The sequence below is a fragment of the Prionailurus viverrinus genome, chromosome F2 (assembly GCF_022837055.1).
Source record: "Prionailurus viverrinus isolate Anna chromosome F2, UM_Priviv_1.0, whole genome shotgun sequence".
Lineage (NCBI taxonomy): Eukaryota > Metazoa > Chordata > Mammalia > Carnivora > Felidae > Prionailurus > Prionailurus viverrinus.
In genome coordinates, this window is record NC_062578.1 from 21,938,000 (window position 1) to 22,010,088 (window position 72,089).

A 72,089-nucleotide genomic window follows, 5' to 3' on the forward strand; every position below is an offset into this window, starting at 1 on the left:
GATTGTCTACCAAGACTCATCTAACACCACAATTTGACACTTTGGTAATGAATTTTCGGAAAAGATGTATCAGAAAGAAGATGGAAAAAGATCAGAGTATTTTTGAGATCTCCGAAGGGGGGGCATGGGAGTCTTATTAAGAATCTTATTCCTTTTACAGGTGTAGGCTGCCCTCTGCTGGAAAAAATAAGCTTTTACAGCCTCCCGTCTGATTCAACAGCACAACTCTTGCATCAGATGTGCTACACAAAAGAGGACTGTGAGGGGCAACATTTATGCTCATTATGTGATAAGCTTATTGCCTTGAATCTGAAAAGCAGAATCTGGAGATTCAGGCAGGTGGGTTAAGTCAGTGAGATGATTTTCATGTGAGCCTCAAAAATGACCGTTTTGATTTTATAACGATAGCTTGAATGACCAAATCTTCTGTAACGAGAGGTCAGAGCCACTAGCCAGAGCATCGCTCTTACTCTCCTGTCAGAAGAAAGAACCAACCGGCGAGACAAGCACCCACCACAGGACTCAGATCCCAATCAAATGACACCTGCAAAGCACCAAAACCTGGCACGTAGTAATTGTTCCGCAAATAGTTTTCCTCATTCGCTTTTTCTTCATCACAACCATATCAAGAAGAGTATATTAATCTGGTAGCGTTGTCACCACAGATTATCACAGACTGGGCAGCTTACACAACAGGACTTTATTTTCTCACAGTTCTGGAGTCTGGAAGTCCAAGAACAAGGTGCCAGTAGGTTTGGTTTTTGGAAAGGCCTCTCTTCTTGGCTATGTCCTCACACGGACTTTCCCCCATGTGTACATGAAGAGAGAACACTCTGGTGTGTCTGTTCTTCTTGTAAAGACACCAGCCCTACTGGATGAGGTCCCACCCTGTGACCTCATGTAACTCTAATTACCCCCAGAAAGTCCTTATCCCCAAGTGTAGTCACATTGAGGGTTAGGGCTTTAACATCTGAACTCTGGGGGGACACAAGTTCACTCCATAACAGGGAGAAGAACCATCTCCCAGCACATCTTGAAATGCACAGACAGCCGATTGCCTTCCCTTTCACCACGTAGGTCTGCAACTCGGTGAAATGAGCATCCGGGTGTGATCAAATGACTCCCAAGCACTGTGCAATTCGTCTATACCTCCTAACATGGATTTCACAAGGCTGGCCCTGCACATTTCAGGAAGATTTTCAATGAGGGCTAAAACAATTTATATTTAATGCAGAGCCTTAGTTTAAGCTGGAAATTTAACAAGAAAACCCTGTCCTCAAAGCCATCCCATTAACAAAAGTTTTACTCTTATTTTTCAATGATTTCATCTCACATCTCAAAGCCAGAACAGATTCCAGGGCTGATAAACAAGACGAATAATGAGTCTGTCCTTGCTGATGCTAACACCCCAGGAGAATCAGTGGCTCGCAGTCCGTGGTGGGAGGTCACTTTGTATGGGCAACTAATATTATGTTGCACTCACAGGATTACTTTTTAGCCTGCAAAATTGTGATTTCATTTGCAAGCTATTTAGGATCCAAGGCGCTGTCTGGTATAAGGTAGTACCTACAGTAGAAACAGTGCAAGTGCTAAAATCTTTGTGGGTTTAGTTAATAATAATAATAGTTTAACAAAATAAAAAAAATATGAGGGATTGGGCCGGAACATCAACTCTCACCAGGCTGGCCACAACATCTCTTTCCAAGGAACAATTCAGGAAAACAAGATGACACATCAACATCGTTCCTACTTTGCTTGCTTGACGTTTAAATTTTTCTTGTATTTCTTAGGGGTGAGAAGTCAAATAGGGAAAGAGAGCAAATTCATACAGAGAAGAATACGATGAATCTACCCCATTTCGAACAATGAGTGTCTGGACTTCCACGTCCTCCTTCCTTTACTATGGAAAATATGTCATCCTTTGACAAGTAGTCAAAACTTGTTGCCAGAGAGCACTTTCCTTTCAGAAAATAATAATCTTTGTGGTTTTAAAGATCTCTGTTGGGGCGCCTGGGTGGCGCAGTCGGTTAAGCGTCCGACTTCTGCCAGGTCACGATCTCGCGGTCCGTGAGTTCGAGCCCCGCATCAGGCTCTGGGCTGATGGCTCAGAGCCTGGAGCCTGTTTCTGATTCTGTGTCTCCCTCTCTCTCTGCCCCTCCCCCGTTCATGCTCTGTCTCTCTCTGTCCCAAAAATAAATAAACGTTGAAAAAAAAATTTTTTTTTAAATCTTCTCTGTTAACCCAAAACTATTCCCATCAGTGTCCTGACATGTAGCAGACACTTTTGTAACTTCATTCACTCTGTGATCACTCTGGGATCCGAAACTCCTTGACAACACTTCCCCGGGCTAATCAGGCAAGAATGAAACTTCTTAGCAAGGCCCCATAAAACTTTTGAGGATCCAGCCTCAGGCCCCCTTTCCAGACACAACTTTTCCTCACTTTCTCCTCCTTCCAACCAACCAACTCACCGATCCCTAAACACACTTTAATTATTCCCTTCAATCTCCATGCTTTTGTAGAAGCCGTTGGTCCTGTCCAGAATACATCTCCAATGGCACCTTGCCTGTCAAACTTGCAATCATTTATGTTTTAGAACAAACCTTCTGACACAGGAATGTCTTCATGATCACGACAGAATTCACTTTCCTAAAACTTACCTCTATTAGAGCACTTCTTATAATGAAAGGCAACCATTTCTTTATATAATAATAATAGCTGACATGTTTTGAGTACCTATAACATGGTAGGAGTTCTGTTGTATATTTTTTGTGCATTATTTCGACTCCTATTAGCCACGAAATTGCATAGATGCGGGAAGTGAGGGTTAGGGGAATTAAATGGTTTGCCCATGATGACACAGCTTGTGTGTTTGGAGCTCCTATATCCATTTCTTTTCAGGCCATACCCATACTATCTGTTGCCACTTACACTGCCATTCCATCCACCATGCCCACTAGATGATGAGTTCCTTTACGCCATGCACTTGGTCAGTTTCTTTCGGTATTCCTAATGTCAAGCATGGTACCCTACATCTAACTATTATGTCAAAATGCATGATGAATGAAGAAATCAGTGACTCATTGCAAAACTTTCTTGAAATAAAGATCAAATAGTAAGAACTCCATTTTCAAAGATTGAGAGAGGAGATCCTCAGAAGGAGTCAACATGATTACTCTTGGTCCAGCCCCATAACCACCCCTCCCATTTACTTCCCTGATTTTCTCTGTCCCCTGTACTTTGGTCTAATAGGGCTGCTTAATGGCCATTCACAAAATCACGAGTGCAGCTGCCCAGGAGGCAGCAAACATTCTCACTCATCTCTCTCCTTACTTGCCAAACCCTTTCTCTTTTTCATCCATGCAGCTTGTGAAATCCAAACTACTTGACAATATTTCCCTGGGCTAATCAGACAAGGGGTAATTACAAATAAGAAACGCTGTAGAGTGCCAACCCATGAGGGGCAGCAGTGTGGAGTGGTCAGCCCAGAGGGCTCTGGAGTCAGACCACTTGAGTTCATTCCATGGTGCTGCCACTTACTTGCTTCATCACTTTGGGAAAGTCTCTACACAGCCATCTTTTCAAATGCGCCCATCTCTTGAGAACTCATGCCTCCAAAGCTCAGGATTTGGTACAACATAACTCTCAAGGAATGTTAGTAAATACTATTAACAAAACAGAAAATATAAAGAAAATGTAACCTTTTGTAGATGAGTTATCAAGCAAAATGAGAAGGGAGGAATGGCTTCCAACCTCTCTCCAGATTTCAAACCCAACTTTCAGTGATCTTACAAAAACAAAAACAAAACATAATGCCTAAGCTACATACATGGCTGCAGCCATTGTCTGTGAGTCTTCCTGTGAAAACACATTGGATGGGGATGGTAGTCCTCCACCCATTAAATCACATAACAACTACATACTCTGCGATTTGGGGCAAGGAGATTGATTCAAGGGCAACCGTTCAGAGAAAACAAGCCATTTCCTATTTTTTTGGAAATTGCTCATAAGCACTTGGGATGTAGTCTTTGAACTGAAGCATGACAGGTCTCCAGTGACTAATGTTCATAAAATTATTAATTGCAAAGCAGGGACACTTAACAAGTGTTGAGTCCCAAAATTAATGATGATTTCTTCAGTGGTGCAGAGAGGGAGCAAGGGGAGACGCGAGAGGAAGCAAGCTCCAATAAGCAGCAGGGATCCACAGAGAGACAAGTGGGAAGATACATTGCCCCGCTGACTTGCTTCTTTTTCTAGTGAGCCGCGGACTTCCTTTACCCCTTTGGCCATAGATTTCCCTACAACTTCTTTGACAAGTAAATGTGACATTTTCTCTTCCCTAATGTTCCTTTGAACTAAAGGCTATGCACAAAAACAAAGCTTCCTCAGGGAGAAAATCTTTGAAGAAATCAATAGAATGTGGTAGTCAAAAGCATGGGTTTGAAAGTAAGGTAGCCCCGGGTTTAAATCCCAACTGTGTCACTCAATAGTTATGTGACCTTGGACACTTCATTTAACTTTTCTGAATCTTGGGTCTTTTCACTGTAATAATGAGGATAACTAATTCCACTTCAGAAAATTATTGCAAGGATTCAATGAAAATACTTATGAAACATCCCTAGCACAAAGCTAGCATGCAGTATTTGCTAACCATTATTATTTTAATCATTATATATGTGTGTATATGTTTGACAAAATATTTGTAAACAACCAAAATTATATTTGTGGTATACTGTCAAGGCCCTATGATAATATATCTATTTAAAATGCTAAACAGAATGTCCATTTGGACATTCTATCTAACAGAGAAAGTCCATTTCTGGTCCATCCATTTCCAAAGTCATTTTGCCACTCTAGGAAACCATGAAAGCTGTACCGACGTGTCAGGTCATGCCGTATTTTTCACCTTAGGGTGTGTTCCAGTTTGGTTATAAAAATGGGAAAATCCACCTCATTATTCCCGGGTTCAAGCCATTTAACCAGGTTAAAGCTGAGTACGATTTGCTCAATGAGCAATTTAAGCTACATCTGAAGAGTAAAGGCGCCCGTGTAGAATTTCTAGAGGTAACGTCACACTTCAGATTCCCACCCTCCCTGATGTGGAAACATTGCAGGTCACACACTCGTCTTTGGGCAAACACCTGACTGCACTTGAGAACTATCCAACTATCCTGTTATAAGAGTTGGCATTGGCTCCTCAGTCATAATCTGAGGTAAGGAGGGAAGGTATTGACAAAAACAACAACAACAAGAATAAAATCAGTTCAATTCAGCATTTCTGCCTTATAGGAATTACTGTATGATTTATAAGTTTGCTTATATTAAAATTCAAAACTTCTAATCATCAAAAGGTACGAATCCTATAGTTGCTCAGTAGTGTGAACAGATCAGACACTGAGATCAAGTTCAGATAGTTTGTTTGGAGACCACCCAGAAAATGTGTTGTCTGTGCGAAGAAATCTGACGTCTCCAATAACAGCCAGATTAGGCAAGCTAGATGATACGAAGAAAAGAAAAACTGTGGGGTAACTTCTGGTGACTGACGACCTTATAAAGGAAGCTTAAAGGCAAGATTAAAAAGCCAACTGAAGTAACAACGAGAGTTCTTGGTATCATAGAACTTGAGGGCAGAGGATGGCCCAGTGTCACGGGTTCAGTGGTGCCACCCCCAAAGATATGTCCGAATTCTACTCCCTGGAACCTGCAAATGTGACCTTATTTGAGAGAAGGGTCTTTGCAGACGTAACTAAAGATCTCGAGATGAGAGCATCCTGGATTATCCAGGTGGGCCCTAAATCCAATTATAAGTACCCCAGAAGAGACAAAAGAGAAGCCACAGAAGAGAAGAAATCATGTATGTGTTAATGGAGGCAGAGACAGGAAGATATGGCCGCAAGCCAAGGATTGCCTGGAGCCACTGGAAACTTGAAGAGACAAGGAAGTATTCCCCTATGAGGCCTTCGGGGGAAGCACGGCCCCACTGGCACCTTGAGTTTGAATTCTAGCCGGTAGAGCTGTGACAGATGAATCGATTTTTGTTTTTTGAGGCCACTAAGTTTGTCATCTGTAATAGCCCTGGGAAACTCAAATACCCTTATTCTATCAAAAAGCCATCTAGGGGTACCTGGGTGGCTAAGGCTATTAAGCATCCAACTCTTGGTTTCAGCTTAGGTCACGATCTCAGTTTGTGATTTTGAGAACCATATCGGGCTCTGCACTGACAGTGCAAAGACTGCTTGGGATTCTCTCTCTCCCTCTCTCTCTGCCCCTCCTCTGCTTGCTTGCATGCTCTCTCTCTCAAAATAAACAAAAAAAAATTTTTTTAAGCCAACTATATTCTCATTGCCTAGCTTTTTTTTTTTTTTTTTAAGTAGGCCATTTCAAATATTTGAAGTATTGTATACTTGGCCTCCTCTGTTCTCTGTTAATCTTTGGACCGGCTGAGCTATCTGAGTCTTTCATGGGAACATTGTATTTCAGTCTCCCAAATAGGGAAACAAATTCAAGAAATTAATAAAATCTCACACCCAACGACTGGATACTCCAACACCAATCTAGTTAGGGCCCACAACTGAATAACTTACAAGCTAATTTTAATTTTGCTAGTTTAATGTTAAAGGGATACACATGCAGAGTTGTGAATTAAGCATAAGAAGATACAACTGTGCAGGTAGAGATTAAGCAGGTATCAGTAGAACATGTGAAAAACAATGAAGCTAAATCAGTAACAGTTGAAAGCCACGCACTCGTCAGCAGAAACAATCCCGGGCTGCCTTAATGAACAGAGCAGACAAGACAGCGGGCTTGGGTCTACCCTGCCTGATACCATTCCTAAAACCCACTGCACGCTGACAGCAACATATGCGAATTTGAACCCACCCAAGGGAGGAAAACTATGACTCCAGACTGTGGGTGTGATGACAAATAAAGGGCAAATGAAAGGCTTAATGATTCTTAGCTTAGCGAAACCTTTAGAATGAATGTGATGAACACTTCATGCCTTCGAGGGCTCTTTATAGGAATTAAATTGGGCTCCTGGTAGCAGCAGGAAGAAAAAGGTAGGAGACGGTGAGCCTGCAAAACAGATGAACAGGAAGTGGCCAAGGGGGAGGGAGAAATGCCAGGAGCACGTTGTGTCTTAGAAGTCCAAGGAGAACTATGGTCTGGCGATGTTGTGGGAAAGATACCCACAGCGCCCTGCGGTCTGCTCATCACCACGACGGTGCAAACTGAGGTATAAAGAGGGAGAAACCTTTGAATACTCCCACATTTACACTCTGGATACTGCCACATATCCATGTGCTCTTAATTTTGGCAAGCGTGGAAAATAACCCAATTCACCTGGTCTCTGCCTTCACTCAGTGGTTTCTAAATGGTCACCCACGGCTGCGGACCACCTGGGGGGAAAGTTCCTGATGGCCATCAAAGCGAGAGAAAAATACAAACAGGGCAGTAAGTTTTCCCAACTGGCAGCACTGCCCTTCCCTTTGAATTAATATCCTTGATACGTTTTTCCTGAGTGTTAAAATGTTCTTGCTGTTTTTATTTATTTTTTTTTAATGTTTATTTATGTGTTTGTTTTTGCCCTTGCTGTTTTGCAGTCATGATGACCGTTAGAAACTGGCTTTTTAAAATGTCTGATCAGGTGAAATTAAAATTGGCAATCCCATTTGTGAGTTTAAAAGACAAAAAAATTCTGTGAAGTCCAAAATCTGGGAAGTCCAAACATCTGTGAGCCGGGACTCCAGATTACAATAGAAGGAAAAATAAAATTATTATTTTTTAATTCAAAGACAGAAACCTCAAGATTATTATTGAAGAATTCTTTTTCCTAAGAAATTAGCAATAAGAAAACACAATGTTTAGATGTGTTACTTCTGGCTTCAAAGGGCCTTAAAAGCCACAGGATGTGTGCGTTTTCGCATAGAATCAAGTAAATTAGAATACGGTTTGGACTAATCAGTTACAAGCTTTGACGTTTAGTGTTTTAGTTGAGGTTACTAAGGGCTGGCAGATGAGGGCATTGACTCCTTTGTGCTTACCTCCAGCCAGGCACGGAGCACTTTTCCTGCTTCATCCGCTCACAGCAACTCTCTCAGGGAAACCCTCACATTCCATTTTATGGGAGTGGAATCTGAAAGTATAGAGACCAGAAGCCACAACGAAAGAATTAAATGCTGTGCCACTGTAGTCACAACCAGAGCACAAGCAGATTCCCCAAACAAATTGCATGTCTTTGCCTCCGGCTCACCCGCATTCCTGTGATAACTCCCATTGACCAGCAGGGGGAAGTATAGACTCAGATTTGAAAGGGTGTTCATTTTCGGAGACCGCAATTTCACCTAGCCCCATGGAACAGTTCAAAGTGTTAATACTGTACGTTAACAATTTTCTCTGTGCTTCTTTTTTCATCTATAATATTATTATCTGGCCCGAGGGAAGAGCCAAGCTGAAAAAGGCAGACAGAACTCAGAACTGCTGTAGAATGTGTGTTCTCTGAAAACAGAAAACTGGAGATAATGATCATTTTTCCCACTTACCTCACACAGGACAGTTGGAGATTCCAATGAAATGATCAGCTTTGGTTCTTCCTTGAACTAACTACTTCCCCCCAAAGTCCTTTAAGAATTGTAACGTTGCTTGCAAATATGAGACAGTGAATGACAAGGCACCGGAGCTAGCTATACATTTGATAAATAAAACAGTTGTGGCTCACTTCCCAGAGCTACTTTCTAGAACAGCTGTAGCGGTGATAGTGTTGTTGCAGAATTGCCTTGTACAAGGGATCCGAGAATCCATAGATGGCCCACAGACAGAAGTGGCGGCCCTGGTGGGCGGGGAAGGGGGGGGTTAACCTGACGTTGATACGTGCACAGGTAAACTTGGGATTCCTTTCCGCAAGGTTATGTCTCTAGAAAGACCTCTTTGCACCAGCTGCTTTCTTGAAGGCTGCAGAGAAAAAGGCTCCATCTCCAAGGAAGTGAATTTTTGCACTGGACCCTGAGGCCAGGAGGGAATCACTGCGTAAGGGGTGGGGGCGCGACGTTTTCCAGGCTGGCGCAACCGCAGAGGAGGGCTGGGGTCGTCCCCCAGGTGGTGCCTAACGCACGCGTAGAGAAGACTCTTCATGGGGGCCCCACTCTAAGGAAAAGGAGATGGGGAAGGCGGGGAATTCTCTCTGCCGCTCCACAGGACACCCCTCCCCCCGCCCGGCACCACCACCACCACCACGTAGGAACCCTGTTAATTCCTGCCGCCTCTCTGAGGCCGTCCTGCTGGTCCCAAAGCTGTGGCCAGCGTGGGCAAACGCCCCCTGATGTTTGCTCTCGCTCCTTCCCTGCCTCCACCACCCATTTCCCTCTAATAGGGTGTTAGCCGGAAAGCTTTCTGCTTCTCCTCGGGCACGTCAAATAAGGCAGAGTTATTTGTTATTTTAGAACTTGAGGTCTTCAAGAAAGCGTTAACCTTGATCCTTGGATTCATGACCAGTGACCACAAGCACCTGAGCTTAAAGAAAAGGCAGAAATTAACCTCAAGGGTTAATATGCACAGGCTCAGGACTTGCTGCCACTTGTATGCTGACCACCAGATGGCGCGCTAGTCACGTTCTTTCAGGACTGGGACGGGTTGCCTGGAGCTGAGACAATTGGCCTCCCTCCAATCAATTATTTTTATGATTGAATCCTGTGGTAAGAACTGGAGCCGCAGAAACTTCCCCAAATAGCAGAAATAGTGGTTATGTAAGCAAATAATATAGCGTGGAAACGTCCGTTGACAAATGTATTTACTGCCCTTAACGGTGGGTTTCAAATCACTCTGCTTTTCTTATAGTGGGTAACGTATACTACTGTCTCTTTTAAATCATTTTTTGAGGTGAAATTCACATGATATAAAATGACCCATTTCCAAATGAATAATTTAGTGGCATTTAGTACATTGGCAACGTTTTGCAACCACCATTGCTACCTCCTTCCGAAACATTTCCATCATTCCAAACGAAAACCCCTCTTAAGAAGTTTCTCCAATTTCTCCTCTCCCCAGCCCCTGGCAACCAACCAATCTGCTTTTCGTCCTGATGGATTTATCTCTTCTGGATATTTCGTATAAACTGAACCATGCAGTACGTGTGTTTGTGTGTGTGCCTGGTTTCTTTCACTTAGCGTAATGTTTTCATGGTTCATACACATTGGGACATTCACTCCTTTTTACGGTTGAATGATATTCTGCTGGATGGACATACTACAATTAGTTTATTCACTGAGGACATTTGGGGTGTTCCCATCTTTGGGATATTGTGACTAGTGCTGCTATAAACATTTGTCTTCAATCCTAGGAGTGGAATTGGTGGGTCCTGTGGTAATTCTATGTTTAATTTTTTAAGAAATCGCAAAACTGTTTTCTACAGAAGCTGAACCATTTCACATTCTCAGCAGCAGTGTGAGAACGTTACAATTTCTTCACATTCTTGCCAATACTTGTATAGTTATTATTATTATCACTATTATTATTACCATCCTAGTGGGTGCGAAGTGATACCTCATTGTGGTTTTGATTTGGATTTTCCTAATAACTTAATGATGTTGAGCATCCGTTCGTGTGCTTGTTGGTCATTTGTATATCATCTTGGTAGAAATGTCTATTCAAAATCTTTGCCCATTCTTAAAAATATTTTCTCCTGTTCTGTAGGTTATCTTTTCATTTTCTTAACAATATCGCTTGATGTACAAATTTTCTTAATTTTGATGTAGCTGAATATATCTATTTTATCTTTTTTGCCCTTGCTTTAGATGTTACATTCTCTGTCAAATCCAATGTCATGAAGATTTACCCTTATGTTCTCTTCTAAGAGTTTAACAGTTTTCCCTCTTATATTTAAGTCATTCACATATTTGAGTTAATTTTTATTTATGGTGGAAGGTAAGGGTCCAACTTCATTTTTTTGCATGTGAATATCCAGTTGTCCGTTGGGACATTCTTCCCCATTGAATGGTCTTGGCATCCTTGTCAAAATCAATTGGCTATAGAGTATAGGCTTATTTCTGGATTGTCAATTCTAATCCATTGGTCCTTAAGTTTGTCCTCATACCAATACTATACTGATTGCTGTGTCTTTGTGGTAAGTTTTGAAATTGGAAAATGTAAATCCTCCCACTTTGTTCTTCTTTTGAAGATTGTTTGGCCAGTCAGGGTCCTTGCAATTTCATGTGAACTTAAGGATTGGCTTTCCAATATTTGCAAATGTCATATCCAATTAAGGGTTAGTACCTAAAATATATAAAGAACTTATACAACTCAATGCCCCAAAACAACCCAATTAAAAAATGAGCAGAAGGTATAAACAGGCATTTCTCCAAAGAAGATATACAGGTGGCCAACAAACACATGAAAATATATTCAACATCATTCTCAGGCAAATAGAAATCAAAACTACAGTGAGATGCCACCTCACACCTGCCAGAATGGCTAAAATCAACACAAGAAACAACAAGTGTTGGAGAGGACGTGGAGAAAAAGTAACCCTCATGCACTGTTGGTGGGAATGCCAACTGGTGCAGTCACTGAGGAAAACTGTGTGGTGGTTCCTCAAAAAGTTAGTAATAGAACTACCCTATGACTCAGCAGTTCCACTACTGGGTATTTACCCAAAGAATATTAAGATACTGATGCAAAGGGATATATGCACTCCTAGGTTTATAGCAGCATTATTTACAATAGCCAAGATGTGGTTATAGCCCAAGTGTCTGTCCATCGATTGATGAATGGATAAGAAGAGGTGGTATATATATATACATGGAATATTACTCAGCCATAAAAAGAATGAAATCTTGCCATTTGCAACAGCATGGATGGAGCTAGAGAGTAGTATGCTAAGCAAAATAAATCAGGCAGAGAAAGACAAATACCATATGATTTCACCCATATGTGGAATTTAAGAAACAAAACAAAGGAGCAAAGGGGAAAAAAAGAGGCAAATCAAGAAACAGACTCTTCATTGTAGGGAATGAACTGATGGTTATCAGAGGGGAAGGAGGCGGGAGGGATGGGTTAAATAGGTGTTGGGGATTAAGGAGTGCACTTGTTGTAATGAGGACTGGGTGTTCTATGGAAGTGTTGAATCACTATATTGTACACCTGAAACTAACACTGTATGTTAACTGTACTGAAATTAAAATAACAACTTAAAAAAATACAAAAAATAAAAATAAAAAAGGATTGGCCTTTCCATTTCTGCACCAAAGTTCACTGGAATTTTTATATAGATCACATTGAATTTGTAGATTACTTCATGTTGTACTGATAGCTTAAGAGTATTAAGTCTTATAGTCCATGGACACAGGATGTCTTTCCATTTATTTAGTTGTTCTTTAATTGCTTTATGCGATGTTTTATAGTTTTCAGCTTACAAGTCTTTCTCCTTAGTTGAATTTATTCCTAGGTGTTTCACACTTTTAGACGATATTGTAAACGGAAAGCAGAAAAACAGGTTTCTTGATTCTCTTTTCAGAGTATTCATTGCTCCTGTACAGAAACACAACCGATGTTTGCGTGTTGATCTTGTGCCTTGCAACTTTGCTGAATTCACTTATTAGCTCTTGTAGCTTTTTGTGGATTCTTGTTGATTCTTTCATCTACATAGGTATATAGAATCATGTAATCTACAAATAGAGATAGTGTTAATTCTTCTTCATTAATTTAAATGCTTTTTATGTGCTTTTCTTATCTAATTCCTTTAGCTAGAACTTTCAGTACAATGGTGCATAGCAGAGGTAAAAGTGGCAACTTTGTCCCTTCCTGATCTCAGGGGGAAACTCAGAAAGCTTGGTCTTTCATCATTGAATTTGAGGTTTGCTATGGGTTCTTCATAAATACCCTTCATGACATTGTGGTAGTTCCCTTCTTTTCTAGTTTTCTGAATGTTGTTATGTTTTGTTTTGTTTTGTTTTGTTTTGTTTTGTTTTATCATGAAAGGGTATTGGATTTTGTCAATGGCTTTTTCTGTGTTAATTGAGATGATCATGTGAATTTTTGCCCTTGATTCTTATACTGTAATGTATTACATTAATTGATTTGCTTATGTGAAAATCACTTTCCATTCCTAGGCATCTATTTTTAACACTTTTTTTTTTAGTGAAGACATATATAAAGTTCTGTAAGAATGTAAATGAAGTAGAATTGATTCTGCAGGTCAGAAAAGAAGGCATTGGGAGGGTGAAAGGGACGAGGAGGAAGATAAGCCAGCAAATGACAGATAGCAAATGACCTTGAATGATAAGGATGAAAGCCAAACTTACAAGCAGTCTTTGTCTAATCTCTGATAGATGAGAAGCCATATCCAATTTCCAAAGATCCACCTTCACTTTCCTTATCTGTATAACGAATATATTATTTTGGTTTTGACTCTCATTATTCTAATTTTTTATCATGCTCATATCATAAACTTTTCCAGTGGAGTTATGCAGTTTGCAGGCTATAAATTTTAATTGTTGCATAGCAGCCCATAGACAGGTAATCACAGTACGCATTTAGATTCGTCTTTCTTTTTCATTATTATTAGCATACTCTGATGAGAACAAAGTAGATTATTTATGAGACGCCTTCTAGATGTAACATGTTGTGGCTTTCTAAATCTATGAAATCTATGCCACTGGTTCCTTCTTAATTCTACAAAGTCCTAGTCCCTAATCCCGGGTCATGAGGGAAACTCCCTATCAGGCAATTTCATTAAACATACCTTAATTCTTGTATGACTGAATTCATACTGTCTCTTGCTCTGTCCTTGCGAAGATGGAAAATAGTGAATTACCTGTTCCTAGTGGAAAGTTGTGTCTTTCTCAACTCACTCAAACAAGTATCCATTATGCACATCTAAAACTGATTGGCTATTCCAGTCAGAGGAGGGAAACCATGGCAGGACACTTGTGAGAAAGTGCCACAGTCACAGCTTTTCGGGTTCTCCCCACCTCAGTTTTTCCCCTTCAGCTTTTTTTTTCTCTGATCTTCACAATGGCCACTTCCTGCCTCCATTGCAGGGCCCTCCCAGAGTGTGTAATCCTGTGAGCTAACAATCCCAGGTGAGGGTAGATCTAGCCTCTTTTCAGCTCAGCACACATACATTCGACATTCTGCAAATCATCTTCATTAGAAGCTAAAGAGGAAAACAAGACCAAAAAGAAAAGATCTCTTTATAGATGAGTGCCTCTCTCTGGGTGGTTTTTGGCTAGCATTGCTGGCCAGGTACGCAGAGCCCAGCCCCTTTCTTCACTCCCATACTATTTTAAGCACTCAGAACTAGGTATAACTCTGTGGTTCATCTACTATCCCAAGTTAACACCCGAAGCTACAGTAAGCTTGTTGGTGAGCACCATTTTCCCACCAGCTTCCTTTCCATCTGGGAGAAGTATTTGGGGAGGCAATAGGATACGATTGGTTAAGGGATCAGATTCTGAGCTAGAGAGAACCAGGTTTAAACTCTGACTCTACCAATTATTCCCCGTGTGGCTCTCCGCAAGTTATAAAAGCTTTGCGAGCCTGTATTTCTTTCTGTAAATTAAAAGAATAACATACTACTGATGGTCTAACGAGAAATTTAAAGGGGGCACCTGGGTGGCTCTGTCGGTTAAACATCTGACTCTTGATTTCAGCTCAGGTCACGATGTCATGGTTCGAGAGTTCAAGCCTGGCTTTGGGCTCTGCACTGACAGTGTGGAGCCTGCTTGGGATTCTCTCTCTCTCTCCTCTCTCTCTCTGCTCCTTCCTGCCTCAAAATAAATAAATAAATAAACTTAAAAAGAAGAATATTATCTGTAAAGTATACAGCACGAGAGTTAGCATGTTGACGGTATTAATTCGTCTCAATTTTAAAGCTTTTGCCTTTTATTGTACTCATTCAAGTTTCCTTCCCGTCTGGGGGATCCTGAGAACCACCAGATCATGTACAGAGCTGGTGTGTTTCATGAGCAGCAGGAATTAGCATAACTCATAAAGCAGTAATGACTAATGATACCAGTGTCATGGTTGTCCGTGATGACTACGCATCTCAGGTGGCTCCAGAGAATGGACTTTCCCAAATCGTCATCCTTTCACAACAGAAAAATGAGTTCAGCCAAAGAGTAGCAGGAACTATTTTCTGTTGCGAATAATGTATTAAATATTTACTGAGTACTCGCTTTTGTACCAGACAGATGGGGGTTATACTTTCATAAAGATACAGAATGAAAACCCGTGATTCCTGTTCTGAAGACATTTACAACGCAGTGACAGAAAAAAAAAGAAAAGCCTGCTCATGTAGAACCCAGGCAAGGGCATAATTTCCTGACTTTGTGTCTCTGTAGTCAAATAGTCTTTGTCTCTCTTTAAGCTTTTAGTTGTTGGTGTTCCCCCCTTCGAATCTGAATCCCTACAACAGGACCAAATTTGATAAGAACCCCCTTAGACCAAAGGGCAGTGTTCCCAAATGAATGGCATGGTTTCTAAATTCTGTACTCTTTTAAACTCGCCCTTTTAAACTTTCATGATATATGATGACTCACGATGACTTTGCTGTTCACTGTCTGGCCCAAGTTAGAAACCCTGTAGTCAACGTTAATTTCTTCCTGTCTCTCCCCACCCACATCCAGTGTATAAACGAGTCAATTTGATTCTAGCAGTAAAGTGTCTCTCGAATGCACCCCTTGGGTCCCCACCTCCACTCTCAATCTGGGATCTCTGTCTGTCTTGCATGTCCTGTCTAGTTCCTACTTCCTTCAGTCCATCCCACACACAACCAGCCAGTGAGGCTTCTAAAAACCTTCTAAAAACCTAGGCTCAGATGAATCACTTCTCAAGGTATGAAAAAGGCATAAAGGTGTGAGTCTAAGGTACCAACAGTATTTCTGAGAAGTCGTGGAGAAAGGTAATGAGTGCCGCAAGACAGTGGTGGGAAAACATCCTACCGAAAAGGGGGAAAAACTTGCTAGGTTCTTGAAACAATAGACTGCATTTTGGTATTTCCCAGGCTTCTAGGCATTTAAAAAAAGTCATCATTTTTTTTTTTTTCTGAGGATTCTTTTAGTTGCATGTGATGTTTTCCAACTATAATCTTTATTTGGGTCAAATCAAACATGATCGTAGAATGCTTACTAAAAGTTCTGACGAATCTCGTTTTATCATTTTTTAATACTAGTGAATATCTGCCTTTAGAAGGAAATAGCTTAAATACCACAACTGCTGTGCTTATTTGATTTCTCTAGCATACTGAAGAAGCCTTTTTGTACACTGGTGAGATGAGTACTTATAATAGAAATGGAGGGTAAGTCTGCAGTGAAGTTTATGGTCAACACTCAAATCACATAGAAACAGCACAGTTCTGTGTAATAAGTCAAAGGACACCTGAGGGGCTTGAGCTCATCTCAGACGCTTAAAAGCAGGTTGACTTTGTCCATCTGCTCAGGCTTTAGGCCTCCGTATTTGTAACATACAGTGCGAGCGTCCGAATCGATGCTGTTCAGAAGGCCCGTAAGAAAGAGAACATTTTAGCAATGTAAAGGACTTAAGGCTCCATCTAGCTCAGGTGGCTCGTTTTCAGTGAGAAACTGAAGCTGGAAAAGCAAGTGATTGCCCAGGGCCACCCAACAAGTCAGGTCCTCAGAACAGTCTACTTGTCACCCCAGGCAGACTCCCCAGTGCTTGGCTGGGGCGCATCGAAAGCAGCTGCAGAAAATAGCTGTCATAGTGCCAAATTCTTATCTGCTGGTGTCCTTCAGATTGGGTGGGCTGCATGCCAAGGGGAAACTCAGAGTCTATGAATTCTAATCCTGGACAGTTCTGGTCACAGGGTCTTAAATTTCCCTCCAGAGCAGAAGTTCTGGGACAGATCACAGGGGAATGAAAAGCATGAATGCATCCTGTGGACGCATCTGAATCAGTGCATGCTGTGGGTGCTAGTTTTAACCCCGACTTCTTATTGTGGCCATATCATCAATCTACACATCTTCCATCCGGCTGTCCTGACCACGCGGATACATATTTTACCAATCTATTCTCACACTCCAAGAGGAGCTAGATGTATGGCTTGTCGTTTACATCAGTACCTTGAAGATTTAAAAATTCTGAGCTTGCCCAACTTTAGAAGACAACTGAAACAGAATCGTAGGTAAAGTCTCAGATTTAAGGAAGAGGAAGGGACTCTGCATCATCAGGGCTATGTTCCCACCTCCTCAAAGCATGCCAAAGGGACATGCAGATCACCTCAATGTGATGCCCGTGTGGATACTGATACTAACAGACCAGCATTTGTTGGCTAATTACTATGCCAGGCCCTGGGCTAAGCGTTTGACATCCACCATCACCTATAATCTTTACCAGCCCATCAGGTAGGTTCTATTATATCTTCATTCTACACGTGAGAAAGCTGAGGCTCAGTGATTTTAGGTCATTTATGAAAGTCCACGCTCTTGACCACCATACTAGACATTAGCCCCGGTCGCCAGACTGGTGTCACTTACGCTTTCTTTCTGGTAAGCCCTACTCTTGTCTTGACCAGTGCCCACCTCACCGGTCAGCATCGTGGGAAACCTTCTATGCCTCTCCAAGGAGGTGTATTTTGTGCTCCTCCGCCCAGAACACCACCTTCTGTCATAGCACTTGGCACATTGTATTTCAATTATTGGTGCATTTGTCCATTTCCTCCTTTAGAGCACTTTGAGGCAAGATGACTTCATTTTATCCAACACTGTGCTGGCTCATAGCGGATGATCAGTATGTTCCCTGGATAAATAGCTGAGGTGAAAATTTACCTGATAAGATGTTTTTGTTATTTATTGCTGAGGAACGACGACAACAACAACCGCAACAGCAAGCTAAATTTAGTAGCTTAAAACAACAAAAATGTTATCATCTCTCAAGATTCTGAGGGTCAGGAATTAGGACAGGGCCTAGCGAGGATGGCTCACCCTTGCTAGCTGTCCTCAGTAGCTTCTTCACTCTCCACTAAGACACCTCCACAGTTGGCTGTAATGGCTCCCCTGCGATCAGCCCAGCCATCTGGGGCCTCAAGCCTCACTGTCAGCTGGGATCCCAGTTCCCCTGAGCGTAGTCTCAGGGCTTTCCTCTCATGTGGTATCTTCTGGGTTATTGGACTTCTTACATGGAAGCTCAGAATCTCAAATAAGTAAAAACAGAAGCTTCTAGTCCTTAAGGCTTAGACCTGGACCCATCAGTCCTGCCAGTCACTTCTGCCACCTACCATTGGTTGGAGCAAATCACTGGATGGGTAATACACACGCGTGTGGATAACGGAAGCCTGGTTCCTCGAAGGCCATCTTTGATATCTAAGTCCCTCTACTTCAGCAGAGGCAACTCCATCCCTGCCCATGTCTGCAAAGAAATGGATGGCTCGGAGGATGACTGAGTCAGGAAAGAGAATAGCTCAGCCTATGCCTTCACCACAATTTGAGGGAAAACTTGTAATTAAAGCATATAAAAGTTGGAGATTCCCAGGGAGGTTGTGCACATAAACAGCCAGTGATCTAGGGGCAGGTAAGAGACACCTAAACTGTTCTTTTTAGAAAATTACATATAGCCGATGTCTAGCAATGCACGGGCATCAATATGTATTATAACTAGGGTCTTTCCTCCCCGTACAGCTCTCTCTGTTCTCTGCATGTGTGGTTTAACCACCTTGTCCCCTCAAGCCCCTGATGCCTTGGCTTCCAACTCTTAGAGCACCGCCCTTTGTGATTTAGATGTTCCTTAATTGGATTTAGCTAGAAGAGTTTCTGTTATTTTTTTATTTTTATTTTTTTTACATTTATTCATTTTTGAGAGACACAGAGAGACAGAGCATGAATGGGGAAAGGGAAGAGAGACAGGGAGACACAGAATCCGAAGTAGGACCCAGGCTCTGAGCTGTCAGCACAGAGCCCCATGTGGGGTTCGAACTCACCAACCGTGAGATCATGACCTGAGCTGATGTTGGAGGCTTAACTGACTGAGCCACCCAGGTGCCCTGAGTTTCTGTTATTTTTGCACAATGATAGATAGTCCCTCCCTACTCCTTGGCTCTTGGAACAGTTTTCCTTAAGGATCATCCAAATCCCTTGGACTTCATGTGGCTGAGCTTTTTATTTTATGGGATCCTTTCTTTGCCCTTGAGGAAGTTTGCTTCCAAAGCCTTTGAGTTTTTGTTATTGTGTGTTTGCTTGTTTTTGTTTCTCTTGTACTCAGGTTTTGCATGTCAAGGCATTTAGTTACTTCAGTGATGTGTCCTGTATAAGCTAATCAATATCACAAATAAATATATTTGCCTGCCACTTGGCAAACTTACAGATAGAAGAAAAAAAAAACCTCTTTGTTTAGGATCAGTGGAAATGATTCCCACGTTTCCTTAAATAAATTTCTTCATCAGGACAACACAATGTTATGATTCTAACATAGCCCTCAGAGAATATTAATATATGGGCAAAAGAAATGGGATTTTGCAGTCACGAGTTTGGGGCATCACTTTCCCTTTCAGCTGAAAGCCAGATCCAGCCCTGAGACTAGAAAGGCTTAAAACACAAGGACCTAAAGAGCTGGGAATGGGGCAGAGAGTGGGAAACATTTCAGAAATCCTTCAGAAAGCAACCTATATGACACCAGCTCAGGCATCGGCCCTGCTCTGCTGATTTGCCTGGCAAGATTAAGGCAGTATTGCATAGGGAAAGTCTGCCCCATCTAATTGTATATCTTAACCACTCTAACAAATCTTTCTGATCCCGTGTTTGCTCCTATCTCTAACCTAGACGTGGTCTACGTGTTCCTGTCCTGCTAAGATTGCCTCACCGTCAAGAAAACATGGAATCCTATCTACAAAAAGGGCCTTAGGAATTACCTAGGTCAGTGGTTCCCAATTTTTTCTTGTCTCTGGTCTCCTCACATTTTTAAAAATTATTAAAGACCCTTAAAAGCTTTTGTTTATGTGGTTTATATCTGCTGATATTTACTGGGTTTGGAATCAAAACTGAGAGAAAATTTTTTTCATTCATTTGAAAATAATGATAAGCTACTTACAGGTAAACATGACAAACACATTTTTATAAGCTTATTTATTTGTTTTGAGAGAGAGAGAGTGAGCAGGGGAGGGGCAGAGAGGGAGGGAGAGAGAGAATCCCAAGCAGGCTCTGTGCTGTCAGCATGGAGCTGAACACCAGGCTCAAACTCACAAACATGAGACCTGAGCGGAGACCAAGAGCCGGATGCTTAACCAACAGCTGCCCAGTTTGTTATAGGCACCAATTTGTTATAGGTGCTCCATAACAAACACATTTTTAATGAAAAATAACTATATCTTCCAACACATTTTCATGGGAAGAGTGGCATAGTGTTATATTTTTGCAGATGTCCTTAACATCTGACTTAATAGAAGATGGCTGGATTCCCATTTCTGCCTTCTACATGATTCTGCTGTGATACACTTTTTTGGTCAAAGTAAATGAAGCCTCACACAGATATGTAGTTGTAAAGAGAAGACGTATATTAATGGTCATTTCAGGTTAACGTGGATAGTCTTTGACACCACACCAAGACTCCACCAGTGTAGTTTCTGAAAGGTGGGCTGCAGTGTGAAATCTGAAGTCGTATCAATGAGCTTTTTGTATTCTATTGCATCAAATCCATTGGTCTACCTTGCACAACTACCTGAGTCTGTTTCTTACACCACTGGTGATTTTTGACGCTGAGTGTGATCATCTTTATTTTTCAAGAGGAAACTAAAGAAAAATTTCTTCTTAGTGGCCAAAAAAGAAAGATCCATTAGTTTAGGAAAATTACATGTGGACTAAAACAAGCAAGGTGATAACAGTGGCAAAGGGATGATGGGAAATTTTTCAGATGAGGAATAAGGACACCTTAACTACTGTTAGAGGAAAGAAAATGAAGAATACAATTTTTTTTTTAATTAGCATTTATGGAGCATTTCTCAAGTGCCTTATAGAATTATCTCATTTAATCCATTTTCTGTGGGGTAAGATATATTGTTCTTGCCTCAGGAAGAGTGGCAAAGTACCCAAAGAAGCAGAGCTACAAAATTGTGGGATTAGACTGGAACCAGCTACATTTAATACAGTGGTTTGCAATCTTTTAAAAATATTAAAAAAAAAAAAAGATCCAAAAAGCATATAAATCTTTTAAGAAACTAGGAATGGTCAAAGACAAAAGCCTCTTGCTTCTTGCTCCCCACCCCTCCCCATTTCTACTGCTAATAGTAATAGTCAATACAAGATACCGTATTTTCACCAAAAGGAAAATCACTGCTCTTAACTGCTCCATGATCCTCTTTACCACAAGCAATGAAGGACCCCAAAGTTGGTCCATAACCTATCTTGCTGATAATAGAACTAACAAGGGCTGAGATAATTGGAGATAACCACTACAGTAGTGCTAATTGTGTTTACACAATTACATGTGGATTTCAGGTTTCTGGCGACTTTCTAGACCTTCTTAGTGTCATAGACTCACCTTTCACCGTTGTGGGAGAGAGAAGAAAGATAATACAGAGGGCAGATGGAATATAAGAGGAGATTAATGGTGAGTGCAAACAAGTAACCAGTGGCATCGTGGGGGCCGGGCGCATGGTGGGGGGGGGGGGGGAACCGCCCTCAGGGGGTAAGCAGAACTGCCCAGTGAAAGGAAAGTAGCCAGGTTCTCTGTTATAAAGGGAGGAAATCCATACATTCTAGTGAATTTTCCCAGAAGTTAGGTCTTTGGCAGTGAGAAGACAATTATTAAATTATCTATTTATTGTTCTTCCAAACATAACTAAAATGACTTTCTCAGTTATTGTTTTTTCAAAATCAGTAGCCAAGCTATTTACCTATTGCCTATTAAAATAGGATGTGTATTAGTGTTTTTTATGGAGGGGAATATCTTTAAAAAAACTTATTAAGCATTTATCAAACGTGGGGGGAAACTGTACCTATAAAAAAATCTCCTTTGTAAATTGCGATGGTCAATGGCACTATCTGTTGAAGGAGCCATCAGACTAAAGTGAAGTTGTAACTTGAAGTCCAGGGCAAAAGAATACGCACAAAATCAATTCAACATCCACAACCAAGAGAGACGCCTAGGTGTTTCAAGATTACAGTGCCGAAAGCATTTCTTTTAAAATATTCATCTTAGGAAGAGCCTGTGAAAGGGGATTTTTTGTTCTCTTTGATTGAGTCAGTATCACTAATAATAATGCTTTGGTCTCTCAAAAAGCCCCCTGAAGACTATTTTTCAATTTACTCATTTTTATTTGCTATTCAGTACTTTTTGCATTATAGTCCTTACAGCTTTTTCTCTCAACTCTTCTCACACAGCAGCAGAATCGAATTGACATAATCCTTCAGAGAGACATTCTTTTTTTCTTAATCTTCTCCATAGCCAGCCTCAACTCCTATTTCTTCAACCCAAATTCCTAAAGGAAAATAAAGGAAAAAGAGAATAAGGAAGGCTTTGGGCTCCCTTTCTACTACTCAGAGTGCACGATGGTCATGGTCCATCAATAAAAGACTGTTCCAAGGTGTTTAGACCTCTCCTACAGCCACTGTTGTCCAAGAAGCTTGAGCAATTGATACAGATTCACTGAGACTTACTAGAAATTGATCTCTTTCCTTCTTCTTCTTTTTAAATAACATAATTCTTGGCATTGGACTTTTTAAAGAAACCGTGGAGCAAAAATAATTCTTTTTTTTTTAACGTTTATTTATTTTTGAGGTGGGGTGAGAGGGGCAGAGAGAGAGGGAGACACAGAATCTGAAGCAGGCTCCAGGCTCTGAGTTGTCAGCACAGAGCCCAAAGCAGGGCTGGAACTCACAAATTTGAGATCATGACCCAAGCAGAAGTTGGACGCTTAACCAACGGAGCCACCCAGGCTCCAACGGAGCCCCCCAAAAATAATTCTGAAGATTTTTTTTCTTCCCTGTAAAGTGGCAACAGAAATGAGTTTGCATGGTATGACAGTCTGGACACATGAATCAGTAAAGAAGGCCACTTCAGTGTGGGGAGTGCTGATAGAGGAAGGGCAGGAAATCTGTGAGTTTGCCCCTGAACTGCCCAGAGAGAATATAGACACAAATATTTAAATTTTGTTTATGAAAATTTGCCCAAATATTTTGTTTATTCAAATGCTTCTTCTTTTCTGTATTTACTACAAACACAGACTTTTTCCTTCCTTCTTTCTTTCTTTCTTTCTTTCTTTCTTTCTTTCTTTCTTTTTCTTTTTTTTTTTTTTTTAACTTTTTCTGTTTCTGCTTTTGTGGGACACTTCTGTTTTATGGTTGTAATCCAGGCATTTTAAAGCTGGGCCACGAATATTAAAGACTGGAATCCTGAAATGCCCCACCTGTTTAAAGTGTCCCCTTTGCCAAAGCATGTCTCCCCACTTTTTTAAGGAGTCATTAGAACCCGCTTATTAGAAGGGTTGCATAAATATTTTCACATTTATTTCTGATGGCACTCTTCCTAGGTAGGCACTATTATTATCACCATTTTGTAGGTGATAAAACGGAGGCTTAGAGGGGTTGCATATGGTCACTATTCTGTGGGTGGCAGAGCTTCAATTTCTAGTTGGGTTCTGTGGACATTCAAGGTCACCTTAACAACATACCACACTGCCCCCTTCCCTTAAAACGGATCGGATCGAATGTGATGGAAGCTTTGGAAAAGACACTAACAGCTGGCCTCCAGGAGACACCCCACCCCCAAGAAGCGGGCCACCCAGAACTTATCAGGGGGCCTAAGTGCCTTTAAACCACCATACTAGGGTTTCCCGTCACTAGTTAGCAAACCTGAGTTTGCTTTTACCAGAGAGCCCCTAATGCCACAGAAACCAAGAAGTGTAATCCTGTGCCAACTTCTGCTGTTGTGGCAGATTAGATCCTGAGGGCCGGGTCCCTCCCCCTGTGAATAAAGCCCAAGAAAATCGTCTCCGAAAGCAGTTATCCAGAGTTTTGGTTTAGTTTAGTTCAAAACAGGAAATCATGCTCCCCTACCTCCCTCTCACCTCCTAAACCCCAGCTGTATTTTCTCTTTCTGGTCCAGAAAACTGCCTTTCGATTTTATTAAATAACGAACATACTCCAAATTGGGCAGTTGTTTAGGTAGTTTTCTCCTTCACACTTTTCCAAATTTTCTAAATGTTCTACAGCGAGAATGCAGCTTTAAAACAGACGGGCGTTAAAAAAAAATAAAATTAAAATAAAATAAAATAAAATAAAATAAAATAAAATAAAATGACTGGCGTTTGAAAAACCATATGATGGTTTTCCAGGTTATTATTTCCTGAGAATATTACAGTGAAAAATGGAAGAAAATAACAAGGAAAATGAGGTGGTGTACATTAAAAGCACTATATAAACATTATTTAGGGGAAGAAAGAAAAGCTCTAACTGAAACACAATTTGGCGCCTTGTATTATGGTTTTATTCTGCCAATTAGACCTGAGACCTACTCCCCACTCCAGTGTGTGGGCTGTAGGGGTTTAAGCTGGAGAAAGCATCCGGGGTGTGTGTGTGTGCGCGCGCGCGCGCGCGTAAGTGTAAGAAGTGTACCTATATTACCCTGTAGAACATATACCTTTCAAAGTAGCCCTGGCCCCAAAGACTCTTCTGGTGTAACAAGCCTCTGGTTCTTGTCTTCCAGTAACCTCGGCCTCCAGAAGAATCAAATCATAGCAAGTAATGAGAGTTCCATTTGGAAGCGCAGTAATTTAAATGTGATCACCACCCGTTCTGCAGAGAAAGAACCAATGCCAGCGCAGGGAGCCAAGAAAGCACCTTTAAATGAACTTCCGGACCAAACTAGGTAAAAGGCAACAAAGACCACATTCTGCCGCGCCCACGGCCACTCGGTTTTCACAACGCGTTTTATTCATAAAAAAATAAATTTATTTACATTTGCTAGTTGCTGTGGTAGTGCAGCCTCGAGACAGCGGCGCATTTCCCCTGAGCGGGATCACTGGGTGCGTATAGCCTCAGCGGACCACCCAGCGCACTCCTCCCGCGAGGCAGAGCCTGGACGGTGGGCCGGGGGAGGCGTCCAGAGCATGGAGGCGGCAGGCCCGCTGGGGATGGTCAGGGGCCGGAGGAGGGGTGCTGCAAGGAGGCGTGGGAGGAAGGACTGGACGGAGGCCTGAAGGGGACGCGAGCCTGGTGGGGTGCGGGGTGCGGGGGTGGGAGGCTCTAGTTTAGACGGGAGGCGGGTGGAGACAGAAGCCTGGCTGGGAAGCGGCGGGAGCCTGGGGGGAGTGAAGGGCTTGACTGCAGCCGGGAGGCAGAAGCGCCGGGAGCGCTCCGGACCTACCCGGGTCAGGTGGTCTGGGAAAGGGCGCCTCCGTCTTTCCCTAGACGGAGCAGGCGTGCCCCTGCCTCCCGGAGGCTGGGGTCCCGTGGGGGTACAAACCTGGCCCAGGTGTGCCACTCCCCTCTCTTTGCAACTTAAAAACATGCCCCGATGTTGGTCTCGCGTGAAGACTGCTGTCTGTAAAGCCACTCATCCAGAGCACGTTCTAACCACTGCCTCACCGTAACATGCCTGTGCTGGGCAGGGCCCCGCCATCGTATACGTCTATCTGGCTCAGTCGGGAAACTAACTCGTAGGCGGTTTGGCAGGACAGCGCGGGGGTCAGTCTACACTGCTAAAGCCCGAGGCTGGATCTGGCTGCGCGTTGTAGAGACAGAAGGAAGGTCTTTTGGAAAAGAAAACTGTCGTCGTCAGGATCCCCAGCAGCCGCAGCCCTTGGCGCCCTGCGATGACGGCCACACGGTCGGCCCTCAGGCTCTGTCCCCAACGCCCGCCTCACGTCCTGCTCACAGTTCGGGTGGGTGGGGGGTGTCGAGGAGGATTTAGCAGAGTCCGATGGCACTTTCCCCCATTCTCTGGGGGTTCTCATGCTCTCTTCTCTCCGTGGCCCCCAAACACACGCGCTTGAACAGTAACTCCAGCAAGTGACTTCGATCTAAGCGGTGGTCCCACATAATCTGTTGGCTGCGGAAACTTCTTTGGTGTCGGTGTCAGGTCGTCCTGAGACCACGAACGGCCATGTCTGTAAAGTCAAAAGAGAATCAGACATCGAAGGAAAAAAAAAAAAATACCGTCTCAAAGCGAAACCGCTCTCTTAAATGAACCCTGGAATACCCCTGGCTTTGAGTAGCTCAGATTTTATCCCTGTTCTGGGAATTTGGGTATCTTTTCTCCAAACTGGGATTTTAATTTTACTGGATTTTGATTGCGTGAGACGTTAAAACTTCCGTCCACGCTTCCTCCTGGACTTTGCCCCAAGATGATTTGGTGAAACTTGCAAAAGTTTGGGATTTTGTGTTTAATTCCCTTCCCCCAGCACGCGCGCGCGCGCGCGCGCGCGCACACACACACACACCATCATCAGCCCTCCACTCTAAGTAGGAACTGGAATAGGTTCTTTCTCAAGCCTGGAAAGTTGGCAGGTTAGAAAGGGACTTTCCAGACAAATCCCTTTTGGGGAAACCTCTGCTATTCTGCAAGAACTTTTTAACATCCAAAGGCTGATTAAATAGAGCTCGGCCTTCCCTCCTTCCTTTCAGTAAGTAGGGCTCCTTAAATGGAACCTGTCTGACTCTTCGATGGAAAAGCTTGGGCGACAGAGACTTGCCATTGAATCTGCAACCGGGTCGTGGACGCAGATGGCATCGAGATTCACCCCGGGAGTAGGATCTAAGCCAACTGCTGTCACAGGGCAAAGTACCAGGTACAAAGATCAGAATGAAGAAGCCCTGAAGGGTGCACGGTTCTGCCCCAGGAAAACGGCCTGGCCCCTCCCTTGACTGGGAGAAACCAAACTGGACTCCTCACCACCCATTCCAGCACCCCCCCTTTCGGGTTCTTGCCAGGGGGCTGACCCTTACTGGCACGCGGGAGCTCGCTCCCTGAGCATTTCCCGGCCTCTCGCCCCGAGCCTCGCGTGCGGCGCCCCTACCAGGTTCACCGGGTGCACGTAGCCGTTCTCGTAGCGGTCCTCCTGCAGCAGCTGCCGCAGGTGCGCGATGTAACTGGAAGCCAGCCGGAGCGTGTCGAGCTTCGAAAGCTTAGTGTCTGGGGGCACCCAAGGCAGACTGGTCTTGAGCCTGGAGAAGGCTTTGCTCAGCACGCGCATCCGGGCGCGCTCGCGGGCGTTGGCGGCGTTGCGCTGCGACTGCTTGCAGTCGGCCGCCGAGCCCTTGGGCGGGAGGGGCTTCTTGCCGCCGCCGCCGCCGCCCCCAGCCACGCGCGGCCGTTTCCTCTTGCAGCCCTCCGCGCCGCCGGCCGCGCCCAGCGCGCACCGCTCTTCCTCGCCGTCGGGGTCTTCCTCCTCGGCCGAGGAGTTGTCACTGGGCGAGATGTAGCTGCGCTCGGCGCCGCGGAGGGGCGGCCTCTTGGAGGCGGGGACCGGGTACCCCCGCTGCAGCCCCCGCAGCTCCATCTCCTCGGGGTCGCTCACCGAGCCGGTGGACATCACCGCGTCCCCCACGCCCACGCGCGCCCGCCTTCCTGCCCCAGGCCAGCCTCGCGGTGTCGGCCTTCCGCTCCCTCTGGCGGAGGCGGGGGGCCAGGCAGCGTTCGGAGCGAGACTGGAGACCCGGGTAGGCAGCCCCGCCGGGGAGCGAGCCGTGCCGCGGACCCGGGAGAGCGCGGGCCGAGGAGTCCGCGCCCCCGCCCAGGCCCGGCGCGCACTAGCGCTAGCTGCGCCTTTTGACAGGACTATTTATTTGTACTCCTCGGGACAAACCACCCGGGCAAAGAAGAGGGGGTTGGAAAGGGGGGGCAAGAGGTGGGGCGGGGGCGTGGAAGGGGTGGGGACCGTCTGTCTGCGCTCAGGATCTGCTGTTGGGGGCAGGGAAGGGGAAGTCTCCGCTGAGCCGCGATTTGGGGCCCCGGGTCCGTGGGACCCTCAGCTTGTCAGTGAGAGATGTGTGTCGGGCAAGTGAAGGAGGGGACCTTGTTCGTACCCACCCCACTTCCACGCCCAACTAGTCTTAGCGATGGCGGAGATTGCCAGACGCTTTGAATCCCTAGGATCGCGACCTCTGCTTCTCTCCCGGGCTTTTCAGCGGAACTGTTTCCCAAGTTCATAACGCATCATGTAGGACTGCCTATCCTGGGCTTGCCCGACCACAGCTTAAGAGCAAAGCAAGCAAACAGCACTGACAACAGTTAACCTCTCCCTTTTCCGTCCTCCCTTTCCCCTAACGTGGCTTCATGATTTACAAAGCACTTTTAGTACCTTGGTTCGGTTCGTTCCATTTTCAAACATCTGTGACTTAAATGTTATCTCCACTTTGCAGAACTTCAAGCTAAGCCACAGAGATAGAGATTTAAGTAAAGGACCCCCAATCACCGGGCTGGTAAGTAGAATACGGACTGGAGATCTGTGTCTAGCATCCCCGGCCCCTCGGTCTTTAGTCGCTAACACGCCTCCCTCACCACACATCACAAGCCGTTATATCCATTATTTTCCACTGTCTTGAGAATTTCATGCTTCGTTTTGTTTGTAATGCCACAATGCGTAAGATAGAAGCTCTTGCCCCAACTCTTTGCGTTGTAGTCTAGGGAATCGATTCCTATTTTAGATTGTGTATTGAAGAGCACACTCCTGGATGCAGAATGCTAAGTCAATGCAATCTCAAAAAAAAAAAAAAAAAAAAGACAAAACAGCATCCAGAATTATGCCAACCAAAAATAAGCCCTCTGCGCACTCCCCTCCCCCAAAGGAAACAAAACAAAACCGTGGCCTCATTATTTTCTAACTCAAAGGACCTTTGCAGTAGGTGCTCTTGGAATGGGTACTTCACTTTGGAAGGAGGCACCTATGGCCAGCTACTGAGTGCCTGCTGTGCGCCAGTCACTGGGCTGGGCGCCATACGACTGCCCACGGGAATTAAAAGAAAGCAACAAAACAACAAAATGGTTAAACCACTGCGAGGTTGGGGTATGGTAACTCCGTTTAGCAATGAGGAAATCGAGTCTTCAAACTGGAGTTAGGTGTTTACTTGTCCTTTCCCTGAAAGCTCACAGGCTCCCAAACGGAGCCAAGTGCGAGGAAAGAAATGTGCAGTCAGCCCAGGACGGAGTGGGCAGAAGCCATGGGGCCAGCCTCCCTCCACCAGCAACTCCGCAGAACAAATGCTCCCGGCTTCGTGCCTGAAGTGCCACAACAGGTGGCTGGCCTGGGCTGACTTCATCACTCAGGCATCGTCCACCTTCGTATCCCAGGCCAGGCCTCCCTGGTGGGGGATGTTTCACGCAAGCCCTCCTGGTCGCCCTCATTTGTAGAGGTTTTCTCCCTATACATTTTGTCATTTTGTTAAGGGATGGGGCAGGGGCTCCTCTGGGGATCATTTGAATGAAAATATCACTCATTTTCCGTTCTCTCTGGGCTGGGAAAAGGCAGAGAGTATCCACAGAATGTAGAGTTCTTCATAGGGGTGCTCGAACTTGAACTTGACTTTAGGTGCCACAGGCCAAGGAGGGAAGAAAAAGTGAGAAGGGGGAGCGAAGGATGTAAAAAGGAGATCGTAAGCTAGATTTCTGCATCACCTATTGGTGACTTGAATTTATCAGTATAAATACATAGACTCACACATTAGAGGCAGGCATATAGGTTTTAAAAATCTGGATTGTTTATACAGGTGCAGAACAAAGTCTTTCTTTAGAAAAGATTAATGGTGGGCAAAGTGCTAGTTTTTCTCTAAACAGTCGCAAAAATCTGTACCCAGTCTCAAAGCTAAGCAGGTCATGGCCAGTTTCTCTTGCTTGTAGGAACTGACTGACCCCAAATGTTCCTGCTTATTTTTTTCATAGCTCTTTCCTTTCCTGTTTCTCTTCTCTTCTTTGTGCCTCTTTATCTTTCCGTCTTTCCATTCTTTTTTCCTTCTTCTTTATCTCTCTTCCTTCTTCCCTCCTTTCCTGTGTTCTCTTTCAAGAAAGGCAGCTATTTTCATCTTCTTTCATTATTCCTTTCCCTCCTTTTCTTTCTAGTCATATTTTTCTTTTACTCTTTTTTTTTTCAAGTTGCAGACTCCCAATAAAGATCAGGAAGTGTATCTTCAAATGCATTTCATATTAGTGTATAACTGCAGTTTGCTTTAAACATGTTTGTAATATATGACGTCTGTCACCTCTTTACACTTTGAATATGCTTTTACTTTCCCTTCTCTCTCAATACAACAGCCCCATGAGCTGAACAGTGCAAGTACAATTATCTCTTTTGAAAGCTCAGCTATTCTAATGTTTTGGCAAGTTGTACACTGCAAATGAATCGTAAAGACTTTATTTTTGTATTTTAAAAAATGCATATTGAAAATAATTCCTATCTGCCCATGCTTTGCAACATGTTTCCTTTAATTTTTTTTTAAAGTTTATTTATTTGAGAGACACAGAGAGAGTGCAAGTGGGGGAGGGGCAGGAAGAGAGGGAGAATCTGCTGCAGGCTCAGCACAGAGCATCACCTGGGGCTGGAACTCATGAACCATGAGATCATGATCTCAGCTGAAATCAAATCCAGTGCTTTTCCAACGGAGCCACCCAGGCACCCTGCTTTGCAACCTTTTAGATTTGTGGCCTGAATATACAAATGTTTATGGTATACATTAATCGTCTTGAAATTCTTTAAGATGTCCTTTTTAAGTAGGCAAGGGAGGCTGGGTGGGCTAAAAGTTACATTATAAAACAAACATTAATACATTTAATAATGTTTTCTAATCCTGGTTTTCCTGCTTATTGGCTGTGTGACCTTTGGCAATTTCCTCTTTCTGAGGCCCAGTTTCCTGATCTATAAAATGAACTATCTGTCTCATAAGGGAGAGGAAGGGTATGAGCAAATGCCTGGGCCAGAGCCTGATACATGGAAGAAGTTCAATAAATGCGAGTTATTTTCATCACTATTAATTGCTTTGTTCAATGTCATATAGCTAATAAGTATCAGGTCAGGAACTGACCCAGGTTTTGTACTCCAGGACTTGTTCTGGGTTTTCGATGGCCCCAGGATGCCATTTGCTTTAACCGCAAGCTTCTAGGGTTTGAAGTACGTGATCCCATTTCCCATAGATCTTGTAGGAGACCTCACTGAGAGAAAATGGATGGGCCTACATTTCTTTCTCCAGATTCTCTTCCCGTAAAGTCACAGCACTTCTCCAACCCTCACTCTCCTTATTTAAAAACTGGAATAACATTCCTAAATCAAAGTTATTGAAAGGCTTACATGAAATTGTGGTGTATGTGAAAGCACACTCAGATGTAACACTGAAAAGGCACTTAATATATTAAAATATTTTTAAATGCAATATTTAAATATTTTAAATAGTTTAAAACGTTAAAAATATCTAGGGGTGCTTTGGTGGCTCAGTTGGTTAAGCATCTACCTCTTGGTTTTGGTTCAGGTCCTGAGCTCATGGTCTTAAGATTGAGCCCTGTATAAGACTCCCTGCTGAGCTTGGAACCTGCTTGAGATTCTCTCTCTCCCTCTCTCCCTCCCTCTCTCTCTCGCTGCCCCTCTCCCACTCGTATGTACATGTGCATGAGCTCTCTCTCGCTCAAAATAAATATTTAAAAATGTATTAAAAATATCTAAAACTTAGGTTTTCTAAAAAGGTAGACCAAGGAAGGTTAATAATTAGAGACCAGAGAAAATAGGCCATTTATGGCCACTGCCCCTTCTAACTCTGTTGGAAGACTAGATGCAAAAGTCTGAATTTGGGCTGGTCAAGTGGGTTTAGGATTTTGGGAGAGGAGCGGTTGCATCTACGTTCTGGGAACACCAGGCCAAAACATTAGAAAGTAAATGCTTAAGAAATGATTGCTGTGACAATGCATTTGAATGGAAAGAGCCCTCCCTACATGACCTTCCTGGTGGTATCTTCCTAAAGTCTCCTGATATTCTGAGCCATCTGGATGGCTGAAGAAATTGCCATATCTTTGACCTACAAAAACAGAGTCTCCAATTGGCCAATATGGAAGCCACTAGCCACAGAAGGCTATTGAGGACTTGAGCTGTGGCTAGTCATGTACAGTAGAGTAAAACACACACCAGATATTGAAGACAAAATGAATAAGATCATGTAAAATACCTCATGAACATGTTTCCAAAATTATGTCTAACAATGATGGCATTTTGGATATATCGGGTTGAAACAAATGTGATTAAAATTATTTTCACTTGTTTCTTTTTGGTTTTATAATGCAGCTACTAAACATTTCGATTTATATGTGCGGCTCAGATTATTTTCTTTTGGATAATGTAGGGATTAACTATGCTACTATAGATGGAGTGTATAAGGTTCACTGTGAGACCAACTCCCACCTACTCAGGACACACTCTCGTGGGAAAAAGCATGATCACTCGGGAAGCACACATGACATCATGTATCTTGTCCCTCATCCCTGTCATCTCCCCCCTGCACCTCACCACGCGTCCTCAACCTCACATAATCCATCTGACCCTAGAACGTGCTGAGAAACACTCTGCCCTACTATGTAACGGAAGCCTTAGCCCTGGAGAAGCATTGAGCTTGATCCCCCCCAGGCATAACGGACACTCTGCAGACATCAGCCAGAGCTCCATGGCCCAGTTCATTAGGCTTTCGGTGCTTAAGGAGCAGGGCACCTAGGCCAGCGAGGTGAAAGATCTGGGGAACGCTGTGCACGGGTCACGTGGACTGCTAGTCACGTGGTGTGCCGGTCACACGGGGAGCAGGTCGGTTGGAGGCACAGTTAGGCCAGCCTCACCCCAGGCCCTGTCTCTTCTTTCTTCGACTACACGAAGCCACGTGCCCAGCTCTAGGTCCCCTGCAGCCTCCGTCCCTGGTCGTCCAGGATGTCCCCTCCACCCCCACTCCCAGCCCAGGAAGGAAAGGGACTCCTGACGTTTGGGCGCCACCAAGGAAGCGGCCAAGCACCTGTGGGAACACTCGGAATGGACAAGAGGAGTTCTCTGTCATCTACGACACAACCAGTCGTCCACTGCTGGCTTCTTTATCCAGAAGTTGTGTCAAGATTTTTGCTTCCTTGGAGCCCCAACAGGCCTCATTGCGTAGACAGGCCAGTGCCTGGACACATCAGGTCTGCGGAGGCTCGAGGGCGAAAAAGTCTCAGTATGTTTCAGAGACCTGATTTTCTCTGCCATCAAGAGGGAAGGAAAAAATCTTCACTGACTGTCTTGACAAGTAAAAATGCAGGTGGCTTTGGGAAAAGATTTTTTTAAAGCAGTATCTGCGGATTGAAAGCATAAACTCTTCTGCCCCTGGCATGCTGTGTATCTCCTGAAAATGACTTTGACTGCTCTACTAGCAGAGTGAAGCACACCAGCTCTCAGGAAGAAAAAGCCCTGTGGTGAAGGCCTCCGAAGGAGGCCTGTTTGAAGAATCTCTGGACCTCATTGATTTGGGGGCATTCTGAAGGGTGAGCTAGTCTGAGTGCAGTCTTATTTTTTAAAGAATCTCTTGGGGCGCCTGGGTGGGTCAGTCAGTGAAGCGTCCGACTTCGGCTCAGGTCATGATCTCACCGTTCGTGGGTTTGAGCCCCGCGTCGGGCTCTGTGCTGACAGCTCGGAGCCTGGAGCCTGCTTCGGATTCGGTGTCTCCCTCCCTCTCTGATCCTCCCCTGCTCATGCTCTGTCTGTCTGTCTCTCTCAAAAAATAAACATTAAAAAAATTTTTTTTAATCTCTTGAGACAGACTTCCACTTTTGGGCAGAAGCTAAGAAACTTCTGTGCCAGGAGATTTTTAGTGTTTATCGGCAGTACTTTGGAAGTGTGAAAATATTTCATTATCAAAACACCCCTTGAAATGTAGCACACTGCTCTGGTCTCCAATATGCGGTCCCAAGCCTTGTTAATTGTGGAGTTAACCTGGGAGAGAATGACATCCTGCCATGTGGCTCCTCCCCGAAAGAGCCCCCTTTGCTGTGGACTTTAGAAGATTTCTGCATTCGTCAGCTGAGTGGTCTTGGGACACTTGCTCACCTTCTTGGACTTGTTTCTCTGTGGATAGCCCACCTCCCAGAGACTTCCCAGCGTTCAGGCACCCCTGGACAATGTAGGGCATTGCACAAGGTTAGTTCTTGTGTTATTGTCTCCATCCTCTCTCCTAGGGTCCCATTCTTTTTGTACCCCCTGGAGCAAAAGAGTCATTCCCCTGCTGAGAGTTGCTTTCGTTTTAGCAGCCCTCCAATCCTCCACGACCCTCGCCCCACCCAGTGCCTCATCCCCTACAGAACACCCAAGTGAAAACTAAATGCCTCCTGGCGCCAGAAGGAAGTTCTCATGTAATAGATACTTTGTGGTGTCAGAGAGCAGGGATTCTGTGCACTTTGTCCACCAGGCTCTTAATCAGCTCTTCTGTAAAAGAGGGGCCTGGCTTATTTACATACAAACTTTGTTTCTCCAGGCCCAAGCCCCTCTGACCTCCAATTCTAAAATGAGCTCTCATAGATGATCAGAAAACAGGGAAGTGTTTTGGGAAATGTGCCCACTTTTTCTTGATTTTCCCCCCTTTGGCTTATCTGTGCGGCTCTGCCCAATTAGCAAGGAAAATGAGCCAATTAACTTGCAGCGGGGGAGAAAAATCCACTCTGTTACATTCCTCTTAAGGTCTGATTCTCAAGCAGAGCTCCTTGGGGATGTTGCAAACAGAACTACCTAAGGAACCCTCACGCCTGGTTACATCGCCCTGCTCCCATCCCTTCTTGGACTGCCACATTCTGGCAGCTTCCTTTAGGGAAGAGAGGGGCAGAATTAAAAAACAAACACAACAACAACAACAACAAAAAACAACGAAAGACTTAACTGTAAACTCCATGAAGGCAGAGACTGTGTCTTGTTCATCTGGGTATCCTCAGTGACTAGCAGCTTAAGAAGGCACTACCGAAATATGTGGTGATTGAAAACATTCACAAACACATGAGCACAATCCAGCCTTCACCCATAATTAATGGAAGGTGCACACTCAACCCGTAATTTGCCCTTCATTTAACCAACTCGGTTTATTCCTATGCACTCTACCCTACTATCAATACTTACAGAGACCCAATTACATTTCTCACTAACTGAATGGACTTTTAAGAGTTATTTCCTGTTTTCAAATGTAGCTTATATATCCGTCTACTTTTCGTATGATATACTTGCCACAGTCCCAGGGTTCATTCCTACTAGCAGGATTACATTTATTATGAACATCCCAGCAGCAAGATCTCTTCTTATAAAAATGAACTCTAGCTTTAAATACCATTTGTAACTTTTTATTCCTGATTGAAAAAAAAAATCAGAATTTTTATAAAGTTGCAGAGGATCACAGACCTACAAAACCTCGGATTACGCTTTTTCTCATAGAATGAGGAGAGAATGGGACCCTTGAAAGTTTCATGGGTTAGCAGAGAAGGAGGACTCAGAAAGACAGGAATCTGTGAGGTGAGAGGAAAACCAAAAGTGAGTAGTGTCATTGAAAACAGGGGAGGAGTTTCAGGAAATCATGGGTGGGGACTTCCAGTTGAGATGCTATGGTAAGATCACGTTTTGAAGCTTCCCTTGTGCTCCAAACACATGGTAATAAGAGTTAAGATGTAAAAATAGAAAACTAAAAAGACATAGTTATGTTCAAAAGCAAGAAAAAGTATCTCTGTGCACCAGGACTGGAACAGAAACAGAATGTGGAGTAGGGTTGAAGTTCCTGGTGGGTCCTCAGCGTCTCCTTCAGGCAGGAGTACTCCAGAGTTGAGAACCTTTGCAGAGAAGAGGAGCCTAGCCGTCCCCTGTGAGGACGGAGACTCCCCTGGGTCACTCCTTAAATTAGGATGCTGGAACAAGGTGCTTGCAGCCGCTAAGGAAACACACAGAAGCAGGCCTAGCCAGTGTATTGGCTCTGCGACTGGGTCATTTTCAATTGTTTTAGTCTCTTAATTATGGGTCACATTTTTCTGCTTCTTCACATGCCTGGCAACTTTTTTTTGGGTGCCAGACATTATAAATGTTGTCTGTTGGGTTCTGGATATCTCTGTATTCCTGTAAATACTGTTGATCTTTGCTCTGGGATTCAGTTAAGTTACTTAGAAATGGTGTAATCCTTTTTGGTCTTCCTTTGGAGGTTGGTAGAAGGAATCAGAGCAGGGCTCATTTAGGGCAAATCATTCCCCTACCAAGGTACGAGTCCTATGAGCACCCAACCCAATGCCCTGTGAATTCTGAGACTTTCCAACCCAGCTGGAGTGGGTATTATTCCTGGCCTGGTGTGAGTACCTAGCACTGCTCCCTTTTATCTCTTTTGGTGGTTCTTCCTTCAGCCTCTGGTAGTTATGGATCAGCTGAACACCCCAGGGGGCCCTCTGCAGGTCTCTGAGTTCTGTCCCTGGGTAGCTCCCTGCTTTCTGGTACTCTGCTCTGTGAATTCTAACTGCCTTGTTCTCTGTAGTCTCTCAGCTCTGTCCTCTCCACTCAGGGAGTCTGCCTGGGTTCTTCCTTTCTGCTCCTTAGCTTAGAATGTTCTGTGATGGCAATAGCTGGAGAAACTATAGCGATTTTAGGGCTTGCATTATTTGTTTCCCTTCTCTTAGAGTCCACTAACCACCAACTCATGCCCCATGTTTTGAGAGTCTCTATTTCTTATATTTTGTTTGTTTTGTGGTTGTTTCAGGTGGAAAGGTAAGTCTTATCTATTTTGGCCACAACTGCAAGTCTTTGGACTTCTACCTTAGTGGGAAACTAATTTTTCCTTTTTTTTTTTTAAGGATGAGAGTTGCTTAAACATGGTTGTATTTTGATGAAGAGATTAAAGATATTAAAAAATATGAGAAATGGGCGCACCTGGGTGGCGCAGTCGGTTAAGCGTCCGACTTCAGCCAGGTCACGATCTCGCGGTCCGTGAGTTCGAGCGCCGCGTCGGGCTCTGGGCTGATGGCTCAGAGCCTGGAGCCTGTTTCGGATTCTGTGTCTCCCTCTCTCTCTGTCCCTCCCCCGTTCATGCTCTGTCTCTCTCTGTCCCAAAAATAAATAAAAACGTTGAAAAAAAATTAAAAAAAAATATGAGAAACAGAAAGGGATAGTGATGGGCTAACTTCTCAGAGGAGGTGGAAAGAATAGGGACAGGGGTTGCCTTTGAAAAACAAGAAATATACCTCTCTGCCTAAAATGAGATGAAAATAACGTGGGTTGCCAATGTAGATCAGCAGAGGTTTGTAACAGGAAGTTTGAGAGGTAAGCTCCCAATGGTCTCTGTTTTCTCAATAGAGTATAAATTCAGGTTACTGACTTCAGATAGGGGAGTAGGCATGAGGTATCCAGATTTTAAACAGTGAGAAATGTGAGAAGTAACCATCTTAGAGACTATAAGAAAGGTCTGATGAGGTGTAAGGAAAATTATTTGAAAGAAGTGTTAAGGGCTCTGATGAGGTTGACTGATTAGCATTTAGAGCCATTAACAACTGTGAAGTAATCTAGCATAGTGGCTGATACGTAGTGATTTTCAGTTAGAAATAGCTGAATCTTGATAGTAAGATTGCCTGTTTACATCCTTGGTAACAAGAACTGGCAAGAATGAGCCATTAGTGGGCGAGTTAGGTTTTGATGAGGTTAGAGAGGCAATTTAGGAACATGGTGTCTAGGGGAGACACTCACAGAGATTTAGATGAAGCCTCTATAGTTGGAGACCCCTGATATGCAAGAGAAAGACAAAACGAAGGCATACTTACATAGTACATATATACATATATATATGTATATATGTACATGTGTATATATATATATATATGTATATATGTACATGTACATATATATATATATATGTATAATTTTATTTGGGGGTTAAGTGAAGAGGGAAGGATTTGGAGAGAGGCGGTAACACTATGTTGCACAAGACTTGAGGGTGCCATTGACATAGAGTACAATGTGAAAGAATCGGTATATTTCTTCTATTTTTTCCGTTGTGCTTTGTCTATATAAAAGACAAAAAAATCTATAAATGCAGGCATACATGCATATATAAACACAAACTATTCTTCAAAATTTAGGTTGAAGAGTATTAGCAGATTTCTCTCAATACGTCCCACAGCCACCTAGGTCACAGCAAATAGTGGGTATTTTACATCAATACTAAGCCTCTGATTTCTTAATATTAGCCATAGGGTATGGACTGGCATGTGATGTATAATTTAATGGAGGGAAAAGGTGAAATAGGTCAGATTGTCTGTCCCGCCATGGACCTTATTTTCTTATTCTGCATACTAAATTTCAGTATCTCCTCACATTTTACAGTAAACGTATTGAGGTTACCAGAGGCAAAGTCCCTTGCTGAGAATCATGGAGATAGTTGAAGGGGAATTCAGAGTCCCGGGATAGGAGTCTAGCACTCTTGTTACCATATCATGCCCATGATGGCTAATTTTATGTGTCAGTTTGGCTATGATACAATATCCAGATATTTGGCCAGACATTATTCTAGATGTTTTCATGAAGGTGTGTTGTTGTTGTTGTTGTTGTTGTTGTTGTTTGTTTGTTTTGGGTTTTTTTTTTTTTAGATGAGCTTAGCATTTAAATCAGTAAACTTTGATTAAAATAGATTATCCGCTGTAATGTGAGTGGGCCTTATCCAATCGGTTGACTATCTTAATAGAAAAAGACTGACCTCCCCAGAGGAAGTGTAAATTCTGCCAGGAGACTGCCTTCAGACTTGAACTGAACTCCTTCCCTCCATCTCTAGCCTGCTGGCCTACCCTGTATCTACTGTTCTTGGACAAAGTATGCTAGTCCTAGTCAATTTAGTAAGCAGGATAATATGTAATGCTATGCACTCTGTGCTTAAATTGAGAAAATTAAAATTATGAAGGGATATTGAATCTCATAGTTCTTGAAATTTAGTCCAATGTCATGGAAAAATTATTCTATCCAGGGAGGAAAATGTTCCAAGTAACTATAAAATATCAAAACATTGACTTTTCATATTTCTTTTAATATTATTATGCTACTTTGTCAAAAAATATAAATTTTAATTAGAAATTTTTCTTCATGTCGCTTGGATGGATATAGCCATCTTTTCTTTTAACAGAATTATCATTTTCAAATCACAAAATTCACCCTTTACAAATGTGCAGTTCATTGGTTTTTAGTCTATTAACAGGTTGTACAACCATTATCATTATGTATTTCCCAGACATTTATGTCATCCCAAAATGAACTCCTATACCAATTAGCAGTCAGTCCATACCTCTTGGAAATGACTAATCTTTCTGTTTCTGTGTGTTTGTCTATTCTGGACACTATTACATAAATGGAATCATCTAATTGCATTTATAGGCCATTCATATTATAAGTCACAGACCTTTTGTGCCTGATTTACTTCACTAAATATGATGGGTTTTTTTTTTTCAAGGTTTACCCATGCTTTTCATGTAATAGCACTTCATTTTTATATGGCTAGATAATATTCCATTGTTTTTACATACCAAATTTTGTTTATCCATTCATCAATTGATGGATGTTTGGTTTGTTTCCACTTTTTGGCTATTGGGAATAATGATGTTATGAATGTTTGTATACGGTGTTTTGTAGAACATATGTTTTCAAGTTTCTTGGGTATATATCTAGGAATGGAAATGCTGAGTCGTATAGTAAGCTTATATTTAACTTTTTGAGAATCTATCAAAATATTTTCCAAGGCAGGTATACCATTTTATATTTACAGAAGCAATGTAGAAAGTTTCCAATTTCTCTCCATTCTCACCAGTACTTTTTATTGTTTTTTGTTTGTTTGTTTTGATTATAGTCCTCCTAGTGAGTATGAAGTGATGATGTTTCATTGTGCTTTGATTTGTATTTTCCTAATACCTAGTGATGTTCAACATCTTTTTGTGTCCTTGTTGACCATTTGTGTATTTTCGGAGAAATGTCTATTCCAGTTCTTTGTCCAGTTTTAAATTGGATTGTTTGTCTTCTTGTTGTTGAATTATAAGTATGCTTTATTTATTCTGGATAAATACATGATTTGCAAATATTTTCTCCTGTTCTGTGCGTTGTCTTTTCGTGTGATTCTTTCCTTTAAAGCACAAGAGTTTTTGACTGTGACAAAGTCTAATTATCTGGTATTTTCTTTGTTTAGGTTTTGGGTATTATGTCTAGGAAATGATTGTCTAATCTATGGTCACAAAGATTCACTTCTGTGTTAGCAGTAATGTTCTCCCTTTAATTCCTGATTTTAGTAATTTGAGTGCCATATCTTCATTTTGGTCATTCCAGTTAATTAATCATTTTAATTAAGTTGACTATTCTTTATTTCTTATTCTCAGTTTTATTTATTTCTGCAGTAATCATTGTTTTGTCCCTTTTGCTTATATTTGGTATGGTTTATTACTCTTTTCTAGTTTCTTAAGGTAGAAGGTTAGGTTATTGGTTTGAAGTCTTTTTTTATTCTTTTTTAATATAGGCATTTATTATAAGCATGGTGGATAATTTTATGTGTCAGTTTAGACTAAAGGGTGCTCAGATAGCTTGGAAAACATTTTTTCTGGATGTTTCTGGGAAGGTGTCTCCAGAAGATTAATATTTGAATCAGTAGAGTGCATTAAAAAATACTGCCTTTACCAACGTAGACAGGTGTCATCCAATTCCTTGAGGATGTGAACGGAACAAAAAGGTGGAGTAAGGACAAATTCACTCTCTCTGCTTGAGTTGAGGTATCTGTCTTCTGCCTTTGGACATCAGCTGGGCTATTTCTTAGGCCTTCAGACTCAATCTGAATCACACAACCAACTTTTCTGGTTCTCTAGCTTGTGATGGCAGATTTGGGGACTTCGAAGCCTCCCTAATCTTATAAACCAATTCCTATAATAAATCTTCTCTTATATATATATACTATTGATTTTGTTTCTCTGGAGAATCCTGACTAGTACAACAGCTATACATTTCCCTCAAGCACTGTTTGTGTTGTATTCCTTAAGTTTGGTTTGTTGTGTCTTTAGTTTTTTTCATAAGTATTTTTAATGTGTTGTATGTATCACACCATACCTAAGTATAACATTTTCTTTTCAAAGTATTTTCTGATTTCCTTTGTGATTTCTTCTTTGACTCTTTTTTTTTTAAAGGAGTGTTGCTTACTTTCCACATATTTTTGAATTCCCAAATGTCCTTCTATTACTGGACAAATACTTTGTATTATTTCAATCCTTTTAAATTTATTGAGACTTCTTTCCCGATGTAACATACATTCTATCCTGGGGAATGTTCCATGTGCACTTGAGAAGAATGTGTATTCCACTGCTGTTACATGCAGAGTTCTATAGATATCTGTAAGGGCTACATGGTTTATAGTATTGGTCAAGTATTCTGTGTCTTTGTTGACTTTCTTTCTAGTTCTGTCCATTACTGCAAATGAGGTATTGAAGTTCCAACTTCAATTATTGTTGAATTTGCTAATTATTCCTTTACTTCTTAGAAATTCTGTTTCGCGTATTTTGGGGCCCTGTTGTTAGGTTCTTCTGGCTGCTCAAATATCCTGTTGAAACCCCTTTAGTGAACTTTTCATTAAGTTTAGATATTTTTCAATTCCAGAATATCTTTTGGGTTCTTTTTAGAATTTTTTTAGTCCTTAGACATGGTTTTCTTTTAAAAGCGCTTTGCACATATTTAAAATAGCTAATTTAGGGGCACCTGGGTGGCTCAGTTTGTTAAGCATCTGACTTCAGCTCAGGTCATGATCTCGCAGTTCGTGAGTTCGAGCCCCGCACGGGCTCTGTGCTGATGGCTCAGAGCCTGGAGCCTGCTTCGGATTCTGTGTCTCCCTCTCTCTCTGCCCCTCTCATACTTGCACTCTGTCTCTCTCCCTCTCAAAAATAAATAAACATTAAGAAAATAAAAATAAAATAAAATGGCTAATTTAAAGTACACGAATAGTAAATCCAGTGTCTGGACTTCCTTAGGCATAGTTTCCTACTGGTTGCTTTTCTCTTCCTCCTGAATGGGCCATACTTTTATTGTTTGTTTGCATGCCCCATGATTTCTTTGTAGATAACTGGATGTTCAAAATAACATAATGTGGCAATTCTGGAAATCAAATTCGTCCTCCTTCCCAGGGTTTGCTGCTGTGTGTTGATGTTTCTGTTTAATGACTTTTCTGCATCAATTCTGTGAAGTCCGTACTGTATGTCAGGTGTGGCCACCGAAGTTTTTACTTGGTTTGCATAGTGGTCCACTAATGATTGGACAGAGGTTTCCTTAAATTTCTGAACTGCTAAATCTCCCAGTCTTCGCTGAGGGGCTTTCTCTGTGTGTTGGGGCACTACTTCAATGCTTGGCCAAATAATTTACAATTTTGCCTTAGCCTTCACTTCCTGCTTGCACAGAACCTCAAGGTCAGCCAGAGGTGAGAGTTTAGGGCCTTTCAGGTCTTTCTTAATCATATGCACAGTTCTGGGAAGGTGCACAGACCTACCTGCGTTTGTGACTTTCTCAATCCCCAGGAGCATCTCAGAGCTTTTCAAAGCCTCTATGGAATTCTCATTCCCCAGAGTTTTCCTTTTAAAGTTTTGGTTAGCCTATTATTTCCCCCAACCGTTATTTACCTCTTTAGGCTGCTTCAAAGTTAAACAATTGCCTATAATGGCTTCTGATAATGTGCCTGGGGAATAGATTTTTTTTGCACTGAATGAGCTCTGAGTCAGGTTAAATAAAGACATCTTTACAAGTAGGGTCTTCCAGGAACTAACAGGTCAAATAATGACAATTCTCTTGGAATGAACTTTCATAGGAGTGCCATTTTCTACCTTCCAGTGGCTTCAAGGCTGCTGGGTTTCACTGTGATTTTGAGCTGTCCATTTTCAAGGCCACTGTGGCGTCAGAGAGGAGGTATGGGAATAGGGTAAGTTAAAATGCCACAAATCACACAGTCCTTTCCAAGATTCAGATGTTTTTCTTAAAAAAAAAAAAAAAATACTACCCAGGTTCTGGAAGCCTTTGGTTAATTTCTAGCATTCTGAAGATATTGATTCTGACAATTTTGGTGAGTTTTCTTATTGCTTTTATGGAGAAAAGACTTTTTGGAGGTCCTTAATCTGCCATTTTTGCTGACATCATCCCCTTTCCCACTGAATCTTGATATATATTATGTATGTCATTAGATCCAATCATAAGGGCAATAAATTAAGTGCCAATTCTCCTGTTCACCTGTAGGAAGGAGAATGTTAAGAAGTCCCCCATATGTTGAGGAATTCGTGTTCAGTCTTTTCTGAAGTTTTTAACTTCCCCTGATGCAAGAATCAGGCAGACCAGTGGAACCAAGGAACAGCTAGCTGCAGGGATTCGAAATGCTTGTTTAACACATTCTCATAGGTAAACACTCTCCTGTGCATTTGTGTTTTAGCCTCTTCATTTCTGAATAGCTTGTCTGCAGTGAGACTTTCCCTGGCGGGGGCTGAAACTTTCTCTTGAGAGAAGTGGGTGTAGGAACAGCTGCGACTCAAAGGCTTTCCCTCCAGATACGAGAGGAAAAGCTACTTAGAGGAAGAGGTGGGCTTAACTATTTGCATCTATGCTTATACAATTTGATATTCTCTGATACTTTTACAAAACAGTCCCTAGGTGAATAAAAATAAACAAAAAGTATTTAGCTTCTTTTATTCTTATCTCCCAGCTATGTTCACATACAAGCACAAGTCTGTCGCTACTCCCGAGTGGTGGCGATTCTGGAAATCAGTAGTCATTCCAACTCTGGAAATGACAGTAGTCATTTAACATGTATTCAATCAATACATTCTGTGATGAGCCCAGTTAAATGAAGTTCATTCTTTCAGCAAAGACATGGTGAGCATCTACTACGGACTAGGCATGTGATTACATTTGGCCATCATTCTCCAAGAATTCCAGAATTCTATTTCTTCTATATCTGGTTGCAAACCATGAACTATAGAATTGACTGTATTTTTACTGCCCCTTCTTTTAGTATAAACACAGCACAAAGTGATCTAGTGTCACACAAAATATTCAAGATTGTTGTGTTTCCTTCTCTCATGCACAGACGCATGCACACGCACACATGTGTGCATGTACCCACACACAAAGCGAAATAGAAAAACTACCTATAAAACCAAGGGATGTTAAGTGAAAATAGTTTCTTAACCTCATACCACTTCCTAGTATGAGACAAGGAATACTAGAGAACGGGTCATCAGTTAGTTCTTTTTTCCGCTGGTGTTGCTCAACATGCAGAGACATACTTCGATATTAATTTGAGACAATGAGATTGTGGGAAAATTTTCCTCTTGAAGGATTCCACCTCTACACCAAATATGTTCGGGGTACCATTTCCAAAGAGATCTCATTACTTTGTCTGGTTTAGTATTCGGAGCGGTGAGATTGCCAAGGCTTTCCTGTTTACTGGCTGTCACCTTGTGTCCTCTCTGTCCACAAGCAGACACAGTTTGCATGTGGCTTGATATTCCCAGTTATGTGGGGGAGGGTGGGAACACTGACAGCTGCCAGAACGGCTGTGGTGGTGGACGGCTGGATGCAGGTGCATATGCTGCCTCAATTTGACAGGCTTTCAGGCTTGCATTATCTCTAGTGATATCCAATATCCCATCCAATAATGTCCTTAAAAACAACAGAAGCAGCACACTTACGCGTATTCACCAGGGCGTAGAGTTCCATAACGTTCACTCAGATCTGCACGGATAAAACATCTGCAATGTGTTATTTTTGTGATCTGCCTGGTCACAGTGTCACAGTAGCTTAGAAATTAAATCATGCACCTGACATTATGATACTTTGTTATCTGAACGATTTTCTTTTTGCCTACATCCTCTGTAGTACATAAGGATTCGACCTCTTAAGGTTTTATAACAGTTCCTTGCCAGAGTTGTACAAGGGATAGGTAGTCACTGCTGACCAAGTTATTCTTCTCACAGAACGTTAGTGTGCCCCTGACTTTGAGGTTCTGTTCCAGTGTCCGATCGCTTCAGTTTAGTCCCCCTCTGCCACGAACCCACTAGGCTGTGGTTGAGTCTCTTAACTTTCTAAATCTCTATTTTCTTGGCTGTAAATTAAAATGAATAATCCCTGCCTGGCAGTAGCACAAGGCAGGCGGAGAATGAAATGATGAGGACAAATGTGCAAGTAGTTTAGAAATGGCTGTCAGAGGTAGACCAGAGCCAAAAATTACCTCTCCTCTCTGTCAGGTTCTCACCCATAAGAGAGGAATCACTAGCCAAACGGGGGTCCAAAGGATCATCATTTTAGGCAAAGAAGTTGCAAATAAAATTCTCGGCTCTGGGAAGTCGAGATTAGAAAATGTGGCTTAAACCTGAGGTCCAGATCGGGTTTCCTCTCACCCAACCCAAAGAAAAACCTCTGTATTTACAAAGAGAGCCCAGTCTGCTGTGCAGCCTTCCAGTCCCACTTACTTGAAGTTCAGAGACGGCTTCTGGAGGGCAGGAGGAACTGGAATGCAGAGAGAACGGCAAGCATCCCTACCGACTGGAGTAGGTTCTCCCAACGTGGGCTAGTACTCAGAGACAGGAAGTACTATGGCTGGCACCAGAGTAGGAGAGGGAACTCACTGCCTTAGCACAGATCTGTCAAAGGGAACTAGATGCCGGGCCACAGGTGAGCACAGGCTCTAGTGGAAGCCAGGCTCCCACCAAACAGATTAGCACCTCTCCCCGCTGAGGAGGGGAACAAGCAAAGGGAGAAAGAGGTTGGGAGTGTTGGCATCCTCTCTCTCCAGAGTGAGGAAGAGACCGTAAGTCTGCCCCTCTGTGGATTTATGACGGAGAACGAGAGTCTGTCCCTCTCATCCGACCATGGCAATGAGATGTGCACATGGCTTAAGGTTTGCTTTTATAGGGTTCGCCTCAGTGAAAAGTCTGAGGAAGTTGTTTATATAAGGTACATTAGAGGCTACTTACACAGTCCCCTAATTTTACAGTAAGAAGGGGCCAAGAACAGGTTGGTGACTGGCTCAACTAGTTGATGGCAGTCGTCTAGTTCTTAGGAAGAAGATTAGATCCGGAAAACAGGGCACTCACCAGGGAAGGTAGGACTTTGGCAAGAGGATGTGGGTTGCCAGAGAGCAGCGGGGTCCCCCGGGGAGCAAGGGAATGTGTTCTCATACAGGAGAGGGAAGAGGGAAATGGATGTGAAGGAGATGAAGGTCATAAGTTTGTTTAAAGCAATTTTATGCAAATGTTAAATTGTAGCTATAATGGAGATAACCAAGTTAAGCCACTAGCATGATTTTCATTATGTGAGGAAGGAATAAGTACTTCCTTCTCACTGCCCTTTGGAAGGTGCATTTTCTTCTCGGTAGTATTTATCCTTCAGTCCTTATGATGGAAAAAGCACGCAGGATTCCTCTGGGAAGTGGGATTCTCAGTCCACCTGTTAAAAGTGGGGCTGGCCTACTCCCAATGCTAATGGGCCGTGTGCCGTCTTAGACCTGGGCAGTCAGAACATTTCCTTTCTCTACCTCGGGAACTGGTTCCAGGAAGGGCATGTGACCCAGTCCGGGCAAATGACAATCTTTTCCTGAACCTCTTACAAATGAAAATTCCCTTTGCTGGAGAGTTTGCAGCTGAGGTCGTGTAATATAAACAAAGAGGTACTGTTGACCGTCTTGTCACCATGAGGAAGGAGTCGCTTTGAGAATGAAGGCAGCCCAGAGAAAAATGAAGCTGCAAGATGGAGAGAAACCTATGTTTTATTATATCTTTGAGCGTCTTAATCGGACATATCCAAGGACAACATCCCGCTACAGTTTTCGGTTACATGGGCCAATACGTTCCATACATCCCTTTTGTTTTGGTTTAAAGCACTTTAATTAAGATTTCCGTCACTTCAAGTCAAAAGAATCCTAATTCACTTTCTCTTTGGTACCTCTCAAAATGTTATATGAGGGCATCTTTTTTTCTCCTCTTCTTTCTTTTTCCTCTTTATTCATCCAGGTATATCTCAACCTGAATAATAAAGCAAAGAATCAAATCCTGTTTTTTAAAGGTCAGGAGAATGTTCCATTTTTCAACAGTATTAGGCTATGTCTTTACCCAAGACTGTCTTCAGGTTCATAGCATGGTTATATAAGAAAAGAAAGCTTTTTATAGTTATTTATTGCTGCATCACCCACCACCCCAAAACTTTGTGCTTATACCAACAATCATTGTATCATATTTGGTGATTTTGTCTGTCAGGAATTTGTCTAAGGATCAGCCAGGCGATTTTTCTTCTCCACATGGTATCGACTGGGGTCACTTGGAGATGTTCAACTGATGGCTGGCCTGGCTGAGACAGGCCAGGATGGCTTATGCCTGACATCTTGGTGAGGATGGCTGGAAAGCTGGGTTCAACTGGGGATCCTTCCCATTTAGCCTCAGGGCTTCTTCACCTGTTCTTTCACGGTGGCTCAGGACTTCGTGAGTGATTGTCCCAAGTGGTCCTGGGTGTCAGCTGCGAGACCTCTTGTAACCTAGACTCAAACGTCAAAAGATGTCATTTTCACTTCATTCTGTTGGTCAAGCAAGTTACTCAGGCCAAACTGGCTTCAAGGAGGAAAGGAATTAGATAATTAAACTCCATCTTTCAGTGACAAAAGTCGCAAGTTGTCTTGTTGCCGTCTTTAATCTACCGCAGGGTGGGTAGCAGTGAGAAGAGCTTGAGCTTTGGGCTTGGACAAACCTGTCTAAGCAGAGCTTCATCATTCCCTAGCTGTGATTGTGGAGATTCCGTGTAAAATAGGGAATACTAAAACATCATGTTGAGAAACAAGTGAAACAATTTGTGTCAAGTGTCCCAGGACAGTGCTTGCTACCTAGTAGTCATTCAGTAGGTTGTATTTGGATTTCTTTAGAGAGATCTAGAGCCTTGATTATACGTTTTCTTTCTGCCACTTTGTGGAGGCACTCATGAACTCTAGGGGCCTCTTCTTGGTTCCAGAGCTGACAATGTTGCAGATTGTTGCAGATACTATCAGTCTGCCTGGGGCCAGGATCATTTACTTCCGTAGAGGAATGGCTTCAGCAGAAGGTAACAAATTCAGCATCTTTCTGCGGGACTGCAGTTCCTCTGCAGCATGGGCTTTCTCACCTCACTGTAGCCCTGGCCACAAGCTAGACTCAGATCAGGTCTGAGTACAGCTCAGCATGTGCTGACATTGAAGGGCATTAGAAAAGCCAGTTGAGGGGCCCCTGAGTGGCTCAGTTGGTTGAGCGTCCGACTTCGGCTCAGGTCACAATCTAATAGCTTGTGAGTTTGAGCCCCGCATTGGGCTCTGTGCTGACAGCTCGGAGCCTGGAGCCTGCTTCGGATTCTGTGTCTCCCTCTCTGCCCCTCCCCTGCTCACGCTGTGTCTCTCTGTCTCTCGATAATGAATAAACATTTTAAAAAATTAAAAAAAAAAAAAAAAAAGGAAAAGCCAGTTGAGAGCTCAGCAGTTCATCTGTGTAGAAATCTCATCTGTGACATCTGGGATCCCCGTCAGCCTCAGAATTCCCTTGATATTGACGTCAGTGTTCTACATTCGTGAAGTCCCTTCGTCTCGAGCCACCACCCCCCTCCTCTCTTTATGTCATCATAATCATAACAAATTGGCTGTACATGCTGGCTGTCTGGGAGGGAAATAAATTTTATGGTTCTAGTATAATGGGAAGAAAGGAGAGACACGCACAATGCTTGTACTTGGAATTACTAAACTCTGGGAGCCGTTATTATCATCCCCACAGCTGAGTCTGTGGGTTTGCATTTGGTATATAAATTCCTCAGGGCTACTGCTGAAAGTTATGTGCGGAAGGGTGTTACTGATGAATGAGGAGTCTTCTGTATGATAAAGCTTAATATTTTATTCGGTGCTTTGCATAAAATTAGTGAAGTGTCATGAGTATATGGATGTTGCCATAATTTTTCAGTGGGTTGAGAAAAATAGTGCCTTTTAAATGAGGCTCCCCCTTTAAAGTTTTGTAAAATAGCGATTTGATTATCATTGACTGTCTCAAGATATTTGTGTTGTCACTTCTTTAAGTCATCTCATGTTGCAACATTGAGGCAATCTGGAACGTGGGTTTGCAGTTTCTGTTCTGAGGAGCAGGCCAGCTGGGAGCCCCACACAGATAATGTGCTCCGCTGCTGTGGGAAAATAGAAACCTCGCTCATCACTTAATGACCCCTATAGATTCAATAATTTTTTAAAGTATATTTTAAAATAGCGGTTATTGAAAAATCTCTATTTTTTAATAAGGATATTTCAACTCAAATATTTGAAAGAAAGATGATCAATTATATATTTTTTAAATTGGTTGGAATGTCAACCAGGTCAACAATGGATTTTTTTTTTTTTTTAGTATTTATTTATTTTTGAGAGAGAGAAACAGAGCACAAGAGGGGGAGGGGCAGAGAGAGAGGGAGACACAGAATCCAAAGCAGGCTCCATGCCGTGACATCTGGGGCTCGAACTCACGGACTGTGAGATCGTGACCTGAGCTGAGGTCGAAAGCTTAACTGACTGAGCCACCCAGGTGCCCCAACAATGGATTCTTAAACAAGGTATTATATATCTTATCTATCTTACTTTAAATTTTAAGGTCACATTAGCTAAGGATATAATTTTAAGAGGATATATATTGGGTTGAAAATTACAGTCAGCCAATGGTGTATTACCACATTATTTTTCTGACAATTCAGGCATTAAACTCAATTTATGGGAGGGAAAATAATCCGAGTTTTGTTCTTCCTCATTAAGTACTTCATTGATGCTGTCAAGCCATTTGAGCTGTGTTTGCTCCAGTAAACTATGGACACAGCAAGACCTCTTTTATTCTCTTAAATGGAAGTGTTCATTGGGTAATATTTGTGTAGTGGTTTGAATTCCTCAAAATATGCACATTGTTCCCTAAATTCAATTGTATGTGCTAAATGTCTCATAAAACACACAAAATCATTTCCCACTATAATTACTTTAAAACAATACAATTTTTGAATATATAATGAGGCCTGTTAACTAGAATATCTACTTCCCTTTCACTTTAGCAGCATTCCCAAGACCTACCTATTGTCTCTGTCTGAGTACATTTTATCATACAGACAAAATAAGTATCTCTCCACTAGTGGAAAACCAGTCATACTGAACCAATTAAAGCAAGCAAAGGAAAGAATTAGCCGAGAAAATCTGTGGTGCTTTACGGATGAGATGGCCTATACAATATCGTACCTCACATTATCATAACTCACAGACTTCTTACTTTCTTAATGAGTGACAATAGCAAATCTGGAAAACATCTGCCTTGGAAAAGAACACTAACTGCTCTCTGCTTAAAAAATGTTGCTCGGCTATGACCGTACAGCAGCCATGCGTATCATATTGTGGTATGAGATGTCTTGGTTGTGAGAAATTAATATTTTCATGTTTGATTTCAAATGGTCTAGACCAGAATTCTGGCATAATTCAAATCAATGTAAAGCGATAGTTCGAATAAAGAACATGATTTACTATTAGCAAAACTTCAACACCGCTACCTAGTTCCCAGCGATCGTTATGACTTGGGTGAAGGAAACTTAGCACACTTTTGTGATTTTGTGCCATCTAAACAGAAAGTCTGCCATATAAAAAGAAAATCTCAAAATAACCTCTCATTTATATAGCTGACCATTTCAACTGGTAAACATCTTTTGGCTGCACAAGTAAAATATATTTTTTAAGAATCCCATTACCCCCCATAAAAACCTCTGCCATCAGAATAAGTTTATGAACATTCCCACCTGTGTTTTCATCATGGGCAAGAGTATCCTTCCTTTCTTCTCAGTACCAATTGATAAGTGTTTGGAAGATCAAAGAATAACACTTTTGGAAGAAGGAACAAGAAACAATTCTTTTGGAAGAAGGAACAAGAAACAATTCTTTTGGAAGAAGGAACAAGAAACAATTCTTTTGGAAGAAGGAACAAGAAACAATTCTTTTGGAAGAAGGAACAAGAAACAATTCTTGTATCAGTCTGTGTTTTGCATGACCTCCCGAATTTTTCCAAGTTATTGTCAAGTAGGTCTGTAACTTAAAAGTAACTGCTCATTTATTTTTATTCCTCCTTATAGTGAGAGGTAAGATCACAGAGTAAACTGCTTTCACACTTTGGATACATGTTCTCATTGCACAAATACTACACTGTCAATTTGTAAACTGCTGCAGAATCATGGGAGTTTGGAAAAATGATAACTAATTCTTTTCTGGCTTAGAAGATAAATTCAGTCATGGAAAAGAATTCATTTTCAGACCATCTCAGATATTTGTCATCTTTTTTTTTTTCATTTCAATAGCAATGCATTATTACTACAAAGTGTGAAAAATTTCATTCAAGAGTGACTTTATCCAAGACATTATCTAATAGAACAGCTGGTACTCTTGTTCACATTGACCCTGTTTTTTACAGACCTTTCACTTGCCCTTGTTATAAGGCAAAGCAGGGTCTAAGTTACTTGTATTATTTATTTAGCTCATAGTCTGTTATTACATTTGATGACATCATACACAGGAACTGAAGACAGAGTTTTCCATGTGCCATTTGAGTCTTAAATTACATAGTTAATTTAATCTCATTTTTAACTACTGAAAATACTCCCAAATTGTGCGGTTGACATTTTTAATATATCTGTGTACATATAAAAATACATGTATATGGTTTCAGATAATTCTACTTTTGGTCCAAAAAGCAGATTTGAAGTTCTAATCTTGTTAGTTGCAGAAGACAAACCTAGCAGTGTAGAAAGAAGACTGAGTTGAGTTTGGCGGTAGCTTGTGAATATTTCTGACTCTAAACAGAATCATATACTATTTACAGTTGTCTTTTGGATGCAGATGCATTGTGGGAAAGTAACCCACCACTGAAGTCACACAAATCCTTTGCTTCAAGTCTTTCAGTCACATAGTAAGAAATTAACAATGCTGTATTTGTTTTCTTTTTAATATTTCTCATATTTCTTATTCTCATTCTGTAGGAATGCATTCTAATCCAAGGACACATTCTCATGCATTCATTAATCCTTGTGCTCCAAAACGATTCACATGAAAATTCAAAATCAGATGGTTTCATGTGTTCCAACTTAGCTTTTGCTAAAACAGGGTCATCCTTGAACTTGTCATCTGCTGAGGTATTGAATTCCCTATTTGACTCAATTACATGATCTTAAGAATGTGGCCATTTGCCATTTCTGTCTCAACTCTGAACACATGTTTTTGCATCTAACTGTTCAGCTTTAGGAATCCCTCAATTATAAATGACCTACTGAAAAAAAAAAAGAGTAAATCATTTAAGGAGCTACCTAAGTAATACATAAAAATGCTTCTGTTTAAAGATAAAGTATTATTAATGTAATTTTCTGGTGATGACAAGTTTTAACTCTTTAATGTCTGAATTTAATTTTAATTTAATTTAATACTACAATGTCTGAGTTACAAATAGTTTATAGAGTAAAATATTTCTTTCATTGTAAGAAGAATTTTTATGCATTTAATGAAGTTGTAATCAAGGCAATATTTTGAGAGAAGTAGTTGTCATTTTCTTCTAATTTAAAACAGTATCCTAATGTGGAATAATTTAATTGTAAAAAAATATTTTGATATGTATTTATTGTGTTACTCAGTTTTCTTTTTTTATTATTTTGAGAGAGACAGAAAGAGAGAGAGAGAGACAGAGAAAGACAAAGAGAGAGGGAGAGACAAAGAGAGAATGAGCGGAAGAGGGGCAAAGAGAGAGAGAGAGAGAGAGAGAGATAATATCCCAAGCAGGCTCTGCACTGCCAGCACAGAGCCTGACATGGGGCTTGATATCACCAACAGTGAGATCATGACCTGAGCCAAAATCAAGAGTCGGACACAACCTACTGAGCCACCCAGGAGCCCCTACTCAGTTTTCCTTTAAAATGAAGTAGACTGATATTAGTTTCAGATATTTATAATTAAATGATTGAATCCAATTAAACATGTATTTGTCTTCTCTGCTGGACTAAAAACTCTTGAGGGCACAGATTATGTCCTGTTCATTCCTCAGATGAATAGTTGACTAGGACAGAGTTTGGCGGATAGTAGGTGCTCAATAATGTTGAACTGATCTGAATGAACCTTTATGTGGCCAGATGTAAACCTATTGTATAACCCCTATTGATTATATATATATATATATATATATATATATATATATATATATATATGATCTTGAACTAAAGAATCAAAGATAAGCTCATACTTTGCACTTATTTTAAATGTATGTATATATATATATAATTTTTTTGGCTTTTCAGATCACTTTCACATAGTTATATCATTTGAACCTTTTGGGGTGGTGGGCCTAAGAAATTAGTCCATTTTTCTTTCTTTCTTTTTTTTAAGTTTATTTTTGAGAGAGAGAGAGGGAGAGAAAGAATCCCAAGCAGGCTCCACACTGTCAGCACAGAGCCTGACCTGGGGCTGGAACTCACGAACTGTGAGATTGTGACCTAAGCCAAAATCAAGAGTCTGCAGCTTAACCTGTTGAGCCACCAGGTGCCCCAGTCCATTTCTCTTGTTTGAAGTCATACTCCTGGTTAATTTCATAGCGGGAACTGGAAACCAGTTTTTGTTTTGTTTTGTTTTTTTTCCTTTTAAAAACTTGTAGTTTCTTTACCCTATTCTTACTCACCCTTTTATGAGAAATATGCGAGGTGGGTCAAATTGCCTCTTTGCAAAAAAAAGCCTTGTTAATTCAGCTTGCAGAGGAAGAGTGTTGAACAAACTCTCACTCCTACCCACACAACAGGGAAAAAAAAAAGTCAAGAAGCTGGAAACTAATGACTTTTCTTGAACCCATGAGAGAATTGAGATTGCAGGGCAACAGCTCTCCTGAGATGTGGGGAGAGACAAGTGCTTGCAAAGAAAGATGTTGTCAAAGTCCAAATAAGCCAAAAAGAAGACCCAATGAGGTATTTTTAATGAATTGCTAAAGGCTGAGTGGGAATGTAAAGTTCCTGGAGGCTGAAGACATGTGTGTATATAGGAAGTCTCACTCTTGAAGGATTTTCCTCTAGGAATTCACAGGGAAAGTTGGGGAGAAGCCCAAGAAAACATCCCCCGTGATACTGGCTGAAGCAGGGGAAAGAACAGAAGCTGCTACGGACTTGCAGCCAGACTCCTCTTCTCTATCACCTCTGAGGAACAAGAGCCTTAACATGCAGGGAAAAGGGAACAAAAGTGTAGACAGAGGTCCTCGGGAGGGGGGTGGGACTCTGTGTCGGCCCATTATAACCTCTGGAGAAGGAGCAAGAATACTTGAGAATGTCCCAGATGCAAGACCACAATGGCTGCCTACATCTGAGGCTTCTTAAGAATGCCTCCTTCTGCCAGTCTTCCTTCTTCAACACAGTTGAGACTAGTGGTAACACAGTTAAGAGTGGAATACAGCTAGGAGAGCTGGAAGAGCCAAATTCTGTCTCTCTTGCGCAAAGGAGAATGCCAAAGCCCCTGGGAGATCCAAAGCCAGTAAGGAAGCAAGCTTCAAACCCAGACCACCTTCTGACTAGATTAAAATGAACACCTACACTAACAACTCAGCGGAAGGAAAGGTGTGCTCATCTCCAAGCATAACAATTCTTTATCTCCACATATATCGTCTTGTATAATAAGTCCAACTTTCAACAAAAAAACGTATGAGGCGTACAAAGAAGGAAGACAAAACACAGTTTACAATGGTGAAGAAGTTAACAGAGCCAGACTCAGATGTGACCTACCTGTTGAAGCTATCAGATGGGGAATTTAAAATAGCTATGGTTAATATGTTAAAGGCTCTAGTGGAAAAGGTAGACAACATGCATGGTCAGGTAGATAACGTTGAGCAGAGACCTGGAAACTAAAAAAGAATAATTCAGTAACAGAGATGAAGAATGCCTTCAACAAATCAAAAACATAGCTTTGACATAGCTGAGGAAACAGCAAGTGAGCTTGAACATGTAGATCAATAGAAATTGCCCAAAGTGAAACACAAAGAGAAAAAAAAATGTGGAAAAATAGAACACAGCATCCAAAAGCTGTGGGACAATATCAAGTGATACAGCCCAAGCATAAATGGAAATGCCAGGAGAACAAAGAGAGAAGAGGGCATGAAAAATATTTGAAGAAATAATGAGTAAGAATTTTCCAAAAACCCAGCCCCGGTGAACATCATATTCAGACTTCTGAAAGCCAAAGACAGAAAACCTTAAAGGCAACTGGAGGAAAAAATGATACTACATCAGGGTAACAAGGATAATAATTACAGTGGACCTCTCAGTAGAAACCCTGCAGACAAGAAGACGGTGGAATGGTGTCTGTAAAGTGCTATAAAGGAGGAAAAAAACTGACTTAAAAATATATTTCAAAGGTGAAGCAGACACTTTTCTCAGACAAATAAAATTTCAAACAAACCTTTCAAATAACAACAAGTCTTTCTCAGACAAAGACAAAGAAAAATTAATGTGATTTAATAACCACAGATCTGCTCTATAAAGAATGTTAAAAGAAGTTCTTCAGGTAGACAAGGTATGATATGATTAAAAAAATACTTGGATTTATGCAAAGAATGCAGAGTGGAGGTCAACGGGATATTTTTTTCTTATATTTAATTGCTCTACAAGCTAACTAAAGCAAAAAGTTGTATTAATGTGTTTATCCTAGTGAGAAAAGAGCAGTGCATGACAACAGTGGTACAAGGAGAGAATTGGGGAGTGTATCGTTACATTGCGTATGAAGTGGCATAATGTTATTTGCAGATAGACTCGCAGGCCATTAAAAGTTAAATAAATGTTAAACAAGAGGTATCAGACCTCTGTGGAGAAGACACTGAGACCAGCTCCTGACTCACCACTTTTCCTTCTTGCTCAGGAAATCATGCTGCAGCCACGGGGCAGTCATGGCTCTCAAGGATGCCGGAAAGACTGGTGGAATCAGAGGGAGGCAGTTCACGGAGTTAGAATCACCCAAACCATCCACGACGTAAAATCCCTGGAGGTGTGCACGACTGGACCAGAGGTGCAAAGGAAAAGAACCTTCAAATGAAAGGACTGGCTGGGATGCCTACCAAGACTGAGAATCACCATGAGAAAATTTGGTGGTGAAGGATCCAGGCATGGCAGCATTTCTAGATGCAGATCATTGACTTGCGCCGTCCTTCCAAGATTGATAAGCACATTACTTCTATCGGCATTGAGCTGGGGGTAGAGATTGAAGTGATTATTGCAGATGCTTAAATCAACCATTTTAATAATTATCCACTGTTAAAAAAAAGAGGCATAAATAACTAAGAGGCATAAATAACTATTAAAATGGAATAATAAAAATCTCACTAATTTAGAGAAGGCAGAAAGTGAACCAAATAAATAAATAAATAAATAAATAAATAAAACAAGAAAAAATAGAGCATATAGAAAACAGCTAGCAAGATCATAGGTTTTAATCCAACCATCACAATAATCAGTTAAAAGGCAAAGATTGTTAGGTTGGATATAGAAATAAGACTCAGTTACATGTTGCTACAGGAGACTTACTTTAAATATAGACATAAACAGGTTAAAAGTAAAAGCATATACCATGCTAACAGTGTTACTCCTCTCTCCCGCAAAACAAAACAAATCAAAACAAAAAAAAAAAAAAAAAAAGAAAAAAAGAAAGAAAAGAAGGAAAGAAAAAAGAAAAAAAAAACAAACCTGGAGTAGCTGTGTTAAATTTAGTCAAAGCAGACTTCAGAGCAAGAAGCATTGTCAGATATAAAGTAGACCATTACATAATGATAAAAGGATAAGTTCTCCGAATGCACCTAACAGTCCTGAAGGTGAACGTATGTAATAGCAGCGTTTCACAATACACGAGGCAAAAACTGGTGAGTCTGAGAGGACATACGGACAAATCCATAATTATCACTGGGGACTGCAGCACTTTTTTTATACTTGCTCACAGAACAAATAGCCAAAAAATCAGTAAGGATATAAATGATCTGAACAGCACTATCAATCAACTTGACTTAAGTGGCATCACTACACCAAAGAACTTCAGAATACACATTCTTGTTAAGTGCACATAGAACATTCACCAACATAGACCATATTCTGGGTCACAAAACAAATACATTTAAAAGAACAGACATGATACCAAGTGTGTTCTCAGATTATTACAGAATTATATTAGAAATCAAAAAAAGATATCTGGAAGATCTCTAAATATTTGGAAATTAAACAATGTATATTTCTAAATAATCCATGAGGCCAAAAGGAAGTAAGCCTCAGGGGAATTCTAAAATATTTTAAACCCTCAACAATAGGAAAGCAAGCAACCCAATTAAAACAGGACAAATGATCTTAACAGAGACCTCACCAAAGAAATAGACAGCTGCAAATAAGCACATGAAAGATACTCAACATCATTTGTAACTGGGAAATTTCACATTAAAGCAACAATGAGACACCACTATCCACCTATTAGAGTGGAGATAATAATAATAATAATAACAATAATAAAATAAAATAAAAATCTGACAATGCTAATTGCTGGCAAGGATGTTTAACAACAGGAACTCTCATCGCTTGTGGAAATGAAAAATGATACAGCTACTTTAAAAGACAATTTGGCAATTTCCTACAAAGCTAAACATAGTCTTATCTTTCAATTCCAAAATCACACTCCTACATATTTATCCAATTGATTCTAAAACATATCCACACAAAAGCTTACACATGAATGTTTGTAGCAGCTTTGCTTATAATTGCCCCACAAAAAGTCTTAAATGGATATTGGTAAGTGAAAGAAGCCACTTTGAAAAGGCTCTATATTGCATGATTACAATTATATGACATTCTGGAAAAGTCCAAAGTATAGGAACAATAAAGTGATTAGTGTTTGCCAGGAGTTCAGGGGTAAGGAGAAAGGAATGAATGGTTGAAGCACTGGGAATTTTTAGGGCATCAAAATTATTCTGCATTCCACTGGGGATCTTGTGATAGATGTGAGACATTATGCATCTGTCAAATTCACAGAACTTTACGGCACAAAAAGTGAAGTTAAATGTATGCAAAGTTAGAAAAAAAAATCTTATAGGAGATTGGGGGAACCCAGGATGGAATACAGAATGGGACAAGACAATCCAACTGCTTTACAAATGTATGAAGGGGGAAAGGTGTGTAGGGGGGAAAGATACTGAACTATGTAATTTTGGAAATGAGTGTAATATGTAAGACTGTACTCGAGTTGATAAAGTTGTTGACCATAGGGGTGTAGTTTAATAATTCTGATACCACTATAATGTATCCTGGGATTAAACAACTAAGCAAATGGATGGCAATGGTGGGAGATAGGTTTTTCACTGCTGACAAAGGAGTTTAGAGACAAGCAAGAGGAATAGACTAAAATGATCCATGGGGTCTAATTTATATTAGAGTTGGGGACATCAGTATGAAGTTACGTTTAGCGTAGTGTAGATACAGATGGTGACGTATAGAAATGCACACATACAGGTTAGGATACACATACATATTTTCTTGCTCTGTTAGCTGAGGGCCTGAAACAATGAAAACCCTAGTAGCAACGAGTATAACTACCCAGATCTGGGCTTGTAGAATTGTTTTCTAGTAAAAGGAACAGAGCTTCTTAGAGAAATGGCTGATTCTAGGATTGGGCAGGAAATATAGAAGATGAGTCTGGAGCATCTTATAGTGGCATAAGCTAAAAAACATAAATAAAACCAACAATGATGGGATGTGTGAAAGAGACACAAAAGTCAACAGAAAGAGCTTCCAGTGGCCAGAGCTAGAGCAAGTTGAGCAACAGAATAAATTGTATTGGATTATAACCCAAAACATAAAGTGAATATTCATGAGTCACACTGATAAATGAGTTAGTGAATAAGTGAAGAAATAAATGAGGTAGAATAGACAAATCCTCATACAGAAGAATTCCAAATAATTTATACAGGTATTCCACTCTCAAGGAGATGGTACATAACTTTCCACTCCTTAAGGGTGGACTTTGTAAACTTTGTAAACTTTCTTCCCAAATATACAGTATGGAGAGGGGAGAGAAGAGTAAAAGAGTAAGTCTTCTGTGGAGACACATCACAAACACTACCTCAGCCAGGTGATCAAGATTAATATCAACAGTGATAAGTCATGTTCACACTATATACCCTTGAGAAGATGTAGTGAAATTTTTACTTTATCCTATGGTCTTCCTCCTCAAAACTTAGAGCGGAAATCAATTAAACTGGAAACAAAAAGCTAAAGAAAATCAATGGAGCTTAAAGCCGATTCTTCGAAGAGATCCTAAAATTGATATACTTCTAGTCAGGCTTAATCAAGAAAAAGAGAAGACAGAAATTACCAATATCAAGAAGAAAATAAGAGATATCATTAATGGTCCCACAGAATTTAAGGTATAATAAAGCAGATATGAACAACGTTAAGTTTCTGATTTTAACTATTTACATGTAATTAACCAATTCCTTGAAGACACATCAAATTCCTTAAAAAAATTATTAAAACTCACTCAAGCACAGATAACCTGAATAATCTCATAACAAGGAAAGAAATTGGATGTGTAGTTAAAAACCTTCCAAGAAAGAAAACTCCAGGCCCAAATAGTTTCCCTAACAAATTGTATCAAATATTCAAAGGAAGAAATAATACCAAATTCCTCAAAATGTCTTCCAGAAAACGGAAGAGGGACACTTACTAATTCATTCCACAAGACCAGCATTACTCTAACACCAAAACCAGAGAAAGAAACTACAGAACGGTATCTCATGAATATAGATCAGAATTCCTCAATAAAATATTTTTAAATTACATCCAGCAATATATAAAAAGTATGATGTATCATGATTAAGAGAGGTTGGTTTAACACTGGATAACCAGTTAATATAATCTGATGCATTGACAGACTATAGAGAGAATACCATCTCAATAGAAGCAGCAAAAGCATTTAATAAATTTCTACGTTCTTCCATGATAACAGCACTTAGCAAACTAGGAATAGAAAGGAATTTCCTTGACCTAATAAAGGGCATCTACAAAACCAAAACAAACAAACAAACCCAAACCAAAAAACAAATCTACTTGCTTGTATCATATTGAATGATGAGACATTAAATTTTTCCCCTAAGATCAAGAAAGGCAAGTATGTCTCATCAGTCCTATTCAACCATGTATATAATAAGGCAAGAAAAAGAAATGTGGTACATAGAGGTTAGAAAAGAAAAAAATAAAACTGTCTCAGTTCATGGACAATGTGTCTATGTAGAAAGCTCAGGGGGTTTATACAGAAGTGCCTGGAACTAATAACACAAGTTAGCAAGGTTGTAAGATGAAAACTCGATATAAAACAGTCAATTGTATTCCTCTTCATTAGCAATAAAAAGAAGGGGGGGAAACTATTGATTCAACAATTCAGGTGTTGATTCACACAACAATACAAATGAGGCTTATTTGCATTTTGTCGGGTGAAAAAAGCCAGACTCCAAAGTCCGAATACTTCATGATTACAATTCTATGATACTCTGGGAAAGGGAAAATTATTAGAATTAAAGCAAATCAGTGGTTGTCACAGTTTCAGGAGGGAATAGGGGTTGGTTACAAAGTGTAAAAAAAATAAGATGTTGGGGGATGTAGGATGGAATGAAGACAGATTATAACTGCATTTCAAATGCATGACATAACCTCACTGAAGGGGTTAGAGAAAAGGGAACTGACCTAAATTACTTTAGAAATGAGTGTTTGGATATTCTAAGGATAAAGACAATAAAGAACTGTACATAGAAATTATATTCTAGTTGGTAAATTAGAGCCTCATGGGGTTAGCAATTCTGAAACTAACTTACATTTATGTGAGGGTTAAGCAAATACGTGAATTAACTGTATTAATAAGAATCAGATTTCTCACTGTCAGAGAAAGAAGTTCAACATAAGCAGGGGTGGGGAAGCTAACTCTGTTCCCTAAAAGGGCCTATAAGCCATGAGCATACCTAGTGCCCAGATCTTAGTTCTAAATACCATTTGGGGAGAAAAAAAAGGAAGTGAGAAAATGACTGTTTCTATGGCTATATTATAAGGTTGATGATACAGTGTGATGACAACAGTATTGACCTTTGTGGTATTCTCCCCCAAATCTATATTCACTGTCTGATCATGAGAAAACATCAGGCCAATACAGATTGAGGGTCAGTCTACTAAAATCCCTGACCAGCACTCTGCCCAAGTATCAAGGTCATGGGAAAAAAAAAAAAAGATTCAAACAGTCACAGATGGGGTGAGACTAGGGAGAATTGATGAATAAATGCATCTTGCTATACTGGATGGATCCTGGAACATAAAAGGGACTTTTAGTGGAAAAAACTGATGAAATGTTTTGATAAATGTACTATACTTATGTGAAATATTAACTTTAGGGGAGGCTGGGTGAAGAACATACAGAAACTTTCCGTACTGTCTTCGCAGGCTTCCTGTAAATCTAAAATTATTTAAAAGTAAAAAGTAAAAAGAAAGGCATGTTGTAAAAGGTTTTGATATAATAAGTGAGGCTATTTAATAGTTCTTTGATCTAAACAGAGAAACTTACAAATTAGCATAGCCACACACATTTATCTAAGGATAAGAGTCATAAAATAATTCTGGTGCAATATACTTTATGCTAGAAATACAAGTAGCTTTATCTATCTCACAACTGTTTAATATCTATTCTTTTTTTAAAATTTTTTTAATGTTTATTTAATTTTGAGAAGGACAGAGACAGAATGCGAGTGGGTTAGGGGCAGAGAGAGGGAGACACAGAATCTGAAACCAGCCCCAGGCTCCTAGCTGTCAGCACGGAGTCCAACGCGGGACTCGAACTCATGAGCTGTGAGATCATGACCTGAGCCGCTCAACCGACTGAGCCACCCAGGCACCCCTTAATATCTATTCTTTTTATTCCTCCTAATAACGCAATCTCTATGGTTACACTATCCAGTGAAACTCTGCAGTGATAGACATATTTTATATCTGTGCTATCCAGTATGGTAGCCACTAGCCACATATGGCTGGTGTTCACCTATTGTTCACATATTGAATGCTTGAAATGTGGCTAGTGTGACCGAGGAGCTGAAATTTTAATGTGATTTAACTTTAATTTAACTTTTAAGTAGCTACATGTTGCTAATGCCTATAGTGTTTACCAACGCAGCTCTAGATAATAAGCCCCTTTAGACAGCAATTTGTCTTACTCAGTTTTTATCCCTTGTGGTGCAAGCAGGACTAGACATATAGGGTAAATAAAATGGACGTAGCCAGTTTGGGGAGGTTCTGGTCTAGTGTGGTGGATGTTATCCTGCGTGCGCAGTAGAATCACAGGGAGAGGACTTTCAGTGAAGTTTAATTTTGTGATCTCCACCCCAGAAAATTAAATCAGAATCACATTGGGAGTAGGGGGCAGTCAGGATCAGGGAGGAGATGTCCAGAGACAAGTATTTGTTTTAAAAGTTGCCAGGTGATTCTAAGACAGCCAGTGTTGAGAAATGGTGTTTTCAGGAAAAAGAGAATATATAACGCAATGGTATAAAATGCATTTAGAGTCCTTACCTTTCTGCAGTGCTCAGACTTCCTCACGTTATCTAACACCATTGCAAAGTAAAATTATACTTTTAATTTTTTTTAATGTTTATTTATTTTTGAGAGAGAGAGAGAGAGAGAGAGAGAGAGCGAGCGCTTGAGCAGGGGAGGGGCAGAGAGAGAGACAGACACAGAATCTGAAGCAGGCTCCAGGTTCCCAGCTGTCAGCACAGAGCCCAGTGCGGGGCTTGAACCCATGAACTGCGAGATCATGACCTGAGCCGAAATCAGAAATTTAACCAACTGAGCCACCCTGGTGCCCCATAAGTAAAATTATATTTTAAGCATATAATTTTAAAAAGTAAATGCCAAGTAGTACTTTAGGAAAAAGAGACATTCTATCATCCTTTAGGCTGATGTAACTTATGAAAAAAATACGTCTCACTGGTTTAGGCCATATATATGTATATAAAAAATTTATATATTTTACATAAATTATTTACATATATTTTATATATATACATATATATATAATATATATATAAAATAAAGGAGAATAAGATACCTTGAACATGTATCTCTGCGGTTCAGAAAAACCAGATAGATAAATCACAAATTACAGATACCAGAAGTCTAAATATTCCCAGTTTACTGTTTGTTGTAGTAGAAAGTGCTTAAAGAAAATCAGTGCTAGAATTTTTTTTTTTTTTTTTTTTGGTCTTTATAGTACCTAGAAATCTAGAGAGTAAGTAGATTTGTTACCCGGGCTCTGAATGGTAAATTAACAAATGAAATAAAAGGTTTGCACCAAGCCAGAGTAGAAGCCAGGAAGGTGACCACCATTATTCTCTCACTCCCTGTGGATTTCTTCTTCAAATTCCTGGATCTCTGTCTTTAATTTGGTGTATAGGTTGGAAGATTATGTTTAAACCATTAGAGGATTTTAACTGGAGAAAGGTGAGAGCTGAGGGGTAATTGTTACTGGATGACAGTATAAGGTGCTATCAAACATTCAGCTTCAACTTGGATAATCATTTATCTTCTCTGCATCTAGAATGTCAGCCATAATCATAATCAATTATGTGTTCCTTTCCTGTTGACTTTTTCCCTTTTTTTTCTAATAGAGTAAGTGGGGGTTATTTTTGGTGGGGGGAGCACTGAGAGGCATAAAAACCCCATTAGTCACAGAGAATTATTTGTTGTATAGAATTACTTATTACTGATGGTGAACCGTTTTTATGGGCCATTTACAAAGATTGGGAAATGATTTACCTAGTGTAGTGGGAAGAACATGGACATTGTACAGACAGACCTGGTTTTGAATCTCAGCTCTGACTTACCACCTGTATAATCTTTGGCAGGTTTACCTCTGTGAGTCTCAGTTTCCTCTTCTGTGTAGTGGGGATAATACCAGTCTTAAAGATTAAATGAGCTGATATTATAAACTACATGACAGACACTTAATACATTCTCGTTTTCCTTCCTTTATGACACCTCGCACTTCTCTCTACAAGATCCTTCCTCTTGCTCCCTCCGGCTCCCAGGGGTCCCACACTGGTCCCCACTATGTCTATTCTGCAACCTTGCTTTCACCCACCCGTATTACCTCTCCTGTGGTCTTTCAGTTTCCTTTAGGTTTCAGCACACTGTTGTTGCCACTCCTTTCACCCCACCCCTCTCCTCCTCCCCCTCCAATATTTATTGAGTACAGTGTTAAACCCTTTAGATGTGCATCTGCCTAATTAATAGTAACACGATGAACTGTGTCCACTTAATCTCTACACCAGAGTTATCTCTATTTTACGGAGGAGGCAACTGAACCGGAGAGAGATGATTAGTAGGACACATAACTAGCCAATGTGACACAGCCAGTCCATCCTCTTGGCTGGCTCCAGTTTGCCCACAGGTCCCAATAACAACCTCTTAGGACAGAACACAATACTGATCACAATTGGGTCCCAGCCTTATCTCATCACTGTGCTCTAAGCTCCAGCCACACTCAGAGCTATTCCTTGGGTCTTCCCTTCCCTTGGGTTACTCCCTTTCCACGTGCTATTCCGGCTGCCCTGTCCTTTTCTACCTAGTAAACTTTGGCTTCTGCTTTGTAGTCCGGCAAAGATGTCAGACCCTCTGAGGATCTCCCTGTGTGTTGCAAGGCCTCCAATTTTCCTAGCCTATTGAACAGACCGGTAACCATAGTGCTTTTCATACTCTTTGGAAATTAGTAATTCATTTGTCGCTTTCACTGTCTTCACTATTATCATCCCTGAACTGCTCTTGGGGAGAATTTTTGCCACCTAATTGGTGTTTAATAATGGGGTCTGGGTTCAATTGAAATTTCTGTTAAGATTAAATGATTTAGATAATTTTACATTCACATGCAGTTATTAAAAAATAATAGAGACCCTTGTACAGATTGCTCGTTTTTCTCCTATGGTAATGTAAAACAATAGTATAATATGAAAACCAGGATATTGTCATTGATAAAATTCACCAGTTTTATTCAGATTTTCCCAGTTTTACTTGAACTTGTGTGTGTGTGTGTGTGTGTGTGTGTGTGTGTGTTTATTAAGGTTACTTAAAAATTGTCACTTGTGTAGGTTAATGTATCCACTACCTCAGTCAGAATACTGAACAGTTCCAATGTCACGGTGCTTCATCCTATGCCCTTTTATGACCATATCTCGATCTTTCCACCCCTCCCCTATTTCCCACTGAATCCCTAGCCTCTGGCAACCATTTATCTGTCTTTACTGTCTAAAATTTTGTCCTTTCAAAATGTTAATAAATGGAATCATACAGTATGTATTATTTGGGGACTGGTTATTTTTAACTCACTGCAACGGCCTAAAGATTCATCCAAGTTACTGCTTATATTGCAGTGACTACATATACTTCATGTATATACTTCATATACATACTACAATAATACTCCGTAGTATTCCGCAGCACACGTATACTCCAGTTTGTTTAACCATTCGCCTTGGAAGGACATTTGGGCTGATTCCAGTTTGGGGTTATTAGGAATGAGGTTGCTATGAATATTCACATTTCGATTTTTACGTTACCACAAATTTCAATTTCTCTGAGATAAATATCCAAGAGTGCAAATGCTGGGTCATAGGGTAATTACATGTCCAGTTTTATAAGAAGCTGTCACGTTGTTTTCCAGAGTGGTTTATATCTTCTTCCCAGCACCTTATAGTTCCACTAGTAATGCATAAGTGGTCCAATTTCTTTGTATCCCACCCATCCTTTGGTACTAGCATTATTTTTTCTTTTGGCCATTCTGATCTCTCTGTCTCTTCCCCGCTCCTTCTCTCCCTCTCTCTTTCCCTTCTTTCCTCCTCCACTCCTTTCTTTCCTTCATTCTGAGCCTTGCCCCTTCATCGTGGGCAGTCTGCTACTGTAAGGGTGTTTTCCAGTACGTGCCCACTTCTCTCCTTGGATACTTTCTTGCCTCCTGTGCATAGCCAAGTAGCATTCATGGAGGGAAGGCAGGGGTCTTTAATTGTGGGACAGAGTGCTGACCACTCTTCCTGCTATGGTTTCCCTTTTTAGCACCCATGGCTCTTCCTTATTCCCAAGATTCCTTCTTCAGATACTGTTCTAGGAGACCTTCAATATGCTTTTCATGGACTAGCCTTTGTTGTGTTTAGCCAGATATCTGTTGTTTCCAGCCTAGGATTCTGAATGATACCATTACTCTTTAAAATGTAAATGGTGTTTGGGGTGCCTGGGTGGCTCAGTCGATTAAGCCTCTGACTTCAGCTCAGGTCATGATCTCACAGTTCATGAGTTCAAGCCCCGCGTCCAGCTCTGTGCTGAGCCTGGAGCCTTCTTTGGATTCCGTGTCTCCCTCTCTCTCTCTCTCTGCCCCTCCCCCACTTGTACTCTGCCTCTCTCTCTCAAAACGTAAATAAAACATTTAATAAATAAATAAAAATAAATAAATAAAATGTAAATGGTGTTAATCATTAGTTATTCATAATGAACATCTAACATGTATTTCAGTGTCTATTCTTAGTGATATACAAACACATGGAACTGTGATATGGAACAGAGCTAAGTATAAAAGGAAAATTATGTAGGGTCAGAGGGAGAACAATTCTATTTACCTGGGTGGAGATGGGGAAAGGAAATCAAGAAAAACTTTGTAGAAGATACAGAATTTGAGTTAGGTCTTAAAAAGCAAATAACGTTTGGGCAAATCATAATCCAAATCGAACAGCCATTTGCTGAATCTTGGTTTTGTGCTCATCGAAACAGACCACATGATATCCGCTGAATATCTTTTCTGCATTTTCACTACCTCTATATTTACCCATTCTATTTAGATAGAATATCTATTCTAAATAGGTAGATACAGATCCAGTGCTCTGACGCAATCTGATTACATTAGATTGCTGTAAGTATATCCGTGTCTGCCCTGAAAGAGGGTGATGGCAATTGTAACCAAATGGTCAGGGGAAGAGAACGCAATCTGACATGTTACTACTAGGTTCTTTACAATATGATACCCAGAGGTTGGGGGGGGGGGGGGAGTTTGAATTTTTTTTTTTTTTAGTTTTTCCTAAAAACATACTGAGTTTTATCCAGTTGAGAGCAAGACGGAGGTATCAGTTTTAAAAGTACACCTTTGAGTTTGCCAGCAGGAACTGCATCACTCCCAGAGGCCCTACCCACCTGTGCTGTGCTTCCGGGTGGTTAGGAGTGATAACAACGAAAGGAGCATGAGGTAACCATGTAAAGAACTTCTTCGTGTGTTACAGACATTGTTTAGCATGTTTATTGTAACTCCTGAAGCCGGAGAATGGATTCCTACATGGAGTGTTATGACCTCACTGAATATTGTATTTCCCTTAGCTCTAGAAGCAATGGAATTTGTATCGAGTCATAAATTATATAAGATAGATGAAAGTAACATCTGAAATACAGTTAATAGATCAAAGAGAACAGATTTTAACTTATATGAAGAATTTAATTTGTGATACTGTTGAGCAATATGAATCACAAAATAATGATAAATCCTGGAAACATACATTACCACCCACATTTTTTCATTATGACATATGTCATTCCCATAGAAGAGTATAAATAATATATATGCACACTTCAGAGAACAGTAAAATGAATCGCCATATTCCCAACACCCACTTTAAGAAATAGAATGTTCCCAATATATTTACAATCCTCATTTTCCCTGTTGGGTCCCTTCTTCAACCTGCCCCCCTGAAGGTTGTGGTTGTGAGCCTAAATTTTGTATTTATCATTCTCCTGCATTTCCTTATGATTTTATTACATATGTATGCCTCCACACACAACAATATATTTTTTTAATGTTTATTTATTTTTGAGAGAGAGAGAGTGTGTGTGTGTGTTTGTGTGTGAGTAGGGGAGGGGCAGAGAGAGAGGGAGACACAGACAGAATCCCAAGCAGGCTCCAGGTTCTGAGCTGTCAGTACAGAGCCTGATGTGGAGCTCAAACTCATGAACCATGAGGTCATGACCTAAGCTGGAGTCAGACACTTAACCAACTGAGCTACCCAGATCCCCCCCCAACACAATAATATTTTTAAACTTTGCAAACTACTGAGGCATATATAAATGGAATCTGTTGTATGTGTTCCTCTCTGGCTTTATTTTTTAAGTGTTACATTGAACATTTAATCATGTTGATGCCCAAGCTGCCATTATTCCTGTTTATTGCTATGTAGTGTCTGTAATAGTGTCCCACAGATATTCTTATCCATTCGAATGTCACAAACATTTATTTCAGGGCCTACTTGTTGTGGATGTAAGCATACAGAATGTGAAATAATTTAGAAATACTGTTTTTCCGTTATAGATGTGAGCTGAGCTAGAAGACGTTCTCTAGAATAGTATAAGTTGTTTCTTCATTACCTGAGTAATATATAAATTAGTTTTGCAAAATTTTTACAAAACAATACTTTGAGGGGTACCTGGTTTGAGCATCCAGCTCTTGATTTCGGCTCAGGTCATGATCTCATGGTTTGTGGGTTCAAGCCCCTCACTGGGCTCGGTGCTGACAGTGTGGAGCCTGCTTGGGATTCTCTCTCTCTCTCTCTCTCTCTCTCTCTCTCTCCCCCTCTCTCTCTCAAAATAAATAAACTTCAAAAAATTAAAAAAAATACTTTGATTTCAAGGGATGCTTTTTTTTTTTCAACGTTTTTTTATTTATTTTTGGGACAGAGAGAGACAGAGCATGAACGGGGGAGGGGCAGAGAGAGAGGGAGACACAAGAATCGGAAACAGGCTCCAGGCTCTGAGCCATCAGCCCAGAGCCCGACGTGGGGCTCGAACTCACGGACCGCGAGATCGTGACCTGGCTGAAGTCGGACGCTTAACCGACTGTGCCACCCAGGCGCCCCATCAAGGGATGCTTTTTTGATGCTTTCTAGTCCATTCTCTTCTGTTCCATTTCACTTTATTTTTTTTTATTTTTATAACATTTTTTATTTATTATTTTTGAGAGAGACAGAGCATGAGGAGGGGAGGGGCAGAGAGAGAGAGAGACACAGAATCCCAAGCAGGCTCCAGGCTCTGAGCTGTAAGCACAGAGCACAACGCGAGCCTGGAACCCCCCAACTGTGAGATCATGACCTGAGCCGAAGTTGGATGCTTAACTGACTGAGCCACCCAGGTGCCCGTCCATTTCACTTTATTTTAAAAATTCTGGTTATGTCCCTTTATGTCGATCTCTAGAGCCACTAATGGGTCATAGCCCATCGGCCTCAGTTTTGAAAATACTGTACTGGCACTGGGAAAGGGGCTGCTGGATGGCAGAAAGTGCCCCAGCTTTACTGGACAGTGTCAGAGTGCTTTCCAATCACCTGGACTAAGTCACTTCCCCAACAGCAGCAGCACATGTGTTCCCTTTGTTCTACAGCTTTGTTAACATTTGATATTGTCAGATTTTTGCATTGTCTGGTTCACTACACTCCATGTTTTTAATAAAAGAAAGTTGAACAGGAACCTAATTTTAAAGCTCACCACTGATAATGCAAATTAAGGTAAATCTACTCACTCTGTCAGTAAAAATTACACATTCAGACGACATCAGAAGTTTCCATTTGTGGGCAATCTAGTGTGTGAGATTATTTTAGGAAAAAAAAAAAAGTGATGTGTGCTAAGTGCATGCACTAAACAATGATCTCGAATCAGCTGTTCCCAAACTGACTCTCTTGGTGGCTCAAATTGTCCACATCGATAGTCAGTGATGAAACACATCAACCTACAGTTGCAAAAAATCTACTTGGGGTTTTAATCTGAGCCGACAGAAATTTTAGCAATTCTAATAAGCAAGTGAAATGTGGTTTCTGGAGTGCATGTCCACCACATATTGAAGGAATCCCTGCTGTTGTCTTTGTGCTCTTTCTGTTTAAGCGTGGACAACTCTATAATTCCTTGACTTGCCCACTGTCTTCAGTGAACGATAGGAAGCCATTAGGATAATCTGCTTCTTTCACTCTTACTTCTAAATCCTTGACATAAATTTCTGGTGAACCTGTCGCTCACTAGGGGTAAATTAGGGGCCTGGAGGCACAGTAACTTGTACTCGATGACTTGTGTCTCTAACCGGCCTGTGGAAGGTTCAAGGAGTGCAGAATCTCTAGATTTCCATGCACACAAACACAATCCTTCAGAGGCTTGCAGCATCCCTGCGCCCTCAGTCATTCCCGTTGTTGAAGCAAATTAGCAAGACCAAGGAAGTCAGTTAAGTTATCTTCTTGCAGACAGGCAGCAAATTTATTTATGGCAAATTCTTTGGCCGCTTGCCAACATAAAACATGTTCACACAAAACCGGCTGGGGAGGGGAGGCGGAGAAAGGAAGACGGAGAAGCTGAACCCTGGCCCGTAACATCATGAGGGCTTCCAAAGATGACAGCTTCCACAGGAGTTTTTAGAAGAGCTATGTGAGGGGAAGTTTCATACTCTGGCTTAGGGAAAAAAAAAAAAGACGTATCCTAATATTAGGTGGACCTTTCTGCTGCCTGGAAAATGATATTTTGCAGGATTTTAATGACTATGTTCCCTTTGGCAGAGCAGAACATAACACGCACGAAAGGGGGCGTAACACTGGTAGGAGTTCAGGTAGGAAGTTTTGACCTGGCTCTGTTGGCAGTTTGGCAATTAAAAAAAAAAAAGAATTTCCAGGGGTGCCTGGGTGGCTCGGTCGGTTAAGCCGCCAACTTTGGCTCAGATCATGATCTCGCGGTCTGTGAGTTCCAGCCCCGCGTAGGGCTCTGTGCTGACCACTCAGAGCCTGGACCTGTTTCAGATTCTGTGTCTCCCTCTCTCTCTGACCCTCCCCGCTCATGCTCTGTCTCTCTTGCTCTCAAAAATAAATAAACATTAAAAAAAGAATTTCCATTTAGAGCTTGTCAGGAGATTTTTAGATTCATAAAGTTTCATCTATATTCACAGATTAAATGCAACCTTACAGCACCTGCTGCCATTTAACTCTCCGATTATGTTTCCTTATTTTTTCTTAAAAAATAAAATAAAATAAAATAAAATAAAATAAAATAAAATAAAATAAAATAAAATAAAATAAAAAAGTAAAATAAAACACTGGTCACTACTAGCAGGACTCTATGCAGAGTATTTTCCATTCATTAACTGTGAGTTCTTAAAACTTACAGTTTTAATAAAATTATTTGAGTATTCACATTTATGTTTTAAAGAGGTAGCTCTGTTTAAATGTGAGTTGAAAGGCTGAAAAAAAATAAACTTTAGTTTATAGGCTAAACTATAGGTTTAACACAGATTGATATTCAAGTAACAATGTTCATTTATCACTCATTCATTTAACACCATGCCAGACACACACCTAACATTTACGAAGAACTTTGTGCTTTGCAAAGTATTCTCATGCGTCATTTCGTGAAAGCCCAGAAGAACTCTGAGAATGTCTTAGTGGGTCTACTCAGATGGGGAATGACGACATTGCTGGGCTGCTGGAGATCTGCTCAAGCAGGCTGAACCTGACCGTGTGTGCCAGGGTGCAGCCGGCCGGGGAAGCAGGGTGTCTGAAGGCATTGGGACCTCGGTCACAATTTACCCCTTCCTCCTCTCGTTCTATCCTGAGCCAGCCCCAACGCTTTGGATGGCAAGGATGAGATAAAGACAACACTGATAGTGATTCCCCATTCCATCTTCTAGGAATATCCACCTGAATTCTGTAGCACAACCAGGAGGAATTTTTCATGTTGGAAGTTCACACGTGGTGAAACCTAGGTGGAGGGCACATTTTTTGCTAATTGCCTATCCCCTGGTCCGGGAAAACCCAGGTGATAATTTTTGTATTGACCAAACTGCCTCATTAGTGTTATTTTTTTTCTTTTTAATAACTGCGAGACTCCTGATTATTTTGTGGCTATTTTAGCTGCTACATCAAGTAAAAAATTTCCCAAACGGGTGATCCCAAGTTGGAAACATTGCTGAATAATTATGGAAAGGAGTGATTCTTAATTCTACTCAGGAGGTATCCAGAACAGCGGGAGGCTATGCCGACATCCTAAAAAGCAGATAAAATAACCTACG

At 41.2% G+C, this 72,089-nt stretch overlaps 1 protein-coding gene and 1 long non-coding RNA gene across 2 annotated transcripts; one reads left to right on the forward strand and one right to left on the reverse strand.

Moving 5' to 3' along the window:
* Positions 1-24,823: 24,823 nt before the first annotated feature.
* Positions 24,824-27,735, reverse strand: MSC (musculin). Its single transcript, XM_047842958.1, has 2 exons — positions 26,951-27,735; positions 24,824-26,041 (listed from the first exon to the last, which is right to left on the reverse strand). Exons 1-2 carry the CDS (start codon positions 27,464-27,466, stop codon positions 25,955-25,957), a joined length of 603 nt encoding a protein of 200 aa, XP_047698914.1. The 5' UTR covers positions 27,467-27,735; the 3' UTR covers positions 24,824-25,954.
* Positions 26,291-58,764, forward strand: LOC125156745 (uncharacterized). Its single transcript, XR_007148755.1, has 3 exons — positions 26,291-26,722; positions 28,296-28,355; positions 55,839-58,764. It is a non-coding gene; the product is annotated as an uncharacterized LOC125156745 (long non-coding RNA).
* The last annotated feature ends 13,325 nt before the right edge of the window (positions 58,765-72,089 follow it).

Bases quoted from the DNA above. Each gene is read 5' to 3' on its own strand.
- MSC (XM_047842958.1), bottom strand. From the start codon at position 27,466: ATGTCCACCGGCTCGGTGAGCGACCCCGAGGAGATGGAGCTGCGGGGG. The intron at 26,042-26,950 runs GTAGGGGCGCCG...TTGACTTTACAG, and splicing joins ACGTGCACCCGGTGAACCTG to ACATGGCCGTTCGTGGTCTC.